Here is a 72089-nt window from a genome sequence, read left to right on the forward strand (position 1 = left end):
CTTCAGACCCCCAACACAATTTTTGTCAGGTTTGAACCTTACCCAAAACCTCCACCTTCCATTGAATAGTCCACATATATTTTTTTGCATGATTCCTCCTCGTATATGACTGCAATACTGCTTCAAAAAAGTCCAAGTCATCCCCAAATCAGTGAAAGAATCATACAGATGTAAAGTAAGGGCTCTTTCCTCTGAAAGTGCTGGAATAACTTCCACCCCATGCATGGCTGGATTCTTTTTTTTTATTTCTCTTTCCATGCACACCAACACATCCCTATACACACCGTGCTCCACAAAAGTCACATCCAAAAAATGCATTGAAGGAATTTCTTGGATACCAAATATTTCCATCCTCTGAACACCAATCAATCCCCCCAGAATCACCTCCACCAAATACCTTAGGGAACCATTTCCTGTTGCTCTCTTCAGCTTCACTCACATTGTATTCTTCACCGTCGACATCTTGGCAAACTTTTGTAGAAAATTCACCAGCGCTCCATGCAAAGAAAGATCCCTCCTCGACATCCAGGGGGAGTACCACGGAAGAACCCCCCAACCCTGAACCCTCCGACCCATGACCAAGCGACAATTAACCATACTTGGTCTGAGCCAAAAAGCCAAGAAACAATGCAGCTACCTCATATAGAGAAACATTGATAATTGCTGATGAACACAATGGGTAGTATAAATCATATGCTATTACAATTAGTGAGAGTTTTTCTTTAATAAAAAAATAAATAAATCTATAAATATATTATAATTTGCAGTACATATCATATGCTAACCACCCATAATTAAATGCTTAAATGTTAACTAAGCAAATAGATAGTGCACACATTACTTCATTTATAAGCATAAAGTTTAGCTGCAAAATATTTTGCATATATTCAAATTATTTCACAGCTTGTAGCATATGGTAAGTATTATAAATGTAAACACATATACATTGATTTATAATGGTATATGATAAAGTGGTTTATAAAAAAGATTATTTATGCTTTGTTCTCAAGTATGGTCGGCTCATTGTGTCAGAGCTTGGGCTGGTAGTTAGAAACTGCAGCAGTAAATTAGGAGCCAGGTATCTAGGAGACAGCACTACAACTCCCAACCAAACAGCAGATGCACCCCTATATTTGAGTCTTTTTCTCAATTAAATGATTTTTCATTTGGCCTGGTTCTATTTCCCCCCATCCTTTCCTCCTCCTCCTTAATCTATACTTTAATTTCTTTGATTCACTGTTACCAAAAGAGAGCAGAGGATTTCAATGTCATTTAGAGCCTTGGAGTTATTATTTTTTTTCAATTCATCTCTATGTTATCAATTAACATATGAAGACTTCTTTCCCTCCCTCTCTTTCTCTCTGGGTGCATGATTTGTGAATGCACTGCTTCCTGCAAGCCTCTGCCACACCCACAAGCCAACTGGCAGCCTTCCTTTCTTCATTTCTTGTCTCGGCAGTTAATCAAATAGTCTAAAACCTTAATTGTAATGTTAACAGTGTTTATGGAATGTTCACACTGTCCACGGAATGTTCAGGACTCTACGGAATATTCATACTGTCCACGGAATGTTCAGGAGTGGCTGCCATGCAGTCACCATGGCAATAGAATGTAAACAGTCAGCTAGCAGATTCTGCCACTATAACAACATTCTTCTATGATGTGACAATCCACTGCTGCTTATAACCATTGCACTTCCTCGAAGCCTACTTGAGGGAGACAAACACCTCGAGATGCATCATATCACTGCTCGTTCTTGCAAATGGAGAAAATGAATGCCTCCAGCTGGTCCCAAGTTATACAATGAGAAAAATTCAAGCGTTGCAAACTTAAAATATATTTTCAAAAGATGACAGAAATTTTCTGAATAGATAATGTGAACTACTCTAGCAAATTTTGCCTCAGTATAGAAATGTAACAAATATCCAAGTTGTCAGAAGTAATGGATAGCAATTCATGGCTCCAACAGTTGTATCCATGTGGTTACCCCCCACAATGGTGCGAAAAAGTAAAAACAGGAGACCTGATAATCAATTTCTAAATGGCATTGCAAAAGTGTCTTGCAAAAGTGTCTTAGGGGTTGGATAGTCATGACACAAACAATAGAATATATTCATTATTTAATTAACCAATCCTCTGCAAATACATCCACTTTACAGGGACTTTCACTTTAGTCCCGAATTAGGCCTAAATCGAGGCAGATAAATGGAGACAAGACATGGAGACACCAAAAGGTCAGTCCTCTTCTTACCAGTTGTTTAATGAATCATATGAAGTGTTTATAAATGCAAAAGTGCAAGCAGATGAGTGCAGCAGCAGGTTGTATTCACATGTGATTGTAGAACAAGCACTGGGGGCATAGGCCCCATGTCTCGCCATCCCCTCAAAGCCAAATGGCCCCCATTGAAGGGCAAAAACGGAATCTTCAGGTCCCCCTTCACCGATGCTAGTGGGACCCTTGGACATACTTGATCCCTGGAGCAAATTTTTTTTTTTTTTAAATGGTCTCCCTAATTTTGTATTTGATTTATACTACCCCTAATGGCATTTGAGTTTTCTGTTCATTTCTTCCACATGTTACATGGCAACTTTTGTATGTCATGTAGCAGGATGTAATGTGCTCCTGTGGCACAATCGGTCAGCGTGTGGTACTTATAAGACAGTATCTGTTGAGCAATGCCGAGGTTGTGAGTTCAAGCCTCACCTGGAGCAAATGTAAGGATGTGATTCTCAGCCATTTTGGCTAGGACCAGGTGTGCTATAATTGCTGCATCTGGTCTGATTGGAAGGAATCAGGGTCTCCTTGCTAGGGGATCCTGGGATGTTGATTTGTGATTGCCTACTGCTGTTTGGAGTCCTTGAGAATGCCAGGATGTCTGGATTGAAGAATACCATTCGCTTTAAATATGCTGAGGAGGTTATTGATCAAAGAAGAACCCTGCGTACTTTATGGGACAGAATTTTGGTTGGTCTGGCTGGGGTAAGGAGGATATTTACTGTATCCAAGAGTTTCCTTCAACTGGGATTTATGATGTGACCTTTTGCTATCCTGAGAACTGCCTGAATGCATTTGAGAGGGTTAAAACCTTTGCAAAAGACCCTTTATTACATGGAATTGAGGTGTTGCCTTTATTTATGGGAGCAGAGAGGCCATTAACGGTGCACATGTACAACCCCTTTGTGGAGCCAGACATTATTAGAGCTTTTCTGTCCAGGTATTGCTCTTCAGTTCGTGGAGGAATTCGCCTAGAAAATTATGTTGGCATATTTAATGGCAAGACTAAATTTTGGGTACGCTTGAGACTGGACCCCAGTGGCATTGGTGGAGTTATGCACCCTCCTGGGAACTTTAATATTGGAGGAGCTAGAGGGTATTTGTTTTATCCTGACCAGCCATTTTTTTGCAGGAGTTGCTTTAAGTATGGCCATACTAAAGAAAATTGCACTGTGGGAAAATGTTGCAGAAACTGTGGTTTGACTGGGCATGAAGCTGCAGCATGTCCTCAGGCACAGAAGTGTGACATATGTGGGGATACTGGTCATGTTATGAGGAGCTGCCCTAAGGCCTGAGGAAATGGCTAAGGATATGAGAAGGCTGAATGAACAGCTTAATGTACCATCACATTCTGGTAGTGGAATAGTTAACAGGAGTGAGAGTAATGCTGAAACACCTGCTGTTAATGAGGCTGAGCTGCTGGAATAGGAGCGGCAGTTTAAGTTTAAAGTGGATATGGTGGAAATATATGGGTTTAAGACTGTGTGGGAGGCTGAGAAAGGCAATGTGCCTGCTTCAGTTGTTGGACAAGTTGTCTCCCCTGTTTCACAAGTTAGTTCCTCCCCTCCTGCTTTGAGTGGCACTGCTAACATAGCAGGGTTTCCAGACACCTCAGCAAGTCCTTCTGATAGCAATGCTACAGCATCCTTGAAATGTAATTGGAGTGAATCCGAATCTGATTTTGACACCGTGTCTGGTTGTGGAAGTAGTCCTGCAACTGTTAGGAGTTCAGACGAACTGGATGGTTCTACCTCTGTAAATTTGAATCGTGGAGTAGCGACTGGTAGCACTTCAAAGCGCCCACGGCTGGATGTGAAGGTTGCAGTAACTACAAGTAATTGTTTTGAAGGCCTGCCAGAGGAAGAGGGTGATATGGAGGTAGCCAGCCAGGAGGTGGTGGTGATGGCTGGTCAGCCTGTCTCAGATACTGGCATGCAGTCTGCTGAGTGTTTTCCTGGCACAATTGTTGCTACAGTCCCTATGGAAGCTATTGATCAGCCTGTGCAGTGTATTCAGACTGCTCAGCCTTTTTTGAGCACTGGTGATGTTGAATCCTTTATTGATATATGTAGTGGGAAATGAATGTTGGCAATGTAGTCATTATTATTCTTATAATTTGCCTGGCGCGATGTCTATATCTATAATTTCCCAAAATGTAAGGGTATTTAAGTCCAATGCCAGGAGAGCCGCAATTTTGGAAGATATTAGGGCTAAAGGGGGGATTTCATTTGTTTACAGGAGTGTGGCATATGTGAAGCTCCTAAACAAGATGAATGGCCACATGGTGGTGCAATATGGTCTGGTTCTGCATTAAATAGAAATGAGTAGGGAGATTTCTTTTGAATCCTATGTCATTATTGAGCAGGGTCGTTGCATTTTGGTTCATATTTGTTTTAGAGGGTTTAAATTAAGGGTCATTAATGTTTATGCGCCAGTTAATTTGATTGAGCGCAAAGAGTTGTTTGAAAAGATTGTATATTTTTTACCAGGTAAAACACCTGTTATTTTGATTGGTGACATGAATTGTATAATTGAGGTGCAGGGGAGGCAGAGCGTTTGTACGACTAAGGTGGATGTGACTGGTAATATGTTAAAAAGAATGATTGTGGATTTTGATTTAGTGGATGCTGCAAGTGTGTGTACTGGTGGTAAGCCATTATTTACTTATAAGGCTGATAGAGGAATGATTGAGTCTCGTTTGGATTATGTTTTTGTTACTAAAGTTTTGAAGTGTGTTAGTTTTGTGCAAGTGAGTGTGTCTTACTCTGATCATGAGTGTCTGATATGTAAGGTAGAATGTAAGAATGGTGTGAGGCATGGGAAAGGTGTGTGGAAGCTGAATGTACAGTTGCTTAAAGATGACCAAGTTAGAAAACATTTCTTTAAAAACTATGCTAAATGGCAGATGTGTAAAAGTGAGTTTGTGAATGTGCTTGATTGGTGGGAATGGGTGAAGATGAAAGTGGGTGTGTTTTTCAGAAGAAGTGGTCATATTGTGGCTCGGCGCAAGCGTAATAGGTATGAATGGTTGAATAAGAGATTGTGGTTTTTGTATAGGATGAGAGAAATGGGGCAAGAGGTTACGGATGATATTAAGGCAGTGAGGTTTGAGGTGAATAAGATGTTGGAGAGGGGTAGACAGATTATATATAGTGCGAAAGTAGAACATATGGAGAAGGATGAAAGATGTAGCAGTTGTTTTTTCAAAAAGGTATGTGGAGGGTCTAAGGATATGGATGTGGTATTGGATGATAGTGGTATGGAAGTGGGTGCGGAAGATGTTATGTTTGAGGTTGAGCAATGTTATAAGAAATTGTATGAATGGAAGGTGGGTGATGGAGATATGCAGAGTGAGGTGTTGAGTGCTGTTAGTGAAAAAGTCAATATGGATGATTGTGATTTATTATTGGATGATGTGTCTGAGGATGAGGTGAAAGATGTATTGAAGAGTATGGGGAGGAATAAATCTCCTGGTAAGGATGGTTTGCCTGTTGAATTTTATGAGTATGTGGGATGTTGTGAAAGTTGATTTGGTTGAAGTCATGCGTTATATTTTTGTGAATGGCCGGATGAATGATTCTATAAAAGAAGATGCGGTTGTTTTAATTTATAAAATAGGTGATAGGCGGTGTTTGGCAAATTGGAGGCCTATTACACTATTTAACTCCGATTATAAGTTGTTTGCAAAGCTGATAGCATGTCATATGAGAGTGGTTATTAGTCAGGTGATTGGTGAGGAGCAGGGATGCGCGGTCCCAGGACATTGTATGCATGATAATTGAATGTTGTTGGGTGATATGATAGGTGATTGTCTAGTAAGAAAGCAGAAGATGTATGTGATGGCACTTGATTTCGAAAAAGCATATGATAGAGTGTCTCATGTATTTATGTTTAATGCTCTGGTGCGGATGGGTTTTCCTGGGGAGTTTGTGAATAAGATTAGATGTTTGTATGCAGGTGCTTGTAGTAGATTGTTGGTGAATGGGTATTTGAGTGAGCATGTTAGTATTGAGTCTGGTGTACGTCAGGGTTGTCCTTTGTCTCCTATTATGTTTATTAGTGTGCTTGAGCCTTTGTTATGTATGTTGCGAAGGGATAAGGTTGTTAGAGTTTTTTTGGTGCCTGGAAGTAATGGGAAATGTGTGAAAATACTAGCTTATATGGATGATGTGGTTGTTGTGGGTGGAAGTAAGGTTACTTTGGACAGAGCAAAATTATTAATACAGTTGTTTTGTGGGGCATCTGCCTTTAAAGTTAATTGGGACAAGTCCAAAGTGAAAGGGTTTGGGGACAGTAGTGTGAGGGATAGTCAGATGGACTGTGTGACAGGTGGGATAAAGGTGTTAGGGGTTATTTTTGATGAGATCATAAAAGCATGCTGTGCAAATAAGCACCATTTTTCTTCAACCCACAAAAGCCAAAGACCCATCATCACAGAGAGCTGGGGTGCACCTGATGAAGGAGCCAAACAGCACCTTAGCTTCAGGATCTTCAGGCTCTCTTACGGCTCAAAGCTTGGGGATTGTACTTCTGACTTGTTACTTATCAGACACAAGCAGCTACCTCACATAGAGATGCATTGATAATTGCTGATGAACACAATGGGTAGTATAAATCATATACTTACTGAGTAATACATTACTTCATTTATAAGCATAAAGTTTAGCTGCTAAATATTTTGCATATATACAAATTATTTTGCAGCTTGTACATTTTAAGTGTAAATGAAGTAATATTTGCACTGTTTGCCCACTTAGTTGACGTTAAAAGATTAAATATATGGTGATTAGCATATGGTAAGTATTATAAATGTAAACACATATACATTGATTTATAATGTCTCCCTATCCTCAATGGTATATGATATAAAATGGTTTATAAAAAGATTATTTATGCTATGTTGTCAAGTATGGTCAACTCATTGGATCAGAGCTTCAGCTGGTAGTTAGAAACTGCAGCAGTAAATTAGGAGTTTGGTATCTAGGAGAAAGCACTGCAACTCCCAACCAAGCTGCAGATGCACCCCTATATTTGTGTCTTTTTCCTATATATTTTTTTTTATTTGGCCTAGTTCTGTTTTCCCCCATCCTTTCCTGCTCCTCCTTAATCTATACTTTCATTTCTTTGATTCAGTGTTACCAAAAGAGCGCAAAGAATTTCAATTTCATTTAGAGCCTTGGAGTTATAATTTTTTTTCAATTCATCTCTATGTTATCAATTTAACATATGCAGGCTTCTTTCCCTCCCTCTTTTTCACTCTGGGTGCATGATTTGTGAGTGCACTGCCTCCTGCAAGCCTCTGCCACACCCACAAGCCATCTTGCAGCCTTCCTTTCTTCATGTCTTGTCTTAGCAGTTAATCAGACAGTCTAAAACCTTAATTGGAATGTTAACAGTGTTTACGGAATGTTCACACTGTCCACGGAATGTTCAGGAGTCTATGGAACCGATATCCATTGTTATGATTTCAAGTAGTGATGACTAGGACCTGGGGCAGGAGAGAAAAGTTAATTTTTTTCATGTCTGTCTTGGCGAGTTGCACAATGGCGTATACATATTTCCGGTATTGCTGCCATGTGTTCAAACAATTGTTTATTGACAGCGTGATTACATTGTTTAAAATCTCTGAATCATACTGCCATATTAGCGAAGTCTAGTTTCTGCGCTGAAAACTAAAGGTGTATGAAAGCAGACGTGTGATTGTAACGTTGTAGAGGCTACTACTGTGTGTGGGGCCTAGGCTAGGTACCGTGTGTCGGTCCTAAAGACTCGGTAGGTGTTTGACGAGGCAGAAAGCTACTGAGTGTGTACACATAGCAGGTGTATGGCAGCAAGGACAGGGATTTTGTACCTTGAAGAAAACAAGGGGTTTTCGAAATTCGTCTCCCAATAGAGGTCGCAGTTAGGTTCTCTGGATACTGCGTCTAGACCGCACAGTTGGGTAGACCGTGATTGTGACTTGGGTTGTAGTGGAGGAAATCACTGGAAAGGGTAAGTGTTATTGGAACACACAAATTCTAACAGGGGAGAGTACTCAAAAAGTGTGAGCTACCGGACAAGGGCTGAAAGGTGTCCAGAAAGACAGTATAATTGTCAGAGTCTGTGTTTGTTGTGGACCCGGGGTGGAAACAGGAGCAGACACAGGTTTAAACTGAAGAGTGGGTTGTTTAATGTGACTGTTTGTTGACATGAATAATAAAATAAAGTCCAGTAATAAACAAACTGTTATATGTGGCTGAGGGGAGCTGTAGTGAATGGGAGTAAACAAATATCCAGATCAGTGACAGAGATGAATCCAGATAGACTGTGAGAGTGAAGTGGATATCCTGGTTTGCTGAATATTGGCTGAAGGGGATATCTGGTAATGCTGTGATGCTGGCTGAAAATTGAAATCCGGGAATGCTGTGATGTGTTAACTAAGGAGACAGGTTCAGGCAGGAGTGGGTTAACTGAGGAGACAAGTTCAGGCATGAGTGGGTCTGGTGGAAGGTGCAGGGCTGATCTCAGCAGGGAGCAAGGCAGAGCGGTGCAGGTTATGCAGGAAGCCAGAGGCCGACAAGGAGCTAGGGCAAGCACCGGAGCACAAGTCTGGGTTACAGGAGCGCAGATAACTCTCTCACAGCTACGCTGTGAACACGTTGTACTGGCAACTACAGGGAGCTCCAAACACCCTTAAGTACCCAGTAGCAGAACATAATAGGCCAGAGAGAGCAGGTGACCTACAGACGATTGGCCTGCTATGTAATATGGCCACAGACAATATGGTGGTGTCCAGACACCTGTGATGCAGAGATGCCGCTAGACTTACCCTTGCCAGGATGGCCCAATGCTGGCAGACCTCTGCGTACAGAGTACAGCCAATGCCAGTCTCCACATGCTGACAGGAGGACCACGCCACAGCGCCCTCACTGGTAAGGTCGCAAACCTCCATGCCATGATACCCTGGTCGTGACAGTACCAGTCTCCTTACGGGTGGCCTCAGGACACCTTCAAGGCTTTTCAGGATGAGCCGAGTGTAATTTGCTGATGAGTTTGGGAGCGTGGACGTCCTCAGCCCTGGTCCAACAATGTTCTTCCGGACCATTGCCTTTCCAATTAAGCAGGTATTGCAAATGACCATGACAGATACGAGAATCCAGAATCTGAGACACCTCAAATTCCACCACTTTTTCAGTTTGGATCCTGGGGGGAACAGGGAGAACGCTGAGAAATTTATTAAGAACTAATGACTTGAGGAGAGATATGTGAAATGAATTAGGAATTTTCAAATAAGATGGGAGCTGAAGATAATAGGAGACTGGATTTATTGTCTCTGTAATGGCGTATGGTCCAATAAACCGGGGCGAACTTCATAGATGGTACCCTGAGGCGAAGGTTGCAGGTAGAAAGCCATACTTGATCCCTGACCCGCATCTGAGGAACTTTTCTTTGTTTCCTATCAGCCTGTTCCTTGTACCGCAGGGAGGTTTTCACAAGAGCGGCTCGCACTTGAGCCCAAACTGAAGTGGCATCCACAGCTGGCACATCAAAGGCTGGTAAACTTCGGAACTCAGGGACTGTGGGATGAAGACCATATACAATGAAGAAAGCAGTTTGGTTCGTAGAAGAATGGTATGATGCGTTGTGCGCAAATTTGGCCAAGGGAAGGTACTCGGACCAGTTGTCTTAGGATGAGGACATAAATAATCTCATGAAAGTCTCGAGGTCCTGGTTCACCCTCTCAGTGGACCCATTACTTTGAGGGTGATAGGCTGTGGAAAAGTTAAGTTTCACTTGCAGGACAGAGCAGAGAGCTCTCCAGAATTTTGCCATGAATTTGACACCCCGGTCTGAAACTATTTCTGAAAGGAGTCCATGAAGGCGAAATATATGGTGGACAAACAAGTGAGCCAAATCAGGTGCCGAGGGTAACTTCTCTAGCGGAATGTAATGGGCCATCTTGGAGAAATGATCCACTACAACCCAGATGGTGGTATATCCATTAGAATTTGACAGGTCTGTCACAAAATCCATGGACAGATGTGTCCATTGATGAGATGGTATGGGGAGAGGCACCAATTCACCGGCTGGAGACTGTCGAGGAGACTTATGCTGGGCACACTGGGTAGAAGATGAGATGAACTCGGTTACCTCAGTTTTCATCAATGGCCACCAGTAGGATCTCTTCAGGAACTCCAAGGTCTTACAAATGCCTGAATGACCAGCAAAATGAGATGAATGAGCCCACATCAATAACTGTTTCCTCTTCTCCAGGGCCACAAAGGTCTTCCCAACAGGTGGTTGCAGTTGTATAGTGGTGAACACCTTTGACTCCAGCACAGGGGTATTTCGCAGAGTTTCTGGACCACTATCAGTGGACAGTGATGGTGACAAGGCATCAGCCTTCTGATTGAGAGCCCCAGAGCGATATGACAGGGTAAAACGAAAATGGGCAAAAAATATTGCCCATCAGGCCAGACGAGGACTTACACATTGAATACTTTTCGGAAAAAGAAGATTCCTGTGGTCTGTAAACACTGTAAAAGGGAACTTAGCGCCCTCTGGGAGGTACCGCCATTCCTCTAAGGCCAGTTTGACAGCTAATAGCTCCTGTTCGCCTATGGCGTAATTTCTTTCAGCAGGGGAGAATTTCTTTGAGTAGAAACCACACGGGTGAATCTGGTTATCCTCAAAACACTGGAACAAGACAGCTCCCACTGCCTCAGATGAAGCTTCCACTTCCAGTTAAAAGGGCCTATTGGTATCCAGTTGTCTCAAAACTGGAGTTGTTATAAAGGCTTGTTTGAGGAGTTGAAAAGCCGTCTCCACCTCAGGGGGCCACAGAGCAGGGATGGCACCTTTACGAGTTAGGGCTGTGATGGGAGCCATCAAAGAGGAGAATCCCTTGATAAAACGCCGATAGTAATTTGGGAAACCAAGAAGTCTCTGGATGGCTTTCAAAGACGTGGGACGGGACCAATCCAATATTGCTTACACCTTTTTGGGGTCCATTTCTAAACCCGATCCTGAAATTATATATCCAAGAAATGGGATACTTGGTACACCAAACACACATTTCTCCAATTTACAATACAGTTGGTTCTTTCTCAGACGAGACAAGACTTTTTACATGATTATGGTGTTCCCCAGGAGAAGATGAACAAATCAAAATATCATCTAAATAGACGAAAACTGAGACATATAAGAGATCCCTAAAAATCTCATTAACAAATCCTTGAAAAACAGCAGGTGCATTACACAGCCCAAATGGCATGACCAAGTATTCAAAATGACCGTCTCTTGTGTTGAATGCTGTTTTCCACTCGTCACCTGCTCGGATACGGATGAGGTTTTATGCACCTCGGAGATCTAATTTAGAAAATATAGTGGATCCCTTGACTCTGTCAAATAATTAGATGATCAATGGTAGAGGGTATGTTTTTTACTGTAGTATCATTCAGGCCTCTATAATCTATACACGGCCTCAGGCATCCATCTTTTTTAGAAACAAAGAAGAATCCCGCTCCAGCAGGTGATGTAGATGGTCGGATAAATCCCTTTTTTAAGTTCTCTTGAATGTATTCCGACATGGCGTCGGTTTCTGGTAGGGACAGCGGATAGGTCCGACCACGGGGAGGCGTCTTCCCAGGCAACAAGTCAATAGGACAATCCCATTCTCTATGAGGTAAGATGTTAGTTTGTTTTTCAGAGAAAACATTGGTAAATGATTGATATTCTTTGTGTAGATGGGGCCTCTGACGTCTCAATTTTTCTCACAGGTCGAATCTTCGGAAGACAAGACCCCTGGCATTCCTCACTCCATGATAGAACCTGCATAGTGTTCCAATCAATTCTGGGATTGTGTTTACGCAGCCACGGGTATCTGAGTATAATCTCATGGGAAGCCTTGGGTATGATTAAGAAGCTGATATATTCAACATGGAGGGCTCCTATACGAACTAGAATTGGGTTCTTTTAGACACAGTTCCATTAAAAATAGGTCTACCATCGATAGAGGTCAAGAAGATAGCAGGATCCAAGGTGATGCAAGGAATTTGTAATTTATCTGACAAACGAGAGGACATGAAATTTTCTCCTGCCCCAGAATCCAGGAGGGCAGATACGAATGCAGGACTTGACTTAATGTCTAGAGCTATGGACAAGACAGAGTTATTTTGCTTTGGGGACGGAAGTTTTACTCTAAACTGAGTATCCCTGGGACTAGTAAGGTATGGGAGTTTCCCGGCTTGCGGGTTCAGGAAGCCACCAGGTGACCCGTGTCTCCACAGTATAGACGAAAGTTATTTTGAATGTATCTGTCGTTCTTCTTTAGAAAGACAGGTTTGATTAACCTGCATGGGTTCTTCACCTGTAAGAGAGGGGGGAGAATGGGTAGAAGGTTGAGGATGAGGCCTAAAACGATCAGTTCTGTGCTTCTCGGCTTGGAGTTCTCTAAAGCGTATATCAACCTTGTTGCAGAGGGAAATTAGATCATTAAGACTAGAGGGTAATTCACGAGTGGCTAGGTCATCCTTTATAGGATCCGATAGTCCGTGCCAGAAGGCCGATGTTAGGGTTTCTTCGTTCCATCTGAGCTCTGATGCCAAAGTCTGGAACTGAATGACGGGATGGATACCTTGTTTCAGATTCATAATACTAAATGAAACAGAAGTGGTTCTTCCAGACTCATCAAAAATCCTCCTGAATGATGATAAAAATTCTGGATAATTATCCAGTAGTGGGTCTGATCGTTCCCAGAGCGGAGAAACCCAATCTAAGGCTGAGCCGGACAACAGCGACACAATATAGGCCACTTTGGTTTTAGGAGTAGGGAAATTGGAGGGTTGCAAAGTAAAATGTACATCACACTGGTTGAGAAATCCACGACACAGTTTAGCTAGGGCAAGCACCGGAGCACAAGTCTGGGTTACAGGAGCGCAGATAACTCTCTCACAGCTATACTGTGAACACGCTGCACTGGCAACTACAGGGAACTCCAAACACCCTTAAGTACCCAGTAGCAGAAAGTGATAGGCCAGAGAGAGCAGGTGACCTACAGATGATTTTCCTGCTATGTCACATGGCCACAGACAACATGGTGGCATCCAGACACCTGTGACGCAGAGATGCCGCTAGACTTACCCTTGCCAGGATGGCCCAATGCTGGCAGACCTCTGCGTACAGCCAATGCTAGTCTCCACATGCCAGCTCCCCCGACAGAAGGACCGCGCCACAGCGCACTCACTGGTAAGGACCGCAAACCTCCACGCTATGGAACCCTGGTCGTGACAATAATCATATAAGATATTATTCTGTTCCTCGTTGTGTGCACCGTCCATAACTGTTAGTGGGCCAGTTGTGCACAACGGGATAGGAGTGCTTGAACGTAGCTCCATAGGAATCGTTCACCGGTCTACATTCACTAGTCATAAGCTGCTTAGCATTTTCCCAGATGGGTGCTAAGCAGACGCTGGGAATGGTCAACGATGTGCTGCTTTTGGAAGGGCCGACCGGTTCGGCAAGGCATATAATGTATACAAAGTATGGTGCGTATGCAACTGCGTACTGTGATGTATGTGTTAAGATGACTGAGAGATGTGTGAAACCTTTTCCTAAAATTGGCAGTTTTGATGTGGAGGTGCTGAATAATGTTAGAGATGGCATCTGTGTGGTGAAATCTGTAAAGAAACGAGTAAAGTATAACGACTGTTTGAAATTATGGCAGCATGAGGGGAACACGTGGCTGAGTAGCATGCTTGAGCCGCTAAGTAGCGTCGTGAGCACTACGCAAAAGGGTGTGCACGTGACGCAAAACAGCGTTGCGCATGCACCACAAGGGAACGCACACACGGCGCTAGTTAGCGTCGGGTGCGCGCCATAATTAGCATGCACACACCGCAAAGTAGTGGTGCCAAAGGTACAGGTATTTCTGCATGCACACCTCCGCCGCCCTATGCGGCTGAAGGTGATGGTACAGCCGATACTAAAAATTAGAAAAATGTAGTAAGTAATTTGTACCCTATCCTGAGTAATCATATGGAAAATGTTTGTATAGATGATGAACCTGTTGAAATGTCAGCCATTGCATATGCAGTAAATCTGTTAGACACAGCATCCAACCAGCTGTATCAGCAGAAGGGATCCCATCAGTTGTACCAGCAGTAGAAATTGATGAAGGTAATGCAGTGCGTTGTAGTAACAGATTGAACCCCCAGAGTACTAAGGTAAAAGTTCCCTAAAAGTAACCCTAAAAATAGCAAAGTGGTAGGTGTCCATCCTGTCCGGACAATAACTGTTCCCAATGGGAATCTGGACAGAAATGGTGTAGTACCCACAAGGGATGTAGCAATGCATTGTCCATGGACAAAAGCAGAGTTACATTCAATAATGACAGAATTTCCCGACCCTAGAAAAGAATTAGCTAAGTGCCAAAAATTTGTAAAAGATTTAGGTAATGCTCATGAGCCAACCAATAAAGATTGGCAAGTGGTCTTACTGGTATGTCTTCCATCCAATACCAATGTGAAAAAGTTTATCACGGATTGTGTATTGGATGGAGATAGCCCTTAACTGATGAGAATAACCAAGGTAACATTACACCCAATTGGCCGTATATTTTCCAGTAGTAGTAAATGGGAGTAAAATTTTCACCATCAGACAAAGGGTTAGTGAGTCTGCAGCAGATTATTTCACCCGAGCGCTGCTGACAATCACCCAATATACAGGTATAGAAAATATAAAAGACAACACACACCACAGGGAAGTAGCTGTCACGGTACTTGTGGATGGTCTTAAAAACACTCTAAAGACCAGGGTTCAAACCTCTCAGCCTAACTGGAGAGGAATTACTGTAGATGCCCTCAAGGAATCGGCTATAGAACATGATAAAAACATCCTCAGGAAGAGAGAAACACAAAGTGAGAAGCTAATGGCTGTTAGCATTCAAGCTTTAGAAGGAATGTACACACAGCCACAAAACCCATACCACACACAGACACAAAACACATATCAACATACTATTGATTCCTACCTTTCGATTCCTACCTACCTATACACTCTAAAACAATTGTCGCTGTTTAGCGTTATGAGTCGCACAAGAAATAATTGCTTTCAGACTTTGATTGTGGTTCCAAAGCACAAAAAGTTTTTATTCAATATAAAAACATATGGTTACACGCTGTGATCTAAATACAATTAGCGCAAATAAATCATACAGACCCAAGGTACAGTCATTACATACGCACGCACTTTGGACCGAGATCCCGGCATCAAAGTAGAAACCTCCGTCAACAGCAAAGCAAGAAGACTCGCATCGAGTTTCAGAGAGCCCACATATATACTCTTACAGAGATAGGCAATACAATAGAACAGTTTGGTATGATTCCATTGGTTCTTCTTCCTGGTTCTTCTGTTACAATATAGTTCATAGGCCAGTTCGTATGGACACAATCCAGCCTCCAACAGCTCTGTGTCCTGTTTCCTGCTGCATAATAAATCTAAGCTGGCTACATTACAGAGTACATTTTAATGTTTAACTCTCTATGGTCCAAAGTTTGCAGACACATGTTGCGATCTTTTCACCGATGATACCGGAAATCTGCGAAGACACAGTGGATCAGTACAACACCAAACACGGTCTGCTTACCATGTACTAAGCCTTAGATATCAAATAACATTTATTTCACAACATTACTAATACTGTATAAACCTTGAATATTACACCTTAATGTTAGGGAACCTTTTTATAAAAGTGTGCAGTGTGTAAGTATTGGAAAAAGACGCTAGTTAGCGTTGTGCGACTACGTGTTTGTGGAGTACACCATTGTACGTGTTTTGCAGGGTTGATCATTTTATATGTTTTAGTGACTGTCTGTATTTATAAGATGAGGACTTTTAACATCTTTCTATTGTGTGGGAATCGCACGCCGCTAAATAGCATCGCCGTATGTACTTATAATGGGCGAGATTCACTAAAATGGCGTTGGCCGGCCAGTCGCAAAATGGCGTCTCATTGCCATTCGTAAAATGGCATCATGCATATTTAATTTTAAACTGATCCTGTCACAGCCAATTATCCAGCTTTGGCAATACCCAGCCACAAACCTCATATCACACACAACCACAAACTCTCCACACACAACAACACACACAGCGACAACTTTCCAACATAAGATGTTACACATGTAACCAGAAAGGACACATAAGTAGATACTGTCAAGAGAGAAATTGGGGGACAAATAATAAGAAAATACATAAGTTCACACCAAAAGGATACCAGCAGAATGTAAGAAATTCTCAAAAGGTCGCCGGCTCACATAGTGGCCGTGAATGCTTTACTGGAGAATGATAGTCAGAACTAGGGGTAAGGATATACCTGTAGTCTACAGCCAGTCAGGTTAACTGAGAGTACTAGGGAAGAACCTACAATGACAGTAGATATAGCTGGTACTAAACACTCTTTTCTTGTAGACACAGGGGCTACCAGATCCGTGTGAAATTCTCCATCAAATTTACAGACAGGACACAAGGTTTCTAAGGACAAATTACAGCCATGCCAGACTAAGGTTAAATACTTGGGACATTGTCTAACCCAGGGCCTACGACATTTGACAACCGACAGGATACAGGCCATACAGACCACGACACTGCCACGAAACCAGCAGCAAATCCATACCTTCTTGGGCATGTGTGAATACTGCAGAACGTGGATCCCAGGTTTTTCTATTCTGGCCTTACTTTTGCAGGAAATGGTGTCATCCTCAAAACCTGACTGTGTCACACATACTGAGGAAACAGAGCAAGCTTTTCTTAACCTTAAGGATAGTCTGACAAGAGCACCTGCATTGGGAATACCAGATTATGCAAAACCTTTTGATTTATATTGTACGGAAGCTGATGGCTGTGCGGAAGGTGTCCTCACACAAAAACATGGTGATGCTAGTAGACCTGTAGCATACTACAGTGCACAATTGGACACTGTGGCAAGATCACTCCCAACATGTTTTAAGAAGTGTAGCAGCAACTGCTCTTTTGGTCAGTAAGAGTGAGGATGTAGTATTAGGCCATGATATGATTGTTTATACACCCCATGCTGTATCTGCTTTGCTGAATTCTGCCCAAACCAGACATGTTTCCTCAGCTAGGTTCACAAAATGGGAACTAGCTCTAATGGCAGCTGCAAATATCACCATTAAACGGTGCAGTACATTAAACCCAGCAACGTATTTACCATATGTGCCTCTGGATGCACAAAGGGTGGAGAGAGGTGAGTCGCTGGTTGAAGGTGAGTTTTTCAGGTATACTGATACACATGATTGTATGGAATATTTGAATCAGACCTTTACTGCACGACCTGACATGTGATACACCTTTAGAAAATGTAGATGTGACGTTTTACACGGATGGGAGTTGCCATAGACAAACTGGCACAGGAGAATTATGCACAGGTTATGCTGTTGTAGATGACGAGGATGTTGTAGAAGCTGAACCACTTGGTCCACCTCATCAGCACAGGTAGCTGAACTGGTGGCATTTAAGGAGAGCTTATGAACTGGCAGAAGGTAAGTCAGCTAATATCTAGACTGACTCTAGGTATGCCTTCGGGGTAGTTCACAATTTTGGGGCTCTTTGGCATCTTCAAAATGTTATGACCGCAGCAGGCACACCAGTTGCACACTCACACGACATAAAAGGACTCTTGACAGCAATCCAACTACCAAAGGCAGTAGCTGTCATCAAATGTAAAGCCCATACATGTGAATAACAGAGCAGATGAAGCTGCCAAATGAGCAGCAGGGTTAAAAATAAACATGCAAATTGATAAGATGATGGTTTTTCAAATGATTGACACCCAGAAATTAATTGAGATGCAAAATTTGTGTTCCATACAGGAAAAGGCAGTCTGTAGACTAAAGGGATGTGGTCAGGAGTCCTCTGGACTCTGGAAAGATGGACAAGGTAGGCCGGTTGCTTCCAAGGCATATTACCCAACCCTGGCTGAGGCAGTGCACAGTTTGACTCACCTAGGAAAAGGAGGTATGTGCAAGTTAGTCAGAGCATACTGGTGTGCACCTGGATTTTCTTCTCAAGCTGAAAAGAGGGCTATGACCTGTTTGACTTGCTTAAGGAAAAATGTTGGGAAGACAATCCCTACAGAGCCATCCCATATCCCTCCGACAGACGGACCTTTCCAGGTAATACAAATTGATTTCATCCGATTACCACCCTGCAGGAATCTCAAGTATGTATTAGTTTGTACCTATGTATTTTCTAATTAGGTAGAGGCATATCCAGCTGCCACTAATACTGCTGTTTTTACTGCTAAAAAGATTGTTCAGGAATTTATATGCAGATACGGTATCCCTAGAATCATAAAAAGTGATAGGGGTACTCATTTCACTGGAGATGTTTTCCAGAACATGTGTAAGTTAATGGGTATTAATAGACTTCACACCCCCTACCGACCGCAAGCCAGCACGTAGGTGGAGAGGGTGAACGGTACTATTAAGAACAAACTAAGTAAGGTCATAGCTGAAACTGGATTAGGATGGCCAGAAGCCTTACTGCTAGTCCTCCATAGCATCAGGACTACTCCTAGACCTCCTCTTAATCTGTCCCCCTTTGAGATACTGTTTGGGAGACAACCTCATATGATTGTAAGCCCACAGGATGATCTGAAGTGTAATAATGAGGTTACTGTGAAATACCTTTATAACAATGAGTAAAGTTGAAACAGCAGCAACAGAAATTGAAATTGTTATCACCTGACATGCCTGAAACAAACTGTCATGATGTTGAACCTAGAGAATATGTTATGATTCGAAATTTCTTACGTTCAGGTTGTTTGACAGATCAGTGGGAAGGACCGTATCAAGTGTTACTGACAAGTACGACATCGTTGAAAGTAGCAGAGAGAGATACCTGGGTCCATTCTACTCACTGCAGAAAGGTCAATCACCCGGAGAAGATACAAGGCGGAGTCGAGACAGATAACGTGGACCTGTTGATTGCGAGCCTGTTCCGGGAGAGTTAGAGATTGCAGTGAAATACCTGAGCTAGGGAAATTTGCAGACCACTATTCCAGCAATGGAGTGGCGGGCTGGGGTTGTGTTTGTGTTTCCTTCCCGGGTTCTCATCACACTCATTTGTTTTGGGATTTTTTGTTTCTGTGACGGAGGACAGATGACTGAGAGGGAGGTTGATGGTGATATCGATGGAGTGGGGTCAGGAGAAGGAGCGATAAAACCATCAGGGTGGTATCTGGCAAAACTTAGTACAGTATTTAAGAGATCTGTCATCCTAGAAACTCGGAGTCAGTGTGAAGGTCTATTGTCTGAGGAATACTGTATGTGTGCGAACTGTGGATCCCTAATTGATGAAAAGTGCATCCAACGATGCCAGTCCAAGAGTATTCTGTATTTGGGAGAGCATCCTTTAGAGGATTACCATTCCTTAGTGGTAAGGTCTTAAACCAGACTGAGTATTGGGTTTGCACTCATGTGCCTCAGGGACAACATAATGTAGGGTTAGTACCACTCCCGTTAAATGTCTCTGAGGTTCTTGGATTACATAAGGGGAAAATGCTGGATGGGAAATTCGTTAAGTCCAAACCTCCAAATTTTAAGCTTCACCCGTACCAAGTAGATAGAACTCTCTTATGTTTAAACTTCACCAATTACAATAAACCAGGAAGCTGGGAGGTGATCGGGAACAATCAGACAATGACTTTTTCACACAGAGCTGATAGTAGACCACTAGATGATAAACTTGTACATAACATTACTTACAGTGGGAGATATTTCCGGTATAGATATACTCGCAGTCCCATCAAAGAAATGGTTGGCAGAGTACCAGTAGGGTACTGTGCAGATATTATACAACCAGAGACGTGTTTCAGTCAAATGGGAAAACCTGGGATAGGATCCTTTGTCAGAGAAATGTGTTTAATGGTAATGATGCATTCTATCCCTTATGTACTCCCAGACGATGTGTATTTTATATGTGGAAGGAAAGTGTACAAGTGGCTCACTCTGAGTTCTGAAGGTTTGTTATCTGGGAAGGGTACTCCCAGAGGTCGTGACCCTTACATATGGTGAAATGCTTGGTATTCATAAAAACACACCATCACCATATCTTCATACACAGTATGAACACAGAGACAAAAGAAACATGATACCTGGTGATGTACATACAGCCACACAGTTGATTATCAAAACAACTGGTTTCCAAATTTTGGTGCATTAGATCCCACCAGGATCGCTCGGGGTACTTTAAACTTTAGATACATCCAAGACCTTGCTAAATTAATAGATAATATCACCGAGATGTATGATGACACGTTCAGGTACACAGGTAAGGAGCTACAGGCCTATAAGAAAGAACTTGTGCAACATAGACTAGTGTTAAATTATTTAACAGCTGTAACTGGTGGATACTGTGTGACACTGGCCACATAAATTGGTGTCAAGTGTTGCACTTACAGCACAAATAATACTAGTGATCCCAAAGAGGTGATAGACCGGAAGATAGATGAGATTCTGCAGCTGAAATGGGAATTTCGAAAGAACCATAATGCCTCATTGACTGAGGTGGAGGAACAGGTATAAGAGTGGTTCACGTGGTTGAACCCTGTAAAATGGTTCTCCAGTCTAGGAGGGTGGGTCCAGGAAATGGTTGCTAGAGTAGGTAAGCTCCTGAGCCTCATATTGGTTGTCATCTTAGTAATTGGCTTATGTGTCAGATGTGTTCCTACTGTGTTGAAGTGTAGAAAATGTAATGCTAAGGTATACTGGGAGAATGAAATGATGATGATATGAATACCAAGGTAAATGAAGAACTGCATTACAATCCTGAACTATAATGTACCATCAGATGATGTATAGATTTAGCCATGCATAAAATGTATTATTAAATGTTATTTTAAACATCTTAAATAATGTAAGTCCCTATCCCCTTCAAGACTTCCTTTATAGGTTAGGTGCATCCCCACATCTTTCCCAGGATCTTCCGAGATCCGCTTTGTGCGTATAAGGGTAGTTTTATGTCCCTCCCAGGGGCGAATTATTGTTGGTTAATGACCAAATTGTGCCATCCCATAATATAGCATTGAATAATATTTTATATTGTATGACTGAATAGATTAAGATTAGCGTGTGATAGCATTTTGGTTGCTATCAAAGGGTGGACTGTCAAAGCCGGATGATTGCCTGAGACCAAATCTTAAATTAATATCTGGCAACGCCATTTTGTGTCGCCCCTGACGATGTCATCTTGCATCGTCAGCACGAAACCATTGCGTACGATGCTATATTTGATTATTAGCGTCGTGCGTCTGCTTTGCTACCACTTATTGTTGAAAGTCCTATCAAAACCTATACTCACATTAAACACATATAAAATATACAAGACACACAACGCACAGTTGCGCGGTTCATCAAAGCACAGATAAGCACAAAACACAGAGACACACAAGGCATACTAGCTAATTTATACAATATTCTCACTCTCACACATGTAATCACTTATAAAAAGGTTCCCAAACATTAAGCTTAATATTAGAGGTTTTATTAGCTAATACTTACGTTATGAAATGTAAAGTATATGTTTAAGGTATAGAGACTAGGAGACAAGTCATGTTTGGCACCATTCTAAATCACTGTTTTTTTGCAGATCTCCGGTTCTATTGGCAAGGAGATCGCATCATGCATCTGCAAGATATGAATTATAGGACATTAGAGGTTAGAATGTATATCTGTATGTAGTGTTTTTTATTAGTTTAAACCAGTTCTTTGACGGGAAAACCACACAAAGCAACGTCTGAGGAACTGGGACATACCCCTAGTGATGCTGTATGAACTGTCCAATTACCTGCATCGTACCAGAATGTCCAGGAGCAAGACCCAATGGAAATCTGTTAACTAGTCTCTTTGTTCTGTAAGGTATATAGCCTGGGTACTGGTTATAGTATACAGTCATTCTTCTTGGATGACCACAGGCTTCTGGAGAGACGACTGTATACTGGGACCAGTGCGCAAGCGTATGTATCGGCTTGTACCTTTTGTATTTACTTGCTTTTTGCGCTAATTGTATAGATCACAGAGTGTTATACTTTTCATTGAATAATATAACTTTTTGTGCTTTGGAACCACAATTGGATTGGAAAGCAATTATTTCTTATGCGACTTGTAGTGCTAAACAGTGTCATTTTGGGTATATAGATTTAGGGGTATCAATAGCAGTTTTTCAGCGGGCCCCTGACATTGCATTCCCCTGGTAGGCCCTTCATGTATTTAACAATCGGTAACATCAGACTCATACGCAGCACATACCCTACCGCAAGCACTGCGAGTGCTGCAGTGTGTAATACAACCATGTGACGTGTATTATGACGATGCATCTTAATTATGCATGCCCCTGAAATGGTGTTAGGATGCACAGACACGCCTGCGTTTGCACCACCACACCCCAGTTTCTTTTGACCAACCCATCACCACCCACAAACAGCTAGTCCTGTCACTCGTTCTAGTGAGGCATCTATGTACAGGGTGCAAACGCCTCTCGATCACATGGACTAGTTCGCGCACGAACACTGTGTCTTGTACGCATGTGCACATTGCAAACATCAGCAGGCTACGTGTGAACGCAGCCTAGCAAATGGGCTGAATCAGCCCCTAAGTTCAACTGCACTGTGCTATGGAGATAAAATATCAGTGCTCTACATATCTGTGTATGCTAACTACTGCTACCAGGCTCAGGATATACTAGTTGTCATAGGCAAAGGAATTTGAGGCTGTGTTCCCAGGCTGGATCTTGAATCTGTTTTGTTAGACTTGGATGCTCTCTGGAGAAGACTGGGTTTGATGAAGTTCCTGCGCATGAAGGAACTAATAGACAGCAGGGACCTATGAGTGGTTACTGAGAAACGACTGGATATCCGGACAGGACCGGCGGGTAACTGGACTCCAAGTATAATGGAGGACGGCTGGTCGCACACAGCACTGAAGAATCAGCTGGAATGCAAATGAAGCGCAGTATGGAAGTTCACTTAGACAAGGTTAAGAGTCCTGTTGCGGACTTCCAGTGGGCGGGGCAACTGAGTTGGTCGCGTTTTAGCTCAGCTCCGTACCTGGCATATCTACTTGGCTAAATTTTGCTCACTTAGGCGAAGTATCACTGACCACAAGTGTTCCCCTGGACAGGGGAATATACATGGGACAGCCTGGGAACGTTTAATAGCCAGAACGGAGCGCATATTTATCCCCGGAGTCCGGCCACACAGTGTGGCACCCTTGGCGTGAAAACACTCTGCGCCATCTTAAGCCAGTACACCATTGTGGGACTGTCCTTACTGATACCCCTACCGAACGGGGTCTGGACACGGAGCACCACAACGCTGGGCGTCTTTAATACCTGGTGCAGAAGATTGCTCCCCCTGGAAGTGGTGCGGGACACCTTATGATCGCTGTCACCCCAAGTGCCGCTTACCTGTAGGCGAATCAGCGGTTCCTCCGTTAGCCACAGATGCCTGGTTCTACTGGAGGGACGGCAGTGAGGAGGTTGCCTCTCCGCCGGGATCTGGAGAAAGCGTGGTGCGGATCCTGTCCTCAAGGGTCTGACACCCATCTCAGCCAGCATACTGTGGATACCCGATGCGGAGCGGTGACCACAGATTTTCGGAGCACTTCCCGGCACTGTCATCCTCCCTGCATCCTGGCTCTTCCCTGCTGAAGCAGCGCGGCTGGCTCCCCTTTGTTGGGGTATCGTGGTGGTGATTGACAACACCTCTGCTATTATCCTGTGGGTGGTGACTCACCAGCATCAGCGATAGTGTCCCCTATCTGTCCCTCCTATCAACAGTGTGTGCGGTCCAGGGGCATACCATCACTGACTGAGAGCTCAGGAGCCTGGTAGTAATCGGGTCGTTAATCGGCCCCATCCACTGGGCTTATCTGGTGCCACTGCTGCTGGACCCTTGTGATTGCCGTGGAGTCAGCGGCTGCCTCCGGTGTCCCTGGAATCGGAGTGTCACCTGTGGAAATTCCCTGGCATTTTCCCCCGTTCACACGCGGCAAACCTGTTCTGACGACGGCTGTGTCCCCTTCTGATGGTTTGTGCAGGTCTCTGCTACTAATTTTTCCTGTGGCTGGGTGAAGCTGTGTGGTCCCTTCTGCCATTTACAGGGAGTCCAGAGGGTCGAAGGGGTTGCTGTTGACCACCATATTCTTGAAGGGTTCTGGACTTCATTATTTTCCCACCTTCAAACCCTGCTTTGCTGAAGTGACATAGGTGAACTGTATGCTCGATTTACTGTATATTACAGGGGTTTTGTGAGTATACTTATTACATACTTACAGTGACAACCATGTATTGTTGTTGAAGTGTTTATTGTATATTTTATCCTGGCCACTTATTTCTGGTCATATATTCTCTGATCATATTTTTCTTTTTCCCCTTTCTCTGACATACATTTAAAGCTAGCTTAGGGCCTGATTCAGACCCACTCGCGAGCGGCTGTCCGCTCGCAAGTGGGTCGATGGTCTGCACTGAGCATGCGCACGACGGAGGGAGCTCCGTCGTGCGCATGCGCCAGACACGACGAGCGAAGGACTTTCCTTCGCTCGTTGTGTCCGATCAAAGGGGGCGTGCTGTCAATGTTGATTGACAGCACGCCCCCTTTGGTGGGCGTGCCGGGGGCGTGCCTCCCTGACGGGGGCGTTCCCACGGGAATGCCTCCCGTCAGAAGCCGGCCCACTGACATCACTAGTGATGTCAGTTGGAGTGATTTTGGCTCTGATAGAGCCAAAATCACTCCGGAGCTTGCGGTTGAAAACCTCAACCGCAGGCTCCGGCTCGCAATTTCGATGGTCGCGATGGTCACGACCATCGCGGCCATCAAAATGCACGCTCGTATAGCCTGTGGGTGGTGACCCACAGCTATACGAGCGTCCAGGAGGACGCTCCATGAAAATGGAGCCCGGCCCTCATGCAGAGCGTGCGCTCTGCTCAGAGCGTACGGCTCTGAATGAGGGCCTTAATCTGTTAGGAAGGTGAATTTTATTTGTTATACAACTGCTGCCACCTACTGTTCGCAACACAACCCATAAGTATTTTGGTTTTAGGTGGAATATTATAGTTTATAGCATCTATTTTGACCTTTTGCTATTTTCAAAAAATTGTATTTGGTATATGGAGAAATATTTTACTAAATCCATACCTCCACTACTACAGAGAACATCTTCTCGCACGATGGTTAAACCAAATAAAACCCCTGCGAAGGCAGGTGCTTCCCCTTCTTCTGCCACACAGACTTCACCTGTTGATCAATCTGATATGAGGAAAACTGATTCTGTAGTCCCAAACCCAGACATAGCGGTTGCATTGCTAAGCGCTATCATGCCTAAAATAGATGAAAAATTTGAAACACTTAAACCTTTAATGGATGAGAAATTCCTTGATTTTCTTCCAAAAATGGAGGAAAAATTGGATCAATTTGTCCCTAAAATTGATAAGAGGCTAGATAAAATTCAAACCTCTCTAGATACAGCTTTATCCAAAATATCGGAAAATTCTAATAGATTAGACGCTGTTGAGCAGAGAACGAGTGACGTGGAAGATCATTTGCATACTTTACAAAAATCACACGATTCCTATGTAACTTCCCACAAGTTGCTACTAGAAAAGGTCGACTATTTGGAAAATCGGCACAGACGTAACAATCTGAGGTTTATAGGCATACCTGAACAGGTAAAGGGATCTGCTTTGTTCGAATATTTGGGAAAAACCTTAATCACAACTCTTGATATCCAAGATGATGTAGGGATACCTCAAATAGAGAGAGCACATAGACCGTCGTGCGCATGCGCAGTGGGGCAACATCGACCCGCTTGCGAGCGTCCTTTGCTCGCGAGCGGGTCTGAATGACCCCCAATGGCCATACACTATTTTTTGATAGCCCTGAAAAAGCACGTACACATTTTTTTCCGATTCTCTCTCCCAGAAATTCACCTAATCATTCTCGCTTGAATTCTTCTATTAATACTTAAAAATTGATTGGTGATTTGATGTTTCTTTAACAAATTCCATTATTCTCCTTTTGTGTTTTGTTTCTATGTATTCTGTAAAAATATGGAAATTTTTGGTGAATGGCACATCCCACTTCATGTCTTTATTTACATTATATTGTTATTTGTTTTGTTTAAATAGTTTTTTGTTGTTATATACCCACCGAGGTCTGAGAAATTTATTCAGACTCGGTATAAAAAGATGTTGGTTAGGAAAAGATATGAAAAAGTTTTGAAGCATATTTTATATTTGAAGTATTTCAATGATACGGTGTTGTTCTATGAACCAAGCTCGAGTTCAAATTTTTTGTCATATTTACAATTAATTCTCTCTGCTGGCTGGGACAGGGGGGATTTGGTTATTTTTATAATATACCTTTTAGGTTTACCCTTTAGCATAGATGTTGGATGACTGCCTCCATAAACACTATGACATCTTCTGACTCTCAACTATTTCAAAACATCAAGGTTACTTCTTGGAATGTAGGGGGTCTCAACACACCACTTAAACGCAAAAAAAAATTATGTCATTAAAAAAACTAAAACCTGACATAACGTTCCTACAAGAGACTCACTGGAAACAGGGTGATGATTCTATTTTAAAGGACTGTTGGATTAATGAGTGTTTATTGGCCTCATACCGTACAAAAACTAGAGGTGTAGCTATCCTACTTGCTAGACATTTACCATACACCATACTATTTTCTACCTCAGATCCAGAGGGACGCTATATATTGGTGGACATTCAAATTTATGACACCAAATACACATTACTAAACCTATATGCCCCTAATAATGACCAACAGGCCTTTTTTCAATCTGTAACTCAACTATTACATAGCAGAGTCAATTTTAATTTAATAACAGGAGGAGATTTGAACACAGTAGCCAACCCAATGATAGATAAATCATCAACTCCAGCAAACCATTTAGCCACTCATTGGACACATGTTCCACAACTTATGAATGATCATAATGTAACGGATGTCTGGAGACTACATAATTGCACGGACAGATCATATACTTTCTACTCAGCAGTTCACGGATCTTTTTCACGAATAGACTACATCTTAATATCCACAACCCTTCTTTCTGACATAGTAACTACCCCAATAGGGGACATTGCAATATCTGACCACGCACCAGTATCAATAACTTTGGCTATAAAATCCAATTATTCCCACTCCTTCCTATGGCGTTTTCCATCATATCTGTATAATTCTGAACAATTCCGTAAATATTTGGTGACAAAATGGACAGATTTTATAGATAATAATTTAGAACACTGGGATACCCCCATTTTATTCTGGGAAACATTCAAAGCGGTAATGCGTGGACATATCCTATCTTACATAGCAAAGAGAAATAAAGATAACAAGGCACAATATGTAGAATTACAATGAAACCTACAAATAACATTGACGGATTATATTTCCCAACCAACTCCAGCCACTCAATCGACATACCTAGAAGCAAAACAACTTTTAGATAGTTTTGTGCTTGCACAGGCACAAACAAAACTAGATCATACGAAACAAAAGTACTTTAAATGGGGCAATAAGACCGGCACATTGTTGGCAAATATGACAAAAAGTTTTAAAAAAAGGCACCATATAACTGCCATTAGAGACACTCATACACAGTTATTACTTACTAAGAACACAGACATAACTAAAACATTTCAGGAATATTTCAAAAACCTGTATACCGCGAATACCCATGATCCTGCCCTATTGACAAAAATATTGGATGAAGCAGCATTGCCATGCTTAACACCTCTAGAAAGCGATATCACCGAAACTGAAATATCTGCTACAATCTCCTCCATGCACCTTAACAAATCTCCAGGCCCTGACGGCTATTCAGTAGAATATTACAAAATATTGCAACATGAGATGGTCCCAACCCTATGTGCGTTATTTAAAAAAATAAGAGAGGATACCCCTTGTTACCCAAATTTTAATCAAGCATATACTTCTTTAATCCCGAAACCTAATAAAGACATGACTTTAATGTCGTCATATCGCCCAATCACCTTGCTAAATATTGATTTCAAAATATTAGCTAAAATATTGGCAAATCGCCTTCAGACTTTCTTTGCTGCCCTACTTACCCCTCATCAATTAGGCTTTACAAAAGGAAGACATTCAGTGAAAGGCATACGCACCGCAATAGCAACAGTAATGGCAGCTAATGTGCAACCTGAGACCCCATCTTTGCTCTTGAGTCTTGATGCCACCAAGGCTTTTGATATGGTCTCATGGTCTTATCTCCATGCGATTCTGGATAGAAGGGGATTTGGCCCAGTGTTTCAGTCACTTATCAAATTTTTTTACACACAACCAACAACATCCCTGCTTATTAATGGAACTATAGGGGACAGACTAACGATGACTAGGGGCACTAGACAGGGCTGCCCACTTTCCCCTATGCTTTCTAACCTGGCACTGGACCCTATGTTAAGAATATTGCAAAGCTGGACACACTTTAAGGGAATTATGGTTGGTACAGAAAATGTTAAAATGTCGGCATTTGCAGATGACGTTCTCTTATTTATCTCTGAACCCCGGAGAATACTCAGCTCGTTAATAAGGCGAATTTCGGAAATTGGATCAGTTTCCGACTTTGAAGTAAATTTTTAAAAATCAAAGGCACTTTATTTGAAAAAGGGCTGTGTGAGGCCATCTTGGTTTAGAGAAACTCCAATTGAATGGACAACTAAATGTATTTCTTATCTGGGGATCCAGTTACCTAAATACCTGCAAAACCTATACACAATCAATATGAAACATATTTTACATAGTATCAAACAAGACATTGAAAGATGGAAACACCTCAATATTTCTTATATGGGTCGTGCCAATTTAATAAAGATGATTCTATTTCCTAGACTCCTCTATCCACTCCAGTCTCTTCCTATTTTACTGACCAAAAGGGACACAGCAGAAATAGAAAAACTGATGAGAACATTCCTATGGAAGGGTGGCAGGGCCAGAATTAGTATGGTGCATCTTCATCAACACAAATCGAATGGGGGCATCTATATGCCAAATATTACTTTGTATGGGCATGCTGCACATCTCCGTTATCTAAGAGATTGGATTCACAATAAAAATCAATATGCCATCACGACGTTGGAAACAGCCTTTCAGGGCAATATCAACATTATATCCTTCTTACATCTACATGATGAGGGAATACCAGAATCGATTCAAACCAATCCCCTTCTAATGACTACCAGAAAGCTATGGCATATTTTATGCCACAAACGTTTATTGAACCCATATTTTTCTTTACACCTCCCACTTCTACACAACAAAATTTTCTACAGGGTAATGCGGGAGGAATCACTTCTATCAGACAATTGATGGACATCACTTTAAGAAAACCCTTAACATTAACCCAACCCTTAACATTAACCCAAATTAGAGAGAAATACCCAATTGTTAGTGCCTCACCCCTGTCACACTACCAAGCACAACACTATATGGCTCAACTCTCCAGAAAATTAGCCCCAAATGATTATATAAATTACCTAGATACGTTCCTCACTACGGAGAACCCTCAAAACAAGGCCATATCACAACATTACTTGTTCTTACATAACACTCTAGATTACAATACTCAACATAGAGGTTTAGCACAGTGGAAAGAATACTTTCCGTCTTTATCCATAGAGCATTTATTACGATTTGAACAATCGGTCAAGCTAGTGCCAGCAACTTCTTACACAGAACTTTTCTTAAATATACTACATAGAACCTATCTCACCCCTCATCGTAGACATGTAATGGGACTGTTGGAGAATTCTAACTGTCTTCGTTGCGGAGCACAGGATTCGGAATTGATGCACTGTCTCTGGAACTTCCCAATTATACGTGGCTTTTGGGTTTTGGTGGGAAATTATACCTGGTGAATTGCCTTCCATTAACACCTGAGTGGGCAATTTTCGGTATCACACCTACGGAAACTAAAGTACCAAGAGGGGTTAAGAAACTATTAACTATTATCTCAGCGGCAGCAAAGAAATGCATTTTACAAATATGGTTACAAGCCACTGCACCTACACTAACGATGTTTCAGGGAAAACTTTTCCACATCTTTCGGATGGAGTGGCTTGAGGCCACGCTCCAGAAAGAAAAGTTCACGGAAATGTTCTTTTCCACTTGGGAAAGTTACATCGAAACGTTGTCTCAATCATTGAAGGAACAATTAGAGAAATGTTTTAGAAACACACTTTGGTATGAATCACGTATTTGTGCAAATGATCCCCCAATATCACTTTAACATATAAAATGATTCTGTTGGGAGTTTTGAGAAGATGTCAGGAGCCCGGGCTTACATACATGTTACATATCACATATCTTATAATACGAATTTGTCAATGTTTTCCGTGTGTGTATGTATGTATGTATATATATATATATATATATATATATATATATATATATATTGTTTTATTAACTGTATTGCAATGACTTATTGATGAAGATATTTTACTGATTATTTCATCGTATCAGATATTCCATATTGACCCTTTTTCTCTTTTATGTTTGTTATAATTGTGTTATTGTTTATATGAATATCTATTTTGAATGTGTACTTTTGTAATGCTGTATACAATTATTATGCTTCAATAAAGAAAATTTGATTAAAAAAAAAGAGTCCTGTTGCACTGGCAACCTGTTACTGCAGCAGGAATTCCTTTATAGAGGCTGCAGGAAGCTGATTGGTTGAAACCGTGTAGGAGCTGCCTCATTGGAGGATGCGGCGTCACATGGGAAAATCCAAGATGGCAGCGCCCAACCTCCATGGAGAGCAGCTGCCAGAGCTTGTGGAACGCCAGCCTGCTACAGGGAGAGCGCAGGCACCGGTGTGAGGAGAGAAGACCAGCGGGACCTGTCAGAGCCGCCGCAGCACAGCGTGGGAGCTGGAAGACGCCGCAGGTCAGCGCCCGCCGAGGTAAGTGACGGGGTCTGATCCTGGGGTCTCTCCAGAGGGCTGTGACAGTAACCCCTTTTCCATGAGTGGCCACTGGACACTTTTTTGGTTTTAAAGGGAACTTCACATGAAATGCCGTGATGAGACAAGGTGCATGAACATCGGAAGAGTTTATCCAAAATCTTTCCTCTGGACCATATCCTTTCCAATCGATGAGATATTGGAGACGATTATAACGACAACAAGAGTCCAGTATTCTTTCAACTTTGAATTCTTCTCCTCGTTGAGTGTGTACATTAGAAACTATGGAAAGAACCTTATGGAATCTGTTTAGGATCAGTGGTTTCAGGAGAGAAATATGAAAGGAATTGGGAATTCGAAGAAATGGTGGTAATTTCAATTTGTAGGCCACTGGATTTAGAACTCTGGTTATCGGGAATGGACCAATGAAAAGGGGAGCCACTTTAATTGAAGGAACTTGGAGTCTAAATTTACGAGTAGAGAGCCAGACCATATCTCCAGATTGAAAACTTGGAACAGCCCGTCCTTTGCTTTTAGCGAATCTCTTGAATCGGGCTGAGGTTTTGGTCATAGCAGAATTAACCTTTTTCCAAATGTCAGAAAATAGTTGTAGAGATAACTTTTTGCGAGCATCTCTGAATCAGGCCCTAAGTCCATTGACAAATGCGTCCAGGGCTGTAGTAGAATGGCTAGTGGTTGAAGTTGCCCAGGTGGAGCCTGTCGGGGCACTTTGTGCTGAGCACACTTGACACATTAAGAAACATAAGATCTTACGTCCATTTTCATTGAAGGCCACCAATAAGATCGCTGGATGAACTCAAGAGTTTTGTCCATTCCCAAATGTCCAGAGAAGCAAGAAGCATGTGCCCAATGTAATAACTTCTTGTGGAGATTAGGAGTGACGAATGTTTTCCGAACAGGAGGCGTCAGGGACACATTGGGAGTAGCAAAAGTAGTTGGGTCCAAGATCGGATTAAACTGTTCCATGGGTAACTCAGAACCACTCTCCATTGAGCGAGAAAGAGGGTATTGGCCTTTCCATTTTGGGATCCAGGGCGATAGGAGAGCTTAAAATTGAATCTGGAAAAGAACATTGCCCATCTGGCTTGTCGAGGATTCAGACAATTTGTGGACTTTAGATACAATAAATTATTGTGGTCTGTGTGTATGGTGATTGGATATTGAGCCCCCTCTAAGAGATATCGCCATTCTTCGAGTGCCATTTTTATTGCGAGCAGCTCTTGGTCACCAATTGAATAATTCCTCTCTGCTGGCAGAAATTTGCGAGAATAGAACCCGCAGGGATGAAGTTTCTCATATTCGAATCGCTGGGAGAGAACAGCTCCGACACCCTCAGAGGAGGCATCTACTTCCGGAATGAATGGTCATGTTAAATCCGGCTGTTTAAGAAGTTGAAAATTCCTGTTTAAGAAGTTGAAAGGCAGAGGTGGCTTCTATGGACCATTTGGTTGGATCTGCTCCTTTGCAGGTGAGAGCTGTGATAGGTGCCACCAATGTGGAGAATCCTTTCACGAACTTGCGATAATAGTTGGCGAAACCTAAGAACCACTGTATAGATTTCAAAGATGAAGGAGGGGACCAGTCGAGAATGGTTTGCAATTTTGAGGGATCTATCTGAAGACCTGTTCCAGAGATTATGTACCCCAGAAAGGGTACCTTATTATCTTCAAACAGACATTTCCCCAGTTTACAGAAAATTTGATTGGAGCACAGCCTAAGAACATGATGATTCCCCAGATCCTGAGAAAAAAACAAAATGTCGTCCAAGTAGATGACCACACAATTGTAAAGGAGATCCCTAAAAATTTCATTTACAAAGAATTGGATTGTAAGCTCCTCTTAAGTCAAGTTTGGTAAAAAAAAATGGTGGCTCCTTTGACCCTGTCAAACAGTTCGGTTATAAGATGAAGTGGGTAATGATTCTTAATGGTTATGTCATTAAGTCCTCTGTAATCGATACAGAGGCGTAGACCACCATCTTTCTTTTTTACGAAGAAAAATCCAGCTCTAGCTGGGGAGGTAGGTCGAATGAAACCTTTACTCAAATTTTCTGTGATCTACTCCAACATGGCTTAGGTCTCAGGTAAGGATAATGGGTATGTTTGTCCTCTGGGAGGAGTTTTCCCTGGGATCAGGTCTACGGGACAATCCCAATCTCGATGGGGAAGCAAAGTATCGGCATTCTGTTTACTGAAAACATCTTGGAAGTCCAAATAGGGCTCGGGCAGACCCTTAGGAACCTGCAGAGCAGAAGATCGAACAAGAACTACCTAATGGAGACAGTTCTTGAAACAAACAGATCTCCAGGAGGTTATCTGCATAGTTGACCATTCAATTTGTAGTGAATGTTTCTGTAGCCAGGGTAGGCCGAAAACTAAAGAATGAGAGGCTTTGGGAATCACTAGGAAGGACAATTCCTCAGAATGGGGCACCCCAATGGTAAGTTCAAGTGGTTTAGTACGATGAGTGATGATTCCACTAAAAATATGACTACCATCGAAGGCGGTTAAAGTGATGACTCGTGGCAATGCTTCAATGGGAATCCGATGTTTTTGGACAAAGTCCGTAGTCACAAAGTTTCCTGCAGCTCCAGAATCCAAAAGAGCTAGTACAGCTTTAGGACCTCGGGGAAGCTTCAACTGAGCCTGGATGGTGGAATCTGATTTCCTAGATGAGTCAATGGCAACGCCTAACTTAACCTCTCTGTCATAAGTTAGGAGGAGGCGTTTCCTGGACGAATTCATCTAATTTGGGCGGAAGGTCACGGGAAGCCAGATCATCTTTGGGCCTCTCCGAAAGCCCACTCCAAAAGGTCGCAATGGGAGCGTCCTCATTCCAGTTGAGTTCTGAACCCAAGGCGGAAGTGGTTCTTCCAGGTTCATCAAAGATCCTGCGAAATGTGGAGACAAACTCAGGGTAGTTAGACAGTAGAGGATCCGATTTTTCCCAGAGAGGAGAGGCCCAACCAAGTGCTTGCCCAGAAAGCATAGTGATTATGGCCCTGATTCAGAGCCGGACATTCTGACAGAGCGCTCGCTCTGAATTAGGGCTGTCCCTCTTAATTTTTAGAGCGGCCTCCTGGCCACTCGTATACCTGTGGGTGACCACCCACAGCTATAGCGAGCGGCCACGAAGATGGTCGCGATGGTCAAGACCATCGCGACCATCAGGCTTGCGATGAGACCCTTGTCTCATTGCCGCAAGCCCTAGAGTGCTTTCGGCTCTATCAGAGCCGAAAGCACTCCCACTGACATCACTTGTGATGTCAGTGGGGCCGGCCCCAGATGGCAGGCGTTCCCATGGGAACGCCTCCATCTGGGCAGCCATGCCCCCGGCACGCCCTCTAAAGGGGGCGTGCTGTCACTCACCATCGACAGCACGCCCCCTTTGTAGCGAGACCCGGAGCGACGACTTGCCCGTCGCTATCCGGGTCTCATGCAAGTGCACGACGGAGCCGCCTCCGTCGTGCGCATGCACACTGGGGAACCATCGACCTGCTTGTGAGCGCTCGGCGCTCGCGAGCGGGTCTGAATCAGGCCCAAAGTAAACAACTCTGGTTTTGGCTGTTGGAAAGTTGGCCTGCTGGAGCTCGAAATGAATCTTGCACTGGTTCAGGAAACCTTTGCACAGTTTGGGAATGCCATTGAACTTGCTTGGAGGTGCGAGATGGAGTCGAGCTGGAGGTGCTGAGGGCGTGGATGACTCAGAAGCAGAAATGGCAGCTTGAGCATTGACTGGAGCAGGGTTTGACTATACAGCTTGAATGCTATCCAAGCGAAACAACATATCCTGAATGAATTGTATAAGTTGCATTTGGGAAGTTTCTTGTCTCTCCAGACGTGATAGAACATCCTGAGAGGAATCTACTCCAGATTCCTGACCACTTGCCGAGCCCATTGGGCCAGTGCAAACTGTCACAGGCGAAGGAATTTGAGTCTGTGTTCCCGGGCTGGCTCTTGAACCTGTCTTGTTAGACTCGGATGCTCTCTGGAGAAGACTGGGTTTGATGAAGTTCCTACGCATGAATGAATAGACAGCAGGGACTTATGACTGGTTACTGAGAAACGGCTGAATTCCGGTTAGGACCAGGAGGTAACTGGACTCCAAGTATAATGGAGGACGGCTGGATATCCGGATAGGACCGGAGGGTAACTGGACTTCAAGTATAATGGAGGATGGCTGGATATCCGGACAGGACCAGAGGGTAACTGGACTCCAAGTATAATGCCAGCGGTGTGAGGAGAGAAGACCAGCGGGACCTGTCAGAGCCGCCGCAGCACAGCGTGGGAGCCGGAAGATGCCGCGGGTCAGCGCCCACAGAGGTAAGTGACAGGGTCTGATCCTGGGGTCTCTCCGGAGGGCTGTGACACTAGTGCACAACACTAGCCATGTATAATATGGGTCATTCCATGTCAAGTGGACAAGGGGCCCCCACTCTCTGATTGGAATAATTGCTTTATTCCAGACAAGTTTTTGTCACAGTATAATAGGTCATGTGCTGTCAAAATGTGATTATCTAAAGGCCGTTGATTATTACATTACATTGTTACATTAGTTTTATTGCAAATTAATAATTTAAAATAGGTCTTGTCAAAGTAGTCATGACTGATTTTTTGATAACTTTCATCTTAATTAACAAAAAATATTAGTCTTTATGTGTCCAAATAAATATTTTAAAATGAGCACTAAAAGTTGTATAGCTGTGCCTAATTACAAGATTCAAACTCTCATTGCCTTATAGTAAGAGACAATTAAACATGCCTCGTTGTGCATAATATTAATTACTGTGTAAGCCGAAAGTGACCTGTTTTCTCCCTTCTGAGGCAAAACACCTATCCAGAAAAAATGTATGTTGTAGTTTGAAGTCTGCTCTTTTTAATTAATGTTGTTTCAAGAAAATCGGTTGAGCTTCTTTTTTGCTATTGGACGTCAAAGATGGCAGAAAATTTAATGATTTGTGAAAACAATTTTAGATGACATCACAGGAACTAAGTAACTTTTTAAAGTATGTTATTTTATTATTGTGATGGTGTCCACTTGGATAGTTAGCTATACTAATGTCATACTAAAATAATGGATTTTTGGCCTTGTACCGTCAAAAAAAATTCTTTTTGTAAGCCTCGAGGGAGCAAATTTTGAAATCAGCATCAAAAGTTGTATAAGCATGTGCACTTTCACAACTTTTGCTCTCATAGATCTGCCACAGCAATTACTTGAACATTGCTGATTGTGCACCGCAAAGTCGGTGACAGTTTCACCTACCTCCACTACCAGGACCACAACTCCACTACTATTGCATACTGTAAACTGAAACTTTACCAAAGTTAGTTCTACATATGTACCAGCCTTCATGCAAAATTTCATAAAAATCGGAGATGGTCAAGTGGAGACGATTTTCAAAATAGGTCCACTTGACACTGCGAGGTTACCTTTGCGGTTCTCACCATTGACTTCAATGGTGGGAACTGCTCATTGGCTGAGAGGCAGAAGGCTTGCCGCGCTCAGCACCGGGATTTCTATAGTGAAGTCCCACCCCTGAGCCGCCATTGGGTAGTACCGTCCTCTGTACTAATGTACGCGATTTTCGGTTTGTTTTTCTGTCAACGCCCTGGTTGCTTACGTGGACAGAAGAGGACGTGATCCACGCATAGTAAGAGGTGAGTATGCATTTTTTCAGGTACCCCAAGGATTCCTACTGGACAAATGGACATAATGAGCTTCAGGGATACATAGGTGAGTGTGCATGTATGTTTTATTGAAAAACTGGTTGCGCTAAATACAATGGACACTTTGTTTGTCCCCTGTATTTTGACAACCAGGGCTGGTTCTGAATAGCCTGATGCTGGTTGTGCTTAATACAGGGGACCCCTATGTCATTTGCCCCCTGTATATAGCACAACCAGTACTGGGTCTCCAAAGCCCGGGGCTGGTTGTTTTTTGGGGGGTGGCCACTCCATTTAATTTTTGTTCATTTTTACACAGGTTTTCCTTTTTTTAAATACAGAAGCACAGACAGATCTCGCTGATCTGTCCATGCTTCTGTGTCAGCCGGAATACAGTTGTCAGTGAAGGGTAAGTATGTTGAGATGTAAAATTCAAATAGAAAAAGGTGTTTTATTTGAGATTTCTATTTGGGGTTAGTGTTAGCATCTTTTGCAGCCAATTTGCACTATTTATCAGCCGTGATGACAATGCGAATCCTTAGTAAATTTCAAGGTCCTATTGCTTTCTATGGCAAAGTGCTGCCGAGTTGTACCGATGGTGTATGTGTCCGAAAACATGCAACCGTCTGATTTACGGGTGTTCTTGGCCGAGATTTAGACATTGAATGGAGCTAAGTTGCAAGAGTTTAGCCTTTAGTAACTTCCAAATATGCTTTTAACAGCCGATTTTGCCCCAATCGATGTAATTCGACCTTAGTAAATTTACCCCTAAGTCAGTAGTAGAGCATTCTTTGCACATACCATTTCTATCCTTTGTGCATGTGCACACCACCGATATTAAATGCTGAACAAGCTTAGGTTATATGATATTGTACAGAAGCAAAATAGGGCTAGTCGCTGGGGCACTCTTGTGAATAATTATATATATTTTAAAATATAACTTTTAATATTCATCAATAAAATAATGTGGCACCATACATCTTGACCACAGTTGACAGATCATCTGTTGTAAATATGATTAAAAATATTTATTGGATCTCCATTTCACTGGGTATATAAATAGGAGATATTTAATGATGAACAGGTATGATTAAACACACATTTGGTGTACGTGCTCTACCTGTGCGTGTCTAATCCCAATCAGCCTCTTTTGACCTACAGCACCTGGTATTCCCAGGGAGTTTCCCATCCAAGTACTAACCAGACCCATCACTGTTTAGCTACCAAGATCAGACGAGATTGGGCAATCAAGTGATGTATGGCTGTAGGTATAATAAAATGGGTCGCACCAGCACCTGGTCACAGCAATAACCATAAATGTAGGGCTATCACAATGAATAGTCCATTTATTGTTTAAAATGCAGTGTTCAAAGAAAGTGATAAATGAGCACTCCTAATTTGTTACATGTGAATTAATTGTAATATACATAATATAATAATATAATATGTAATATACATATACCGAGATTTATATAACGTGTACCAAAAGGTAAGTAAATAAATAGCGAAATGTTATTCAGTTAATCCTATAGTTTGCTTTATAGTTTTATAGTTTCCTCTCGTTTAGAGTACATAGGAAAGAAAAAGAATAGTATTCACAATTATAAATATAGATATCCACATGGGTAGTGGCTAGATAGATCAATGAATCCACTATCCAAGTATATGGTATCCTCTAAGCAAAATAGCCTGAGTGTAAAGCTCATTCACTAACTGGACACTGAGGTCCCAAACAAAATTGTGTGCTCATACAATACCAATCCCAGTGCTGAGTTAACTAGGAGTCCGTTTGTGCACTGATTGATTCTCCTAGCAGAGTATAATGTATCAAATAGGACGTGCGTTTTGCCCGACTGAGGGCTTGTTCACCTAATGCATGAAATCAACAAGCCCTCAGTCAGGCGAAACACCTCCGTGTCCTGTTAGTGAATGAGCTTTACACTCAGGCTATTCTGCTTAGAGGATACCACATACTTGGATAGTGGATTAATTGATCTATCTAGCCACTACCCATGTGGATATCTATATTTAGATTATTTACCATTTGGAATTTTGAGTTTGATGTTTAACAATATAAGAACTGAATGAGCTATTTAAAGCATTAAGGATAATCTGTGATACAGTGCCTCATTTGAACATACAATTTGTGTTCCAATCCTTATTTGGTGAGGATTTAACATATGGCTATACCATAGCAAACTATAGGATTAACTGAATAACATTTCGCTATTTATTTACATACCTTTTGTTACACGTTATATAAATCTCGGTATATGTATATTACAATGAATTCATGTGTTACAAATTAGGTGTGCTCATGCCTCACTTTCTTTGAACACTGCATTTTAAACAATAAATGGACTATTCATTGTGATAGCCCTACATTTAAGGTTATTGCTGTGACCAGGTGCTGGTGCGACCCATTTTATTATACCTACAGCCATACATCACTTGATTGCCCAATCTCGTCTGATCTTGGTAGCTAAAAAGTGATGGGTCTGGTTAGTACTTGGATGGGAGACCACCTGGGAATACCAGGTGCTGTAGGTCAAAAGAGGCTGATTGGGATTAGACACGCACAGGTAGAGCACTTAAATCAAATGTGTTTAATCATACCTGTTCATCATTAAATATCTCCTATTTATATACCCAGTGAAATGGAGATCCAATAAATATTTTGCCGCATTTTTTTATTTAACCACGTTTACAACAGATGATCTGTCAACTGTGGTCAGGATGTATGGTGCCGCATTATTTTATTGATGAATATTAAAAGTTATATTTTAAAATATATATAATTATTCACAAGAGTGCCCCAGCGACTAGCCCTACTTTTCTTCTTTGCTTCTGTACATACACAATTGGGCTTTGGGAGCACCACCAACAATATTTGATGAGGCAATTTGTACACCAATAATAGATGGTTGGTTTGTTTATGAGTTGAATTTGTTCTGTGCGGAATCTTTCTCTTTTTGTATCTGTTATATTATATTGCAAAGAATGTAACGAAAGCAGATAAAACCATCAAAAAGATTCCATCCTTATTATGGCCATTCCTGCTTTGTGGCGCCTTATACACAAAAAGGAATAAAACAAAAACAGAAATGCAAATTGGTCTGACACTACATACCTTTGTCTCTGTTATGGCCCGTACACATGGTCAGATAAACTGCACGATTTGAACGATAACTATCATATCGTTACCCTTTAAAATCGTAGTTTCTGGCCCCTGCAAACGACCAAACGATGGGCGATGCGTGGACACAAATGGTCGATGACGACCATCGACCATGCATGCAGGCTAACCTGGTCGATATCAACCAGGTTAGCCTGTTTACAATAGGGACCCTCGATCGTTAATGTCGTTAGAGGGTTAATGCATGTGTTGTATGCTCGATAACGATCATCCAAAACATGCAGGACAATCAGATAACAATCATTATCTGATCGTGATGCTGTATGACCGTGTGTACACACCATTACAAATTCCATTAGCATTTTTCAGGACAAGGCTAATTAATTTTGTTTGTAGTATTTTTTGTATTTACTGTTTAAGAGTGTAAGTGCTCATTAAGGATTTTGGGGAGTCACACTGTTCAGTTATTTAAATCAGAGGTTCTCAAACTCGGTCCTCAGGGCCCCACACGGGTCACCCAGCAGGTGCACTGGTGCATTCATTACTCACTGACACATTTTAAAAGTTCCATAGGTGGAGCTAATTATTTCACTTCTGATTATGGGCTCTATTTATTAACTTTATTTTTACTAAAATAAAGTGAAAAAGGGTGTTTTCACACCCTTTCACATTATTTTAGTTTCACTTAAAGTTACTACAGGGCAATTGGAGTAGAATTTCGTAAAATTCTACTCCAAGCCGATCGCGGGGGCGGGGCTTGGCGACAGGGGGGGGTAGCAGCAACGGCGGCCGGCGCACTTTTCACAGTATTTTTTGCGAAGCTCTGTCCCTGCAAGGGATTTGTAGTATATCCCTGTAATATCACACTACAATCTGCATTACAAATGCGGATAGTAGTAAATAGAGCCCTATGTGAGGAGACCTGGAAAACATGCAGTTTGGGGTCCTGAGGACTGAGTTTGAGAACCTGTGCCCTAATGAAACCAGGATGCGCACTGGACTGGTAGGGATTTTATTATTTTTGAATCATCCCTAACTTTACAAATTTTGAGTCTAATATATTGTAAAAGCTGATAGACCACTGTGAGGGGGTCATGGGTAGGTGGGGGGTTTGAGTTGAGCACCACCAACAATTTAGAAAAGTAGTTTCCAATGCTTGAAGTCCAACCTAGATAATAAATGGAAAACGTGCTATAGGTATGAAAACCTCTAGTGAATTTTACACATTACGTTAAGTACTATTACGTGCTACATGTACTTGCTGTAAATGTAGCGTCCTTGCTAATCCACAGTAGCTAATCGATCCTAGTACTATGTGCGCTCACGTGTAAAGCGCGAGCACCTATTCAGCGCCCCGCCGCCCCCCGTAATTGGGGGCCCGCCCACATGGGCGTGACTACATCACATCTACTATTGTTAAAAATGACAACGTCATTTGCCGGCCGGCTTCATATGGGCGCGGCTCTTCCCACACCCCCATCTCGCTTGATGATAAAGGGCGTGGCCATAGACAAAGTAGGCGGTACCAGTGGTACTTCCCTGTAGCCAATGCGCACTCTGGCTGTTAAGACGCCGGAAGCGGTCTCGTCCAATCCTAGTGACGATGGAAGAGGCCACCATTCACCTGTAAGCGGACGGGCATCTGCGCAGGCGCCGTGGGTTTCGGTCTATGACGTCACCTTACACGGCGTGCAGCGAACAAAAGGGGTGGCTGACGAGAACGAGCAAGAACGCGGGAACGAGCAGGGGAGGCTGCCGCTGCAGAAGCATGCAGGAGCCCAGGGGGGAGGAGGAGCCGGGAGGAGAGGGCCCCCGGGGGCCACACGAAGGAGACACCGAAGGAGAGACGGGTACCCGGGGGCCAAATAAAGAACACTGGAAGCACGCGATACCGCTGACAGCCGGGTCCCAGCTGTCATACTGCAACCGTCACTCCAAGGATGCTAGCCATAGCAAGGCGCCAGCCCAGAGCCTCGGCCCTCTGGGTTCCCAAGGCGGCGGGCACCATCACCCTCTGTGCTCCCTAGGCCCTCCGCTGAAAGTGTGTCCGCGGCTGGATGATGATACGCTTGACCTCACAGATCCGGAACATGAGTTGCAGAGCCCGGAGCGTCAGCTGCCGGACAGCACCTCAACCCAGCCCCCTCCAGCACCGGTCCCCGGAGTCCCAGTCGCCGTGCTGCTCCTCCCCACTGCCAGCAGAACGCTGCCTATCCCGCTCTTCCCCCCGCAGCCTTCCGGCGAAGAGTTACCTCTGATTCTGGACCCGCTCTCCGTCCTGGACTTCCAGGATGATCAGGAGGAAGATGACAGTGGCTCTGAAATGGCGGGTTCGGGGTCCCCGAGCCCGGAGCCAGGAGACATGTTTGGGGAGATGGCCGATCAGCTGCTGGCCCCCGGAACGCGCCGGAGAGGCAACAACATGACGGAGGGAGTCCCGGTGCCCAGCTCCGAGCACGTTGCAGAGATTGTGGGGAGGCAGGGTGAGTATACATGTGTGTGTGTGTGTGTTGTATAGTCACACATCAAAGTTAAACTCAGAATCTAACAATACAAGTCAGGGGTTCTCAACTCCAGTCCCCAAGTTCTCGTAACAGGTCATGTTCTCTGAATTTTTTTTTAATCATGCACAGGTGAGTTACTTGGCACCAATTTATCAATGATGGTAAACGCCAGCGCAATTTTTTGTTTTATATCACTGTGATAGAAATGAAAAATGTACTAGTATTTACCAATACTTACTCTTCCGGCATTCTCCGACTAAACACCGCGCAGAGTTGAATAGCTTCGGGAGCTATCTCCTGGTGCTATTTACATCGCGGGCAATTGAATCGAGCCCAATGTGTGTTGGGCAAAATCGATCACAGCTTTATTATTTACATTAAACACCAGCGCTCGCAGGGCAACATAAAGGTGAGCAGGGCTCTCGCACCATTTTGTTAACTATGTTGCATGCTCGGCCCAACCTTGTAGGCATGCAATAACCGTCCACCTTGGGACCATGCGCTTGGCCACAGCTTTTATGGCCCAAACGTCACAATCTGGAGCAGTACTAGTTTTTGGTGAATTTGCTTCACCCTACTTACCATTCCATACAATGCCTTGCTCACCCCATTTCCCCTGCTGCCCATTGACTGTGACATGCTTGAAACTGCCACATCACTATTTTACCCTCATTATTGTGCATTACAGTAACTACCCCCCTATCTTTCCTGCTACTTCTTATGCCTGCCTGTCCGCTCCCTCCAATTCTAGCACGGCCACACTGCTCTACTGGCCAGGGTCGCTCACCTGCCCCCCTTCCTGTTTTTGCGCTACTGTCCCGCCTCCCGTCTTTATTGTACTCCGGTGCAATTTTGTCATCTTTTGCCTCCATTATTCCACAGACACGTATACTGAAAATATGACCTATTAGGAGTACTTGAAGACTGGAGTTGAGAACCTGATGTAGAAGTGATGCACACTGGTCTGTGTGCTGCTCTTTTTTTATGCATGTTGCTGTATTTGGTGTCAGAGAAGCACATAGAGGTACTCGTCTGTATATACCTGCTGTGGGTGCACAACAAGCAGCATATAGACAAACTGCCCCAAGAAATTGGTGATTGAAATTGTCACCAAAAGACATAGTGTAAGCATTAGTAATACTGTTTAGTGATTGCAAAATACGTGCTACAGGCGGACCCAATTTTAAAAACTGAGCGGGTCCTGCAGGATGGGCTGTGCTGTGTGCAGCAGCCAATCGCTGCCGGCAGTGTCTTCTCAACCAATAGCCACCAGCGTCTCATCAAACAGTTCCCGATGCGTGGCATCTCATCTCCCAATCTCTGGCTACAGCTATTAAGTCTGACCTGTCAGTCAGACACCGGCTGGCCAACCATGCTCTGACTGCATTCAAGCCTCGCCCACTACCCAAAAGCAGCAGTAAGGTGGCATCTCCGCCACCCTGCATTCCCCCTGTCCTGACTGACGTCTGCACGCGGCCACTCATTGGGGCATATTCAGTTAAACCCTGTGGCTAATTGCTGCACCGGAGCTATTCAATAAGTGTGGATTCCACGCGCGAGAGACCCTGCAGTAGGACTTTACCTCGCATTTCATAGAGGTGTGAAGTAAAATCCACGTAAACACCACCAAATCAGGCTCGTGTGTGGGAAAAAATTTGATTCCGCAGTTTACGCGCACTGTGTGTTTCCGAGCGTGAGTCACGATTTTTCAGCATGGGAAAGGCTATTTTGTTTAATAGCTTTTCCCAGCGCCGCGGGGATTTTGGCCGGCAAATAGTCGCATGGTAAACCCTGCGGCTAATTGAATACTTGCAATTGTTGGAGAACTGAACGCAGTGTGGGAACTACAGGGATCCCGGCTAATACCAGTGATCGCGGTAGGCGAGAAAAATTGTGGGTTCCAGGGATCCTTCGCTTTCTAAAATTTAGGATTCTACACTGCTTTTGGGTCCCATTACATTTTATGGGGGTTGAGGGCAGGCAGCAGTTTGGACAGAGCTGGGGGCAGTTAGCAGTTGGGATAGAGGAGGTTAAGGGAAATCAGCAGTAGGGGTAGAGCTTGGGGGTAAAGGCATGGAGAAGTTGTGGTAAAGCTGGTGCTAGATAGGTAGTTAGGGTGGGCAGAGCTGGGGGCAGGAAGGGATAAGTGCAGACCGTAGTTGTGACAGTGCTAGGGGAAGGTAGTGGTGGGGGTAGTAAGGGGGCAAGTTCAGATTGCAGCTGAGGCAGTACTGGGGTAAGGAAGAGGTTAGGGTCAGTCAGTACTAAGCGTAGGGAGGGGATAAGGATAGATAGCAGCTGGGGCAGTTCTGGGGCAAGGAGGAGGTTAGGGACAGGCAGTGCTGGGTGTAGGGAGGGGGCAAGTGTAGATAGCTGGGGCAGTACTGGTGGCAAGGAGGAGGTTAGGGACTGCTGGGTGTAGGGAGGATAAAAGAGTAGATAGCTGGGGTAGTATTGGGGGCAAGGAGGAGGTTAGGGACAGGTGGTGCTGGGGGTAAGGAGGAGGTTAGGGACAGGTGGTGCTGGGGGTAAGGAAGAGGTTAGGTACAGGTGGTGCTGGGGTAATGAGGAAGTTAGGGGCAGGCAGTGCTGAGGGTAAGGAGGAGGCAAGTGTAGATAGCTGGGGCAGTACTGGTGGCAAGGAGGAGGTTAGGGACAGGCAGTGCTGGGGGTAAGGAGGAGGTTAGGGACAGGCAGTGCTGGGGGTAAGGAGGAGGTTGGGGACAGGCGGTGCTGGGGGTAAGGAGGAGGTTGGGGACAGGCGGTGCTGGGGGTAAGGAGGAGGTTAGACACAGGCGGAGTTGTGCTAAGGAGGAGGTTAGGGACAGGCGGTGGTGGGGGCTGCACACAGTTAGCAGTCAGGGTAAATGGGGGAATACAGCTACACAGTTGGGGATAGTGAAGGCATGCACAGTTACACAGTCAGGATTAGTGGGGGGCGCACAGCCTGTCAGTAATAATACTTTGGGAAGGGCCACACAGCCGGACAGTGAGTAACACCAGGGGCAGAGGTCCTCACCTTTCAGGTCGCTTCTCTCCACCAGCACCGTGTTCACCTGTTTCTGCAGCACCAACAGGTCTGAAGTGTTCTGCACCGCGGCCGATACCTCTCCCGTCCACAGCCAACAATTTCCCCGCCTTGGTCCGACATCCCCACAGACAGCCCCTACCCCTTCCTCGGGTCCGAGATCCCCACTGAGGCGCAGTGAAAGTAGAGTGGCTGCGGCGGCAGCGCAGTGTATGGGAGAGGTACCGGAGTGTGGCTGAGTGAGCCAGGCGCACAGGGGGCATAGGAGGAAGGACTCAGAGGAGCAAGCGGGCGGCGCGGCATGCTGCAGAACACGGACACAGCGGGAGGGGAGCCGCAAGCAACAGGGATTCTGGGAGCTGTAGTCAGGAGAATGTGCGAGCGGTTATTGGATGCTGCAGCGCTACACAGGACAAACTGAGCGGGTCCTGTAGGACCCACTCAGTTTAAAAAAATGGGTCCCAAAGTTCCTGTAGCACAAACTGGATGATACAAACTTTGCATGACATGTTTTCTAGCCCTGCAGACAATGTTTTCTGGATGATACCAATTTTGCATGCTATGTTTTCAAGAAATGGCACATTTTTCTTCATAGGTTTATAATTGTGAAAAACTTGATCATTGCTTTGGCTGTGGATACTGTTTAGAACAGGGGTGGGGAACCTTTTTTTCTGGCGAGGGCCATTTTGATATATACAACATTATTCGTGGGTCTGGAGCAGGCCACGCCCCCTCCGTGTGACATCACACGTGGCGGGCCACAATCGTTGGTGATTACAGCAATGCCCGGAGCATCCTCAGGATGCTCTGGGGAGCTGTAAGGGCAGCGGTGTGGACTGACTGAAGCATCCTAAGTATGCTCCAGGCGGCACTGCTGCATAGATTCTGGCTGCAGTGTGCCATTTTAGGTACCCTACTAGCCCGATGAGAATAGCAGAAAAAAGCTCAGAGGACCAGACCAAATGATTCCGCGGTCCTTATACGGCCCCCGGGAAGGAGGTTCCCCATCCCTGGATTAGAGGAATCTTTCCTACATGACAATATACAGGTTGACTCTCCCATATCCAAAATGCTTGGGACCAGGGGTATTTTGGATATCGGAATATTCCGTATTTTGGAATAATTGCATAGCATATTGAAATGTCTTAGGAAAAGGGCCCAAATCTAAACACAGAATACATTTATGATATATATACACCTTATACACACATCCTGCAGGTAATTTTATGCAATATTTTCAATAAGTTGGTGGTTCAAACAAAGTTTGTGTACATATATGAAATTCATGTATGTCATATACACCTTATACACACAGCCTATAGGTCATTTTATACTTTATTTTTAATAATTTTGTGCCTTAAACAAAGTTTGTGTACATTAAAACATCAAAAATCAAAGTTTTCACTATCTCAGTCATGCCAAAAATATTCCGTATTTCGGAATATTCCGTTTTTCGGAATATTTGGATATGGGAGACTCAACCTGTATAGGTGTGTCTAACTAAGACACAAGCAATTTAGCAAAAGTGTTAAATACATATTTTCGCCTCATAGATTACTACGCATTTTTAATGCATTTTTAATATGTTATCTTTTATCACATTTACTTATTTTCTTTAAAGATTGCCCCAAAAAAGGTTTCTTCTTTCCCTCCCGCCTCTTTCTGACTATATAGAGTGTGCAAGGGGAAGCCAGTAACCTTGTTCAGAGTTCACACTACTGGACTTCAGATTGGCATACATTGTCATTGCCTGCCCACAGTCAGGCTATGTCATTATATGGAGAAGTTAGGCTCAGCTGATTCTTATTGACTATTGCTGTCACATGTGACAGCCGGCAGGGGCAGCAGTGGCTTCAGCAAAGCAAGCCAATAAGCAGTCTGAATCTTATTGGCTGTTGTTGGACGTCACTATGATTATTATTATTTATTACCAGTTATTTATATAGCGCACACATATTCCGTAGCGCTTTACAGAGAATAGTTGGCCATTCACATCAGTCCCTGCCCCAGTGGAGCTTACAATCTATGTTCCCTACCACATGCTCACACACATACGCACTAGGGTTAATTTTTGTTGGGAGCCAATTAACCTACCAGTATATTTTTGGAGTGTGGGAGGAAACCGGAGCACCCGGAGGAAACCCACGCAAGCACAGGGAGAATATACAATCGCCACACAGTTAGGGCCATGGTGGGAATTGAACCCACGCCCTCAGTGCTGTGAGGCAGTAATGCTACCATTACACCATCTGTGCTGCCCAATTATCGATGCTTTGGCCACCTCTGTACTAGAGGTTATAAAAAGTTTTCCTCTTAACTTCCCTTTTACCACTTGGCTGTAAATATCTGTAAAATGATGCCCCACAAAGCATTCACAAGCCCATGAATACATGGATCACATGGTGCTTGGGGAAAAACCAATGCAATGTAATTAACCTGTCAACAGAGATGTTAATGGTGCTATAGTAATCTGCTTTATTTTTGTGAGAAGCACAACTGTAAAACCAGCCTATACAGTATAGCACATTGTGCAAATTTTAAGTGTATACACAATGTTATATATTCTTGGGTGCGATTCGATTAAACGGGAGTTGAATAGCGCTGAGAAGGTAGCTCACGGAACTATTCAATTCAGAGCTCTGTTTAGACGGACTAATGATTTCTTCTCACATCCTCCTGTGGGTGCGGGGAGAAAACCAACTAAAGTGCAGGCCGCGAGGCAGCTTTCTGGCTTAGCGCTGCGCTAAAATCTTCACGGAGAATGCTGGTTCTCGCAACTAAAATTCCAGGTTAAGTCGCGAGAACAGGCATTCCCCGACTTCTACCTGTCAGACTAAACAGCGTTCTGAATTGAATAGCTCCAAGAGCTCCCTCCCAGTGTTATCAACAGCGCACTACACTGATTCCCCCCACCCTCCTTTAGAATTAATGTATGGAACAATTAAAATAACATTTTAATGAAGTATGGGTAGTGCTAGCACAAGCAATAATAGGAAGTCTAAAATATATATAAAAATGAATATAGGTTTTGTAGATTAATATGTTATTTTATTTTTACCTGCCATGACTTAAGTAGATATACAGTAGTAGTACACATTTATATCTTATTGTATTCATAATGCTGCCATTATTAAAATTTACAGAAGAAGAAAATAAAAGCAAACGTTTGACTAGTGGGATTGGTATACTCCAAAAATATACTGGTAGATTAATTGGCTCCCCACAAAACTGCCCATAGTGTGTATGTGTGGGAGCATGTGATAGGGAATATAGAGTGTAAGCTCCACTGGGGCAGGGACTGATGTGATTGGTAAGATATTCTCTCTGTAAAGTGCTGCGGAATATATGTGTGCGCTATATAAATAACTGGTAATAAATAATACCCATTCACTTAATATTAATAACCTGTATTTACATAGTATTACAAGAAGCTGTACATTTTAAGTGTTTGTTACAAACAAATTACATAATAATGATGCTGAAACATGTTGTAAATTAACTGTTTTGTTAGTTTACCCCCTTACTGATCATCATCAGGGTCCCTAGAGATGCCTGATTAATCTGTACCCACTATATAATAACTTTGCTGTTCATCATTGTGTTCCTAATTAACCCCTCATCCATCCTCATTAACCCCTCCACGATTGTTAGTTGGTTCTGGAAGGGGTTATTGCCAACAGTTAACATGGTATGGGAAATATAGAATGTTATTAAAATATATATACATAAAGTACACTTTCTCTGTATAATCCATTTTATCTTCATAAATTATTATAAATCACTATAGCCTTTTCCACAATATTGTAAATTATGGTGAAAAAAAAATAAACAAGACATATCAAAAATATGAGGCAGACTGACCTTGCTTACATAACCAAAATGAATGAGGACACCCAGACATTGCTCCCTCCTCTAGAAATCCCTTGACTGCACCCATTCTTAGATCTAAATATTCTCCTTTATGTAGATAGGCCTCTATCTTACACCTTGCCTCCTCTCTAAAATCTATTTTACTTGTGCCTACCTGATTTCTTCTATGCTGTTAACTATTACATGACAGATCACTCTCTGCTTCAGCTTTCAAATCTTAAAATGCTCACTGACTCCTCTTTACAGTGCGCCCCCTCTCAAAGAAAGCCCTTTATCCCCATATTTGCCTACTCTTCCAGAATGTGACTAGAATTTTGGGGAGCTCTTCTGGAAGAGCAGACTACTTCCCCAGTTAAGCTGGCAGTCCAAGATCTTGACTAACCATGGCATTGTACAGAGGAGGTAGGGCCACGATTGTGCAATTCTTTACTAGCGAACTAGACATTTAATTATTCATAGCAATTAACTTTATTTTTTTTCTTAAAACAGAGTGTGCAGATAATCCATATTTTAGTAATATACCAAATTCAGAGTTTTACTTAAACTCAGGTATACTTCAAATAATAAAGAAAATGAGTCCGTCTCATGGATTTTAATAAATGCAAACATTTTTCCCTGTTTAGCTTCCTGGAAAATGTGATTGTTCCACAATAAATTGCACAGCTACTTCAATACCTACCTAAAGACTATTACCATATGAACAGTATTTTAAGACACTTGCATTATTATGTTGATTTTGTTCTATACAGATGGGTCCACATACATCTAGCTTCAGTAAGCCAAGCGGCACGAGACTCCTAGTCCTGCGCGACTTGCAGATCAAATTAATTATTGCAGTCTCGTGAAGCGGTTTGTCTAATCAATTTGTGACTAGGGGCCGTATTCAATTAGTTTCGCACCTGCGATAAAGTTCCGCCTGCCGGACTTTTTGCCTACATCGCACCTTTTGGCGGCGGAAACGTATCATGCGCGTCCCCGCTATTCGCCCTCTTCAATTCCAAAAGACGCGAAAATGGTGACACGCGAAGTCAGAACAGGAGGAAAGTAGTGTCAGAATCGGGATAATCAGCCTGAACCCCCCCAAAAAAAGATGCGTAAACGATCAATGTAGTAGTCCCCAATTAGTCCTAATAAAACTGTTTGGGGTACTTAAGTTGGTGCAATTGCCTCTAACGTCTTTGCACAAGTGGTGAAGAATGGCATAAAGCAGTATTTTTGGGGAGAAAATAAGTAGTCCTGGCCATTTTGGGGTACCTGATGGGTGCAAGCATCTTTTAATGTCTCTAAAGTGAAGTTTTAATAAAAGTGAAATTCCTCCATCATAAAAGCACCTGCAATCCCCAAAACACTTGACTCCTTCTTAGAGCAACCCCAGAACCTTATTTCGTTAGTTTGCAAAGTTGTCACCACACTTTGTGCTTTTTCGCCCCCAAAATGAAAGTACTTTTCTGGGGTGTTAAGTTTTTACTGGAGTTTTTTTACACAGATTGCCTTCGGGGGGCTGTCCCAAGGGTTCTAAGTGGTTTCCCCACCTTTGCACCCCAAAATAAACATTTTGCACTTTCCTCCTGCTATTCAGGCAAATCTTTTTTCGCCTATTACATTGCATTGACTTTCCTCGTACGTGAAAAGCGGGTGGAATTGAATACGGAGTTAAGTTTCCTGCAGACGAAAAGACGCAATCGGCGATACTTTTTCGCGGATCTTGGCTTTTCGCTTCTAATTGGATAAGGCCCTATGATGAATTTTTTTTGAGTGAAAAAGACACTTGACACAGGACTTGGCACAGAAAAGGGCTGTTTGGCACGACTAAAGCAATAGTGTACGAGAACACCGCTGTAGTTTTTTGTCACTATAATTCTGGCAGTTATTCAAAGATAAGTTCTATTTCAGTACAGGTAGTTCAATAAAATTAATGAGCCATTAGCTTTTTCTAACAAAATATTTGTTTGGTTCCATTAAAATTAGTGGGATGACCACCATATAACCATACATCTAACACTCTCTAATTTTTCTTAGGGTGTAAAATTAAAGCCCTGCGAGCCAAGACTAATACTTACATCAAGACACCTGTACGAGGTGAAGAGCCTGTCTTTATTGTAACTGGCCGGAAAGAGGATGTAGAGATGGCAAAACAGGAGATCCTTGCAGCAGCTGAACACTTCTCAATTATTAGGGCGACCAGAAATAAATTAAATGGAATTCCAGGAGCCACCCAGGTGCCCCCAAATCTGCCAGGTCAAACTACAATTCAAGTCCGTGTTCCTTACCGTGTGGTAGGTCTTGTTGTAGGACCTAAAGGGGCTACCATCAAGAGAATTCAACAGAGCACTCACACTTATATTGTAACACCCAGTCGAGACAAAGAACCTGTTTTTGAAGTCACAGGGATGCCAGAGAATGTGGACCGTGCGCGAGAGGAGATTGAAGCCCACATTACCATGAGGACAGGTTCTCTGGTAGATTTCCATCCAGACAGTGATTTCCATTCTAATGGTACAGATGTTTGCATGGACTTGCTAAGTGGAGGCTCAGGCAATTTGTGGGCTAAGCTACCCGCCCCACGTCGTGACTCAGTTGGATCACGCAATGGAAGTCTATGTAGCTCATCAGTGGAGAGTTCCTACTTTGGTACAGATGGCAGAGAACAAAGTCCAAAAAGCCCCTTCAGATCAATCCTGGGTGGAACCTTTCCACTGGTAGACCTCCCCACAGGTCAGTCTGCTGTGGGCATAGAGGATTGTGAATATGGCTTTGAGATTCTTTCTCTGGATTTGAATACACCCACAGCTATTTGGTCACCCTTTGAAACACAGAGTGAACAGCTTCAGAATTTAGGTGGGTGCCCAACTCAGCGGAGATATAGCAGCATGAGTGGAAGTGCCACTCCATTGCTCTCCCCCACCTTGCCTGATCCTGGAATAGGGCTAGAGCATCCACTTGCCCGTAGGATTCACAGCGATCCAGTCAATAGTATTTCTTGGCTGCCAAACCAAGGATCCCTTTCTTCCTTCTCCAATAGTGCTGGCTATTCATCATCTTCCTCCCTTCCAGGCAGTTCATCTGTGGCATCTGGCTCTCCCACTGATTCCAGCAGCTCAGATGGCCAGCGCAAGAGTGGGAGAGACTGTGTAGTTTGCTATGAGAGTGAGGTCATAGCAGCATTGGTGCCCTGTGGGCACAATCTCTTCTGCATGGAATGTGCCATCCGGATCTGTGAGCGGGTGTTACCAGAGTGTCCAGCCTGCCACACCCCTGCCACCCAGGCAATCCGCATCTTTTCATAATTGCACGTTTTGCCATTAACACTAGTCAAGAGTGGCATGTCTCTTAGCCCTACACTTTACTTACTGATGGTTTTAAAACAACTTTTTTGTTAATATTTAACATGTAAATAAAATGCGGAGGGGTCAGTACTTTTAAACTGTGGCAAATGGGTTGAAACAAAAAAATCTTTCGATGTTTACAGAACACTAACCCTTTTACGAAACGCCCATCAAGACACCTGTTTAGAAACACACCTCATGTTTTCAGTCCCAAATAGTATTCAGTTTTAAATAAACGAAAAAAAGAGAAAAGTAAGCTGCACTTTTATGTCTAATAAACTAAGAAATAGAGGAAAATTGAAAGTAAAAAAGGATGTCTGTTGTGATGGTCGAGCTGATGTATGTATGATGCTCCTTACAGTGTAATCTGTCAAGAGGATATTTATTTTTTAATAAATCAAATGAGTATATATTGGAATGGCTGCACAAGTGTGCATTAGCTGCAGTCTGAGTAGTATGTCACTTCTGCTTCAGGTCCTCTGCTCTGTAAAGGGAAATCAAACACAACAAACTTAAAAATGAGTTGTGCTTCCCCTACTTAAGCCAGACATCTGGGAAACACCTACTTACATCCAGTATGGAAGTCTCAGCCTTTATAGACTAGAACCGTTTCTGATCATCTTTTGTTACCTTACATGCACTATTCTACAATTGTATTCTAAATTAGGTTGTGTTAGATGTTAATGAGACAACACATTCACCCTGTAAGAGCCTCGGTACTCTTTGAATACAAAGCCATTTTCATGATATGTAAAGAATATGGTCAAATGCATAAAAAAACAAAATATATATATATATATATATATTATCCTTTTATGTCAGTTTGTAAATTCTATTAATCTGTTTATCCCCATTATTCTAGGATCGTAACATTTTCAGACCAATACAATTACCCTATGCATTGCATAAGCTAGATTGAACTCTATTTGAAGTAATTTAAAATCATGCTTTAGGTTGAGCATTTTAGAGTTTCCTTTTAAAAGGTTTTTTTTTATTAAATTGATAATGGTAACCCCATTTACGTGCTAAAGTGCTATACTTCTAATGCAGGAAATATTGCTCAGTTTAACTCTTTATGAGTAGCTAGTAGTAAGATAAAACATAACTTCTACTTTCTCACACGTGGCTTCTGCTGAGTCAAATGTCTTTGAAAAAACTTGAAAATCAGAAACCTAATGCTTCCTAAAACTTGTGGTTTCTTTTAGGACACTAATGTACATATGATGACAGGCTTCCACTTAGTTATTCCATGTTTTACTTCTTTTTAAACATCACTTATAAGTATTAAAAATTGTATTCCTTAAGCCACATTAAAGTATATATTTTCATACTGCTAAAGCAAATGTGTTACTATTTTAATATTAATTAACAAAATAGAAGTTCTTATCATAAAGGCTTTTGGTAAGTCATGGCAAATTAGTTATCGTAACATCAACTATTGATGGTAATTGAGGCCATACATCCTTGCATCCTTTTTTCATTTGGGAACTATATAATGTTGCAGCAGGTTATCAATGTGTAAAGGTCACCCCATTCATTTAAGATTTTATGTGAGCCTGGCGATTTTTCAACCCTTTTAAAACGTGGTATAGCAAATTGTAGTTAAGATATAGGTTGTTTAACCTGCTATGGTTGCCTTAAATTGTAATAACCTTCAAAAATGGCTGCTTTGTAGATCAGCATTGATGCTCTGTTTCTTCAATAACCAAAGTGGTGTTTTACAGAGGTGGTTTGTATTTTTTATTTTATGGTTTTCCCTAATTCTTTTACTATACTGAGATTTCATTTATGAGTTTTTAGTGTAACAACACTTTGCTTGAGGTTAAACACATAACTGAAACAACACAAATTTTAAATCTAAAATGTAATGAACCCTTAACATGACCCAATTCTTCCCTTTATGTATATTGGTTATATTGCTGCCTATAACTTTCTGTAGTGCAGTCTATTCTGAATAAATGTGATTTCCATACCTGCTGCCTTCCTCTAGGCCAAATTTTGTTATGTAAAATGTTTATTATTAGTATATTTTCAAACCTCACAAATGCACATGGAAGCACCCAAACCTTGTTTTGCATCCTCTTTAATAGAACATATATAGCATTCCATAATACTGTAAATATTCTTTCTGCAACAATGATGTGGAAGAGGTCTGTGTTATTTATATATCTTTTTATTTTCCATTACCTCGCATGGCAGCTGCTGTCACTGCTGGTGTGGTTTGCTACACATTATTCCTCAGGTGACCAAAATTTACAAAAAGAAAATACCATTGGTGAATTTACATTGTGATTGTCTTTTATATTTAGAGCTATTTTTTATTCCCCCTGTCCTTGTTAGTTTTGTATTTCGTATTTTTTTGTTTCATTTGCAAGGGGATGGGGTTGGGTAATATTGAACAGAAATATAAAATACCTTGAATATTTTATTTTAAAGAGTATTAAGCAATGTTTTAATCTGAAGAAGCCCAAATGGGTGTGAAACTTAACAAGAGTTTATTTTTTGTAATGTTTAAATTTCTTTAATAAAAGTTTTTACTATAACATGTTCTCTTGCCTTTCATGTAAAAGTTTCTCCACCTATATTCTATGTTATGTTTGTGCATGTGATGCTTAAAAGATCTAAATCCCGGATAGCTGTCTATAAATCCAGTGATTGAAAAAATCCCATGGCTTTGTCTATTTGCTTCAAATTAGTGTAAAGTATTGTATAGCGCTCTTGCTCACTCATACATTCTCCTCTCTACAGCTCCCAGAATCCCCCTGGTGCTTGCGGTTCCCCCTACCTCTGTGTCCGTGGTTTGCAGCTGCCGTACCGCTCGCTCCTCTCTGAGTCTCAGACTCAGTTACTCTACCTGTGCAAACGAGTCCTGGCTCACTCAGCCACACTCCGGTCCCTCTCCCACACACTATGCCGCAGCCGCTCTACATTTACTGTGCCTCAGTGGGGATGTCGGACCCAGGCGGGGAAATTGTTGGCTATGGGCGGGAGGGGTATCGACTGCAGGTCAGAACATTGCAGACCTGTTGGTGCTGCAGAAACAGGTGAACACTCTGCTGGTGGAGAGGAGTGCCCTGAAAGGTGAGGACCCCTGTCCCTGGTGTTACTGGCCGATTGTGTGGCCCTGCCCCTAGTATTACTGGCCAGTTGTGCGCCCACCCCCCTAATCCTAACTGTACATGCCTTCACTATCCCCAACTGTAGCTGTATTTCCCATTTACCCTGACTGCTAATTGTGCAACCCCCACCTTACCCCCAGCACTGCCTGTCCATAACCTCCTTCTTGCCACCAATACTGCCCCAGCTATCCTTGCCCACTCCCTACACCCAGCACTGTCTGTTCCTAACCTACTTGGCCAGTACTGCCCCAGCTGCTATCCCTACCCCCTCCCTAACCTTAGTACTGCCCCAGCTGCAATCTACCCTTGCCCCCTTACTACCCCATCACTACCTGCCCCTAGCACTGTCACAACAATGGTCTGCACTTATCCCTCCCTACCCCCAGCTCTGCCTGCCCTAACTCCCCATTTAGCCCCAGCTCTACCACAACTTCTCCATGTCTTTAACACCAGCTCTACCCCCTACTGCTGATTACCCTTAACTCCCTCTATCCCAACTGCTAACTGCCCCCAGCTCTGTCCAAACTGCTGCCTGTCCTCACCCCCCCATATCGAATTGGACCAAAAAACAGTGGAGTAGGACCCCAATTTTTTAAAGTGTGTACCCAGTGATGCAAGTGACGACTCCCCCGCCGACGGGCCGACATATAGGGCGGCCGGTACACATTAGACTATTTTGTGTCCGATAGGTCGGCCCCTGCCACATCTAGGGCTGACCTGACAACTCCATGGGATTGCGAACCACCCGACATAGTGGGTACACGCTTGACGATTTAAACTATTATTTGTTCTGAACCGTCTGAATCAGGCAACTCGTTCAAAATTATCACTAAGTGTGTACCCATCTTAAAACATTACTCTATCTCACCAGTGTGTTAACACTTACCACTCCCTAACCTCTGTAGTAACATATTTCCTTCCGTCGCCCGTGTTGTAACACATTCACTTCCCTTACCCGTGTAGTAACACATTCCCCTCTCACCTGTGTAGAAATACAATCCCTCCCTTACATCTGTATTAACACATTACCCTTACCCCCTGGTTTAACCCATTCCCCTCCCTGACCCCGGAGTAACACATTTTGACATTTCCCTCCCTCACCTGTGTGGTGACACATTTTCCCCTCCCTCTGGTGACACATTCCCTTCCCTTACTATTCATATAGTGGAGCCACACCAACTTCCAGTGATGTTTGGCAGCACTTGTAATGAGAGCTGGTGCTTGAATATGAGCTGTGCTGCAGCTTCGGTGAGACAGTCAGGACATTGCACAGGGGGAAGGAACATTTTAGCCCTTTTCATCCCCTTAGGAGTCGAATTTAAAAAAGATAAATCTCTTAAGGAATATTCTCCACGATTTTCATGTTTCTAGGTCCAGGGGTTTAGATGTTAAGTCCACATTTTCGGGGTCTGTGTTCGGGCTAATCTCTTGAACCACTGGCTGAATTTTGAAGGGGGTTTTCACTCTTCTATACAGCATTGGTTGAGGAAGGTTTAGGTGTCGCTTTTGTCGCATCTGTGACAAAAGGGAGCCGAGCAGTGACTATTTTACTGAAGCAAGTCACAGAAAAAACTGTTGTGCTGTGTGAGTGACAGACTGCTGCTGCAGGGGCGAGGCCTGCGGTCTGATTGGCTCTCACTGTCGCAGAGAGCCAATCTGAGCTATCAATGAGCCCTGTTGCTTAGCAGCAGCCCAGAGTGGGGAGGAAGTCAGGGACTGAACAGGGCCACGTCTGAGGCAGACATATAGGGCCATATTCTATTAGGCTGCAAAAAGTCATTTTCGCATGTTTGAATTATCCCTGTATTCAATTTAAAAGACTTTTCGACGGTGCGAAAAGTCTTTGAAAAAAAAAAAGGGGGTTAAGCGGCGAAAGAGTGCAGAATTGGGGTTATGGGGTGCAGCCTTAAAAAAAAAAAAAATAAAAAAATATAGCCTGCACCCCTGGGAATAACCCCTGTCAAAAAAATAAAAAGTAAAAAAATAAAATAGGGACACACCAACATTATTTTAATTTTGGGGTTTAAAAAGAAAAAATATGGGGAACAAGTTTTTTAAATAATGAAATTAATTAAAGGGGGGTTACCAAGTATGAGGCAGGTGTTTTAAAAGAATGCGGGTGGTAGCAGCAGGTGCTTTTTTGAAGAATTTTCAAAATGCACTTTAGGGACTTAAAAATATGATTGCACCCATTTTCATGTACCCCAAATTTGATGGGCATAGTTAACTTTTGCCCCCAAAAAACCTAAGTGCTATAATTCATCAAAGTCGGGGAAAAAACACCTGCTGTGGCTATTTAAAAACCCTAATTACCTTCTGCAGGGAAAAACAGGGGTACCCACAGTGATCCTCCATGTCAGGACAGCATTAGGAAGGTCCTAGGATGAATTCCCGAAAAATCACTATTTTTCCAGATACTTACCTTTCTGTCGGGGCCCATTTTCGCTGCTTTCTAATTGAATGCGGGTGTGTGCCCGATACTTTATCTCTGCAAAACCTCCAATGTGGAGCGAAAAGTCCAGCACAGACTTTTTGCTCCCAAATTGAATATGGCCCATAGTGAGACAGCCTCCAATGAACCCATTAAGGTGCCCTGATGCAGACACAACAACCAGGAAGAGGCCGGGGGAAGCATCGCTGTCAGGAAAGAAAAATCAACCATCAGAACAACATCAAATGATTTCCATTTGATAGTGGCAAACATCGGACTGCTACGATCAAATGGTAAAAACACTTCCATCGGAACAAAAACATTGATTTTGGTAATCATCGGATTCCGATGTCTACCTCTACCCTAAACCTGCAGGCGGATTTCAGCCATCACTCCACTGCAAAGTACTCCCTCTCCAGCGTGATGATCCCGCTCAGCCACACTTCCTTGATGAACAGGAGGCACCTCCCATGGAAGTCAGCGATGTTCTCGGACAGGAAGACCAGGAAATACAGGGTACATTGTGCAAATAGGACATTGCTCATCGCCGTGTTCGGTAGCTGGGGAGGGGTGCGCATTGAGGCTGCGGAAATATGCACCGGTTCACCTGCCCCAGGAACATGCTGGTAATGCTTACTGTAGCTGCAATAAAAATCTCATCCATGATTCTCCTGCTCAGCCCAGTTAGTTGCAGGGCAGCAGCAGTAGGGGTTGTGGAGACTCTTGTAAGATGCAGGGGGCTGTGGTAAGAACCAGTTGCAGGAGTGGGAATCGGGCCTGTGGTGAGATATAAAATGCTGTGGTGACATTTAGGAGGCTGTTGTGAGATGTAGGGGACTGTGATGACATAGTGTAGGTTATGAGATGCAGGGGGCTATAGCGAGATGAAATTGCTGCCGTGTGAAGCCGAGGCGGGTCGCTACTATATTCAAAAGGCATCTAAAATACACACAGTTTGTCTGTGCTTTGATAGTCTAGACTTCTGTTCTTGTTTTACAATGAATTGCAGCTGGGTTCACATTGATTTTAAGTATTTCTCCTGCATCCACTAGGGGACACTGGAGTCTCAGTACAGTGGGGTATAGATGTTTGATAACCCTTGAGCTGGCACTTTAATAAATCTGAATGGTAGCTAGCTCCTTCCCCTCTATACCCCTCTACAGGTCAGTCTTAATTTTGTGCCAAGAGAGCTGGTCACATACAAAGCGCTCTCTGCTAAAAATCAAGGATCCTCAATCAGCAAGAGGATCAGACAGCTCACTGCCCCTGCCTGTCTGCTTCGTTGGAGCTGCTGGGGAGACCTCACCGCCACTGCTTGTGGCATGCACTGGGGTCTTCAGCTACAGAGACCACTGTCTTTGGGGGGTGCCCAGACACGCGTGCGGCGCTCGTAGCGGTCCTCGTCGCGGTCCCCCATTAGCTCAGCCCGCCGCCGGCAGCATTTGGCAGCAAGAAGGTTAGTAACTCCTGGCACCCTGAGTAGCAGGGTGGGCAGGAGAAAATGACAGGCGGGCATTAAAAAACAGCATACAGTACTGAAAGGTGCCAGAACGGAGGGGGCGGAGCCTGACACATGGCATCGTCCTCTAGTGTCCCTGCTAGGAGACTAATACCGAATCCCCTTATGTGGGATGATCCGCAAGAAGACGACATGCCTGAGACAGTGGAAGGGGAGCCAGAGGAAGCGGAGCCTGTATCTCAGGGCGTAGAGGCGCTGATTGCAGCTATACGCCAGGCGTTACAAGTTACGTTCCCTGTGGAAGTTAGGCTGTCTATCTTTAATAAGAAATCAAGACTAGCAGCCTCCTTTCCAGTGTCTGAGGAATTGGATGAGATCCTTACCTCAGCGTGGAAACACCCAGAAAAAAAAGTTTCAGATCTCATGTAAACTTTTGTTCTACTATCCCTTTCAGAGCAGGAAATTATGCGAAACACGGGACAAGGTAGGAGGTGCGCCCACCACTAAGAAACTTTGGGTCTCATTCAGACCCGCTCGCGAATGCAGGACACTCGCAAGCGCGTCGATGGTACCCAAATGCGCATGCGCACAACGGAGGTAGCTCCGTCGTGTGCATGCGCGAGACCCGGCGAGCGTCGAGGAAGCCGTCGCTCGGGGTCTCGCACCAAAGGGGGCGTGCTGTCGATGGTGAGTGACAGCACGCCCCCTTTGGTGGGCGTTCCGGGGGCGTGGCTGCCAGACGGAGGCGTTCCCATGGGAAAGCCTACCGTCTGGGTCCGGCCCCACTGACATCACTAGTGATGTCAGTGGGAGTGATTTTGGCTCTGATAGAGCCAAAATCACTCCAGGGCTTGTGGCCTCGAGACCCTACCGCAGGGTCTCGTCGCAAGCCCGACGGTTGCGATGGTCTTGACCATCGCAACCATCATCATGGACACTCGCATAAGCTGTGGGTGGTAACTCACAGCTATGCGAGCGTCCAAGGGGCCGCTCCAATTTTAGGTAGCCCGCTCTGGTCAGAGCGTCCGGCTCTGAATCAGGCCCTTTGGCCCTTCATTCACACAAGTGTCTTTTTCTCTGCCTTACTGGAACTTATATGAGCAAGAGAACGGTTGAAAGTATACACTGATACTGGATCACACCCTGTATAATCTACAAAGAAGTACTTCGGTGGCATGTTATTTTATCTCAAAGGAGACTTTAATAGCATTCTTTAATAGACCAATAGCCAACTTAATGGCTGTAATTAATTTATGAATCCAGTTTCCATAAGCATCTCATTTTCTGTAGACTGTTTTTTTAAGTTATTGTTTTCAATTTAATTTTTTTTTTTTTTTTCCAATCCTAATTTTACTGTGCATATGTATCACTTGATTTTATTATTATTATATTTATGACCTGCATAAATTTGCCAACTACTAAACACACACAAATAAATACTTATTGGAATTTAAAACACTTATTATCCAACTTATATATATTTTTTTTCATATCTTGATCCAGATATGTTTTAATTATACCTCTTGTGCGCCTAGCAAGACCAAACCCATAACCTACCTGGTCAAGTAAATAGTTTGCGGGTGTTAAATTCATTGTGCAGCAGCTGCTTGTCTCTTATTGGTCCCATTGATCTATCATTGTTGTGCTGCAAAGCAGATTAAGAGATTGCTGACCCGCGTGTACCAGGGAGCAGAATTATATGTGAGCACTTTTCAAAAACAGCACCTAGACTAAAGACGCTAAACACTGAAAGTGCTGAGGGCTCTGCATTACTTTAGTGTTGACTGCAAGTGTGGCAGAAACAGCGGCCCATAGCAAAATGGAGCTTGCACTCGATACCAAGTAGCTGAAAGCCACCAGTTTTAGTTAGGCCATAAATTACAGGTGGTGTTTGCATCTAGCTGGAAAGTTTAGTGGTTAGTGTTTATCTTCAGTATCATTGCGGACCTATGTGGAAAAAGTAACAAGTTAATAAAATCTGTACAGCCACTGATTAAAGTTCTTGTGCACAAAATTAGTATTTTGTAACCCCTGCAAATGCTAAAATAAAAAAAAATGGCTGAATGATTTAAACACTTAAGAGCTTATTCAGACCCACTCGCTAGATGCTTTTGCTCGCTCCCAGCGTTTGCAAATCAAATGCACGACCAGCAAGGCAGGCGATCGCTTTGTGTATGCAGACGCCCACTAGCCATTCATAAGACGCCAACTTGCGCACGTCATCTCCTGGAAGTGCATGAGCACTATCGGATGTGCTCGCAGCGCTTGAGGTTCACTATACTTTTCCGCAAGCACTGCGATCACTTCAGTGTGAAATACAACCTGCCTGTATGCACACCTCTGAAACGGCATTGAAACACTCAGGCACGCCTGCGTTCGTACCTCCACTCCCCCGTTTCAAGTGACCTGCCCTTGTTACCACCCACAAACGGCCTCTTCGGTCATTCATTCAACTGGGCTGTCTATGTTGGGCGAGCGAGTGTTTTCCAATCTTTTGCAGTGGTTCGTGCATTGCGGTTCAAACGCATGCGCAGATTGCAAATATCGGCCAGCTACGAGCGATCGAATCCTAGCGAGCGGGCAGGGCTGGATTAAGGGGGGGGCGACGGGGGCGGTCGTCCCTGGGCCCCCACACACGGAGGGGCCCCCACTAGCAGCAGTGCGCTGTCTGCGACCGCCGCTAGTGTCCCTTCCACTAGTTTAGTGTAGACCACTCCAGTGAACGCGGCCACACTACACAGTGACATACACACAACCGCCGCCGGCAGCTGTGTGTATGTTACAGCAGCCGATGAGAGTCAGACAGACTCTCGTTCTCTGCTGCACAACGGAAGGGAGCCGGCTTCCCCCCGCAGCTGGTGATGATGGGAGCGACGTCATGACGCTGACGTCTCTCCCAACTGTGCAACAGAAAAGCCGACACTCGCGTCAGGAGCGGGGATTCAGGTACGTGTTTGGGGTTTTTTTTGTGTATGTGGGGCACTGTCACTGCATGGGGGGGAGCGTTACAGGCGTCCCTGTATAGGGGGAAGCTACAAGGGTCACTGTATAGGGGGCCACTTCATGGGTCACTGTATAGGGGGGGTGTTTGCTACTGGGGGCAATGCATAGGGGGGGCTACTACTGGGGCACTGTATAGGTGGGGACTACTACTGGGGGCAGAGCATGGGGGACTACTGGGGCACTGTATAGGGGGGAACTACTACTGGGGCAGAGTATGGGGGGACTACTACTGGGGGCAATGCTTTTGGGGGAGTACTACTGGGGACACTATATAAAGGACACTGCATAGGGGGGATTACTACTGGGGGCACTGTATAGGGGTGGACTACTACTGCGGGCAATGCATAGGGGGAACTACTACAGACGGCAATGCATAAGGGGGACCACTACTGAGGGCATTATATAAGGGGCACTGCATAGGGAAGACCAACACTGGGGGCACGGCCTAAGGGACACTAGTACAGGGGGGACTACTACAGGGGGCACTGCATACGGAGCACTGTATAGGGGGGACCATTACTGGGGACATTGCATAAGGGGCACTTCTACAGTGGGCATTGCAAGAGGGGCAATAAGGTGAATAGAAAAAAAAAATCCTAGGGTGACGAGAAATGGTGGTATATAGGGGCCCCCACAAGTTTGTTGCCCAGGGGCCCCCACAGACCTTAATCCGGCCCTGCGAGCGGGTCTGAATCCGCTCCTTTTTTCCCTTAATGACGTTATCTTTTGTTACTAGAGAATACTTTAAGATGATTGTTTGCACTGGTGTTAGGAGTTTGTTGTGGACCTGGGGTGGAAATAGGAGCAGACACCTGAACAGATTAAAATTGAAAAGTGGATCTTTTAATGGGTGAACTTGCAGACATGTACACTGATAATATACAGCCCAGAATATAGATGGGGAGGTGATGACTTGAAACTGAAGTGAAGCAAGAGTGGGTTATGCCCAGGTAGTGGCAGAAATTATAAAAAGTATTTGTAATCCAAATGGTTACTGCGAGGCTGCAGACAGGATATCAGGTTACAAATTGATACTGGTGTGATGAAATCCAGAGAGGTTATGAAGTAGTAGGTTAACTGATGAGTAGCACTGAGATGGCTCAATGTAGAAACTGGATAGCTGCAGAGAGCTAGGTAACTGGAGACAGTGTAGGAACAGGGTTAACTGCACACTCAGGTCTTTAGGCAGGTAGAGGGTTAATGGAATGTGCAGGGTGGTTCCAGCAGGAGAGTGGGAGCAGGCAGAGCAATGCAGGCTGCTTGGAAGCTGGGATCCAGCAGGAGCACAGATAAACAGACAGGTTTACTGGAGCACAGAAACTCTCTCACAGCATACGCTGTGAAACACGTTGCACTGGCAACTATGGGAAGCTCTGAACTCCCTTAAGTACCCAGTACAGAATCGTGATAGGTCAGAGAGAGCATGTGACACACCAGGACTGGAGCAGCTAAGTCACATGACAAGAGGCAAGATGGTGGCGCCCAGACTGGAATGGAAACACCACCAGGCCCATCTCAGCCAGAATGACACAGTGCTCGCGGAATGCTTCGCACAGCCAATGCCCGCCGCCAGACACCAGCCCCTCCACCGGAAGGACCACGCCACAGTGCCCTCACAGGTAATACCCGTCGTCCCCTATGCCAGGAAACCCTGGTCATGACAACTGGATAGTGGGATAAGGTCTCTTATACGTATTCAGAAAGGGATTCCTCAGGGATAGAAAGTTTTTCTAGTGCTGAATTTGATGAAATTTGAGGAAACATAGGAAATTTTTTCTGAAAAATGGAAATCTATGGGAATGACAACTAATATGGTAGCATCCACTTTAGCACATATCGCTTTGAGCAGCACAGACACGAGAAGAATTTTCTGTACGCATCAGGTGGTAAAGGAAACGAAGGGACAGCAGTAGATATCTGCTGATTTGCATCTGTGGGATACTTAATATTTGCGGATACCCCCAAAATAGTGTGTTTTTAGGAGATATCCCACAAATATTAATTGATAAATAGGCCCCTAAAAGCTTTGTATGTTTTTATCCAGACTAAAACTGCTCTTCCAGTAGTAGATGTGGGTGTATAGTACAGTAATTAGGGACATATTCAATTGGGAGCAAGGTTTTCACTGCAAAAAATCAGACCTCATGTCTAATTTTGGTTTTCCTCGGGTCTGCGCATTCTCGATACCCACGATATTCAATAAAAAAAGGCACTGAAAACCCAGCAGTGCGGAAAAAAAAAAAACTTCCCGGTCCCGTGGTCTTCACAGCTCCTGGTCATCTTTGCACTGGGGAGGGGCTGCTGGGAGATGTACCCACACACACAATCTCACATACTTGCACACACATTCCACTCATGCTGCTGCAGAAGACCAGGTCCTGACAGCCTGGAGGAAGAAGACAGCGCTTTGGAAGGTGAGTAATTGCTGGCTTCTTAAGCTAACTGGAAACTTCCATTTGCTTAATTAATCATATGGGGGGGGGGGACAGTTCCCAACCATTTTCCCTAATAATTGGTTGTGTTCTGGAGGTGCGAAAAAAAAACCCCAGCAACTTATTTAATAACAACTATCCTGCACTGGTAGGAAAAACCCAGCAGGTGTGTGATTTTTGCTATTTTCGCACCTAATTGAATACCTCCTTTAAAAAGCTTAATCTTTCCTCGGGAATTAAATTTGTATCTATTATCTCTGCAGTATATGTGGCTAGGGTTTTACTATTGTGGGGAAATACACTCAATTTCAATATTGAGGACAAAGTAAAGAGTTACCTTGTAAGATGTGTGGGAATTTCTACAAAAGCAATTGAATTTCTGCATGCAGCTTCTTTTGGACACCATTGCTGCTTCAGCAAGCTCTTTGGTGTAGGCAGTTGTGGTGTAAAGAGCCCTATGATTAGTTATTAGCTGCCCATAAGCGTCTCCAAAGAATAGTTTTTTCTTATTTCCCTTTTGACAGAAAGTGAATATATGGAGAAAAGCTGTAATTTCTTTTTAAACTACTCTGGGGGGAAATCCAGTGGATTGTCACAAAAAAGATCAAGGTGTTTTTCAACCTGTCTCATCATGTCAGCAATTTTTAGAGGGGTTAAGCTGGCCATACACCTACACGACCAGCATAAGATCCGATTCATCATACGATTTCCCTCCGACTCCCCAAAGCTCCCTGGCTGTCCCGCCAGCATGTTTGTTGTTTTTCTTAGCACAGGCTCTGTCGTAAGATCGATCCTGTGTCTCACAGGCTCATAAGGGAAACAGTCATTGAAATTACTTGAATTTCTGCACGATGGATCGCATGAACAAAATAAACGGCACAATCTGCACACTATACGATGGACAAGATGTGCTGCACATCTGATCATAAGATCCGATTATAGGAGCTGCGGGAGCGTGCATCGGATCGGATCTTGCTAAAAAAAATACACGATTTTCACAAGATCCATCTTATGACCCGTTGAAAATCGAGCAATTGGCCCGAAATCGTGCAGGTGTATGGCCAGCATAAGGGTCCTGGTCAGACCTACTGTTGGTATATTATTATTATTATTATCATTTATATGGCGCCACAAGTGTTCCGCAGCGCCTTACAAAGTACATAAACAAATAGATTGATTTACAGTACAGTACAATACTTTACAGGACATGCATAATATACATTGCTACATTCACGACCATAACACCCAGATAAGCAACAATGCAAAGCAATCAAGTGTTAGGTGCCCTGGTAGAGAGTAAGAAGTAGATGAAGGTATAGTAAGGAGATGCACAAGAGGGTAGAGGGCCCTGCTCAAAGGAGCTTACATACTAAGGGGGAGGGACAGACAAACAGTGGTGAAACACATGGGGAAGGCAGGGAGTAAGGAGTATGTAGCAGCAAGTTAAGATGAGAGCTGGAAGGCTTTGATGAAATAGTGGGTCTTGAGAGCCCGTTTGAAGGATTGTAGAGAGGTGGAGAGTCTGATGGGAAGCGGGAGAGAATTCCAAAGGTGGGGAGCAGCGCGGGCAAAATCTTGGAGGCGGGAGTGGGTGGAAGTAATCAATTGGCATGAGAGGCGGTGTGCATTTGTTGAACGAAGAGGGCGGACAGGAGAGTGAAGGGAGATGAGATCAGAGATGTAAATAGGAGAGGAATGGCTGAGGGCTTTGTAAGTGAGTGTGAGAACCTTAAATTGGGTTCTAAAGGGGAAGGGGAGGCAGATGCAGAGCATTTTGAGAGGAAGATGAGCCGAGCAGCATTGAGGACAGACTGGAGAGGGAAGAGAAGGGATTTGGGGAGGCCAGATAGGAGAAGGTTACAGTAGTCCAATCTGGAGATGACCAATGAGTGTATGAGGGTTTTAGTGGCATCCTGGGTGAGAAAGGGTCTAATCTTGGAAATATTTTTAAGATGAAAGCGAAAGGACTGTGAGAGGTTCTGGATATGTGGATTGAAGGAGAGGGAGGAGTCCAGGATAACTCCAAGACAGCGCACTTTGGGGCTAGAGGAGATAGTTGTGCCATCAATTGATAAAGAAATGGTGGGAAGTGTGGTTATGTAGGGGGGAGGGAAGATGATTAGCTCAGTCTTAGACATATTAAGTTTAAGAAATCGTTGGGACATCCAGGAAGAAATGGCAGAGAGACAGTTGGAGACACGAGTGAGGAGAGAGGGAGAGAGGTCAGAGGAGGAAAGGTAGATTTGAGTATCATCAGCATAGAGATGATATTGGAGGTCAAAAGAGCTGATGTGTTCACCTAGTGAGGATGTATAGAGTGAGAAAAGGAGAGGTCCAAGAACAGAACCTTGGGGAACACACACTGCAAGAGGCTGTGGGGGAGAAGAGGAGTCATGAGAGGAGACAGAGAAGGATCGGTCAAAGAGGTAGGAGGACAGCCAGGAGAGGGCAGTGTCACGCAGACCAAGGGAGTGAAGGATTTGCAGAAGGAGAGGGTGGTTCACAGTGTCAATAGCAGCAGAAAGGTCAAGGAGAATGAACAGAGAGTAGTGGCCCTTGGATTTAGCAGCAAGGAGGTCATTGCTGACTTTTGTGAGGGCAGTTTCAGTGGAGTGGAGAGAATGGAAGCCAGACTGCAAAGGGTCAAGGAGGGAATGAGAAGAAAGAAAGGTGGTAAGGCGCTTGAAAACAACACGCTCAAGGAGCTTGGAAGCAAAAGGGAGGAGAGATGGGACGGTAGTTGGAGAGAGTGTTAGAATCAAGGGTTGTTTTTTTTAGTATGGGGAGACAAGGGCATGTTTGAATGCAGACGGGACAGTGCCTGATGATAGGGAGAGATTAAAGAGGTGGGCAAGATGGGAGCAGGTAGAAGGAGAGAGGTACCGGAGGAGACGTGAAGGGATAGGGTCAAGGGGGTAGGTGGAAGGGGGGGAGGACTGGATGAGGGACATGACTTTCCTCTCCAGATACAGGGGAGGAGAAAGTTAGAGTCGGTAAAATTGAAGGAGAGGGGTGATCTGGGAAGAGAGGAGGTGGATAGCAGGGGGACTGGTGGGATATGATGTCCTGACGTATGGAGTCAATTTTAGATGTAAAGTAGGTAGCAAAATCAAGGGCAGAGAGTGTTGAGGGGAGGCGAGGAGGGGGTGAGCGGAGGAGGGAGTTGAAGGTGGTGAAGAGACGTTGGGGATTTGAGGACTGAGAGGAGATGAGGTTCTTGAAATATGACTGTTTAGAGAGGGAAAGGGCAGCACTGTATGATGAGAGCATAAATTTGAAATGGAGAAAATCAGCCACTGTCGTTAGGCAGTTCGCGAACACTTTTGCAGGTATCTGGTGCATTTGGAATGCCAGGGTTGAGGTGTAAATCTGCGAGGGTGAATAGTGATCGCCGGAGCAACAGACTCCAGAGCAGAAATAAGGGAGGTATTGTATAGAGAAATGGCTTGTTCAGGGCAGGAGAGAGAGAGGATAGGGGAGAGAAGTGAGTCAAGCTGGGAAGAAAAAGAAACGGTGTCAATAGCGTCAATGTTACGCTTAGTGATATTGGCCTTAGGAGGTAGAGGAAGGGAAGGAGAGAGGGATATGTTAAAAGATAGAGGTGATGGTCTGAGAGGGGGAATGGGGAATTGGAGTACTCAGAAATATCACAACGGTGAGTGAAGACCAGGTCAAGTGAATGCCCACTCACATGGGAGGGTGAAGAGGTCCATTGGGAGAGACCAAATGAAGACATGAGGGTGAGGAGTTTGGAGGCAGAGGCTTCTGTGGGGATATCAATAGGAATATTGAAGTCACCTAGGATAATAGAGGGAAGGTCAGAGGAGAGAAAGTGAGGAAGCCAGGAAGTGAAGTTGTCAATGAATTTGGAAGGAGGGCCAGGGGGACGGTAAATGACAGCTACTCTAAGGTGAACTGGTTGGAAGAGGCGTATAGCATGAACCTCAAATGTAGAGAAAGTAAGTGATGGTTCAGAGGGTAGGAGTTGGTAGAAGTAACCAGGGGATAGAAGGACCCCTACCCCACCTCCATGGCGACCCCCAGGCCGAGGGGTATGAGAGAAGATGAGGCCCCCAGAGGAGAGAGCAGCAGGGGAAGTGGTGTCAGAGGGTGAAATCCAGGTTTCAGTAATGGCTAGCAGATGCAAGTTTTTAGAGATGAAAAGGTCATGGGTGGGTACGAGTTTGTTACATACTGATCTGGCATTCCAGAGGGCACAGGATAGAGGGACAGTGTTTGTGGGAGAGATGTGAATTAGATTATTTGGGTTGCTGTAGCGAGAAGGTGAGTTTAATATGGGTGGCCGAGATGAATGTAGTGGAGAGATTATGCGGGGACCAGTGCTGGGAAGGGAACCTGTAGGTGGTTGGCAGGGAGGGAGTTTAATATGATGGGGGTGGTATGGGGTGACATGGAGAGGAGGTTTGGAGGAAGGATTATCAGTGGGGTAGTAGGACATAGGAGGGGTAGAAGAGAATGAAAGTGTATTAGTGGGAGAGGGAGGACGGCAGACAGAAGAGGGGAGATAAAGGAAGGAGGAGGTGGAGAAAACAAGGGGGAAATGATATAGGTGGAAAAAGGGGGTAGAGCAGAGTATTAGGTAAACAGTTAGTGGAGGGGGAGGCAGGGCCAGATTAACAATGAGGCGGATGGAGCTACAGCTCCAGGCCTCCACATAAATATAGGCCCATCATCATGACAGCATAATGTTGACTGGCCATCTGCTGTCCACAAGGTCAGCCATAAATCATAAGTAGTAAAACTGTTGCCTCACAAAATTAAGCTTTTTTTTTTTCTTTTACATGTTTAGGGGGACATTGGGGCTGATAGTATAGGGGGTGTATATGCCCACATGGCACTGGCCACACTTACACAGTAATGGCCACTCTTCCTCTGCTTCTCATAATAGGCCCTTGATCATTTTCAGCTCAAGGCCCATGTGGCTCTCAATCTGGCCCTGGGGGGAGGTACACATGATAGTGGTGTGGAAGAGTTGGGTAGGGGGAGGAAAACTTGATGTGGGAATAAAGTATGAGTGCAGAGAAGCAAGTAACAGTACAATGGAGGAAAATGTGCCTGCAAAATTTCCAAACTATTATTGAGCAGAGGAAAAGAGGAGAAATTGAATATTAAAGTAAACTGAATTAGAAGACAGATAACAGGCTAGGAAAAGAAAAGAGGTGGGAAGATATTATTTCTAAGACATATACTAAAATTGGCACTGAATACAGTAAGCTATGAGTTGTTTGTGAAACGAGCGAGTCAGTACAAATAATAGCAGGTGTAAGTTCTTATAGTGAGCAAACAGAGGCCAGTGAAGATTGCCCAGGTGATGAAGACAGCAGTTGCTTGTAGTGTAGATACTGTGAACTTACATTTCTTGATTATACTTTGTCCATATGTTCTTGTTAAAGAATAGTTTCAGGTTAGAGTGGTCTCCTTCTGTTTAACTTCGGTATAATGCCGAATTTGGTAAGAAATGCACTTTTACAAATTATGCACATCTAATAATTATGCCCTACTCAGCCCAGGGGCCTTCAGCCTTCCTATGAACTTAAATAGTCAGTGCTTGCATGTGTATACAATGAATCCAGTCATCCCCAATACCCTCCCACTAATATGGCTAGCAATAAATGTCCTAACATAAACAAACAGTGAATGCCACAAAGCTAAGAAGAACTAGGTCTAGTAATCTATACACTTTTCAAATAATTAAAAATTAGATGATCTGCAGCAAGGATGAGTTACCTAGTTTGCAGTACAATTTTCAAATAATTAAAAATTAGATGATCTGCAGCAAGGATGAGTTACCTGCCAATTAAGAAGAAATCTGTGTCAGTTCTCAGTCAATATCAGCTGAAGATGTCATCTAATAATGCAGAATTTGGTAAGAAATGCACTTTTACAAATTATGCACTTCTAATAATTATGCCCTACTCAGCCCAGGGGCCTTCAGCCTTCCTAAGGAGCCTGTTCTGAGCTTTTCACTGGATGGATTTTGACAAAAACTTCAGTGTGGTGAAATTGGATCCCAGAAGACATACTAGAGGATTGAGGTCCTGATTGGACCTCCCGTTGGTATACACTAGGTAGAACTTTGACCCAGGGAGCCTGTTCTGGGCCTTCCATTGGATGGATTTGGATGACAACTTCAGAGAGTGGTAATATTTTATCCCAGAAGACTTACTAGGGGGTTTGGGTCCCATCGGACCTCAGCGGAGTGCACTGGGCAGAACTTTGACCCAGGGAGCCTGTTCTGGGCCTTCCACTGGATGGATTTGGACAACATTGCATAATTTAGATGATAACTACACAGAGTGGTAACATTGGATCCCAGAAGACATACTAGGTGGTTGAGGTCCTGGCTGGACCTCTTGTTGGTGTACGCTGGGCAGAACTTTGACCCTGGGAACCTGTTCTTGGCCTTCCACTGGATGGAATTGGACGACATCACATAATAAAACTTAAATACTTGAAGATTTAATCCCTGGCAACGCCGGGTACTTCAGATAGCTTTACTATATATGTACATGTCTATAACTTCCTTTCATTTTCTTGGAATGCTCTTTGGCCTTTATTTTCACAGCTTTACTATATGGTGAATGTCATTTGAATTAGGGAGTATTTTATGCATGTAAGCTGATCCTTTTTTTAATTGATTTACAGGTACAGGCTAATTGAAAGCTTGTTGTCAGGGCAATAACTTCTCTGTAAACTTTGAGCTTCCACGGCATGGGGCAGTATTTTCAGGGGTTTTTTCAAATATTTGCATACAAATAATTAATTGTTAATTTGAAAATGTACCTTAAGAGCCTACTTCCC

General features: G+C 43.7%; 1 protein-coding gene, 1 non-coding gene and 2 pseudogenes across 2 annotated transcripts; 3 read left to right on the forward strand and 1 right to left on the reverse strand.

Annotated features, from left to right (window-relative positions):
* Window positions 1-2619: 2619 nt before the first annotated feature.
* Window positions 2620-2712, forward strand: TRNAI-UAU (transfer RNA isoleucine (anticodon UAU)). Its single transcript is given in 2 exon segments — window positions 2620-2657; window positions 2677-2712. It is a non-coding gene; the product is annotated as a tRNA-Ile (tRNA).
* A 35399-nt stretch (window positions 2713-38111) lies between these two features.
* Window positions 38112-38229, reverse strand: LOC148501180 (5S ribosomal RNA; annotated as a pseudogene).
* A 1162-nt stretch (window positions 38230-39391) lies between these two features.
* On the forward strand, window positions 39392-39509 carry LOC148501181 (5S ribosomal RNA; annotated as a pseudogene).
* A 2349-nt stretch (window positions 39510-41858) lies between these two features.
* LOC148501182 (RNA-binding protein MEX3B-like) lies at window positions 41859-55449 on the forward strand. Its single transcript, XM_088450819.1, has 2 exons — window positions 41859-42578; window positions 51517-55449. Exons 1-2 carry the CDS (start codon window positions 41864-41866, stop codon window positions 52782-52784), a joined length of 1983 nt encoding a protein of 660 aa, XP_088306945.1. The 5' UTR covers window positions 41859-41863; the 3' UTR covers window positions 52785-55449.
* Window positions 55450-72089: the final 16640 nt, after the last annotated feature.

Source organism: Taudactylus pleione, unplaced genomic scaffold, assembly GCF_031769625.1.
Source record: "Taudactylus pleione unplaced genomic scaffold, aTauple2 ptg000529l, whole genome shotgun sequence".
In the NCBI taxonomy this organism is placed as follows: Eukaryota; Metazoa; Chordata; class Amphibia; order Anura; family Myobatrachidae; genus Taudactylus; species Taudactylus pleione.

Excerpts from the sequence above, each read along its gene's own strand:
- LOC148501182 (XM_088450819.1), top strand. The coding sequence starts at position 41,864 with ATGCAGGAGCCCAGGGGGGAGGAGGAGCCGGGAGGAGAGGGCCCCCGG. Across the intron at positions 42,579-51,516 it reads AGAGATTGTGGGGAGGCAGG|GGTGTAAAATTAAAGCCCTG; the intron begins GTGAGTATACAT and ends AATTTTTCTTAG.